This window comes from Parasteatoda tepidariorum, chromosome 7 (genome assembly GCF_982258835.1).
Source record: "Parasteatoda tepidariorum strain Cologne lab strain chromosome 7, Ptep-v5.0, whole genome shotgun sequence".
Classification (NCBI taxonomy): Eukaryota; Metazoa; Arthropoda; class Arachnida; order Araneae; family Theridiidae; genus Parasteatoda; species Parasteatoda tepidariorum.
The window spans coordinates 6,424,010-6,480,174 of NC_141761.1; the positions used below are offsets into that span (position 1 = coordinate 6,424,010).

The 56,165-nt window shown below is 29.1% G+C and overlaps 2 protein-coding genes and 1 long non-coding RNA gene across 9 annotated transcripts; 2 read left to right on the forward strand and 1 right to left on the reverse strand.

Moving 5' to 3' along the window:
* Positions 1-1,002: 1,002 nt before the first annotated feature.
* Positions 1,003-14,398, reverse strand: LOC147806787 (uncharacterized). 2 transcript variants are annotated; one of them, XR_015435226.1, is made up of 5 exons: positions 14,064-14,398; positions 12,111-12,230; positions 6,968-7,014; positions 5,751-5,878; positions 1,003-1,297 (listed from the first exon to the last, which is right to left on the reverse strand). It is a non-coding gene; the product is annotated as an uncharacterized LOC147806787 (long non-coding RNA). The 2 variants fall into 2 exon arrangements; XR_015435225.1 differs by lacking the exons at positions 1,003-1,297; positions 5,751-5,878; positions 6,968-7,014 and adding an exon at positions 9,882-10,543 and having other exon boundaries at positions 14,064-14,380.
* An 8-nt stretch (positions 14,399-14,406) lies between these two features.
* Positions 14,407-25,880, forward strand: LOC147806788 (phosphatidylinositol-binding clathrin assembly protein LAP-like). The gene is made up of 7 exons (XM_087167209.1): positions 14,407-14,724; positions 17,518-17,574; positions 19,321-19,432; positions 19,908-20,025; positions 23,813-23,854; positions 24,647-24,725; positions 25,620-25,880. The coding sequence occupies exons 4-7, from the start codon at positions 19,990-19,992 to the stop codon at positions 25,652-25,654; spliced, it is 192 nt and encodes a 63-aa protein (XP_087023335.1). The 5' UTR covers positions 14,407-14,724; positions 17,518-17,574; positions 19,321-19,432; positions 19,908-19,989; the 3' UTR covers positions 25,655-25,880.
* Positions 25,652-35,539, forward strand: LOC147806789 (uncharacterized). Of its 6 annotated transcripts, none has more exons than XM_087167204.1 (4): positions 25,703-25,779; positions 29,850-29,897; positions 31,637-31,835; positions 35,377-35,526. In XM_087167204.1, the coding sequence occupies exons 1-4, from the start codon at positions 25,732-25,734 to the stop codon at positions 35,505-35,507; spliced, it is 426 nt and encodes a 141-aa protein (XP_087023330.1). In that variant the 5' UTR covers positions 25,703-25,731; the 3' UTR covers positions 35,508-35,526. The 6 variants fall into 6 exon arrangements, with proteins under 6 accessions (XP_087023333.1, XP_087023334.1, XP_087023330.1 ...); XM_087167205.1 differs by having other exon boundaries at positions 25,707-25,779; positions 31,631-31,835; positions 35,386-35,539; XM_087167206.1 differs by having other exon boundaries at positions 25,707-25,779; positions 31,631-31,835; positions 35,389-35,536.
* Positions 35,540-56,165: the final 20,626 nt, after the last annotated feature.

A 56,165-nucleotide genomic window follows, 5' to 3' on the forward strand; every position in this document is an offset into this window, starting at 1 on the left:
GACTTTTTCAAGCAGATTTTTATACAAATCCAGGATTTCTTTTTCTGAAAAAATTCAATAAAATTTAAATTTGATAAAACTATAAATTAAAATTATAATAAAATCGCAACTCAAAATTATAAGTTTAATTAAAATTATAAGTAAGCAATTACAAATTATTTTTATTTAAAAAAATCAGGTGATTTAAATTATGTCAACTCTGATGAAGAATAATAAAGTGTCAGAAACATGACTGAAAAAGGAAACACAAGGCAAAACTTGCAAATGAAACTGCACCTCTGAAGAATTGAAATTTATTCAGTTAAAAAATATGGCTTCATAAAAGATATAAAAGCAGCTGACAAAAAATGTTTTGTTCTTAACAATTAAAGTCTCGTAAGAAATTATAAAACAATTTGTCATAAAATATCAAGAAGAACGAGAAACAAAAGTGGATACAAAGAAAAACCTAACATGTAAATACTCTTAGGGCAGAATTTTAATACTTTTAAGGCACCTTAACAACATTCCAGAATTTAACTAACAGCATTCCAGAAATGCTTAAGAATAATGGAAGAATCTTGTAGAATATACCTAATCAAAATCACAAATTAGCAATTTCAAAAACTGTAAAAAATGCTATATTGGAAATCCAGTATCATTTGAAATTTATAGTTATTAAAATTTCTCCTTTTTTAAAATTTACATGATTTCAAATAAGGCACAATTTTTTCTAACAGAATTTTATGAAGATTTATTCAAAAAATTATTTTTAGAATGAAGACAGAATGCTCTTACAAAAAAGAAAAGTTTTTCTGTTCTGTCACAATAAGAGTTATGATTGATTTGAAAACTTAACTTACAAATTACAATGCATGATATTTGACTTAAATAATGAAAAGTTAGTCAGTTTATCAGTTTTTGAAAAAAAATATTGATTTAAATATCATATACCACTATGCTTATATATGAAAATTCGCTTTTTTATTGATGATTTTCAAAATCTGTTCTCTGTTTAAACCGAAGTTTTTAAAATTTTGTCAGTCAGTTTTAAATTTAGATATGTTTAAATTGATTGCCAAAACAAAAAATTCCTAAAAAAATGAATGGATGTGTCATTTATTTGTTCAAAACGATGACATAATAACAGAGATGACGTAATAGAGAGAGTACATAAATAACAGAGATAATAATAAAAAGCAAGACAAGATCTTAAAAAGTAAAAAATGAATACTCCAATATTGTCCACGAGCATTTTATTCAGAATAATGGGCCCTAAAGAACTCTTTGCTATGTTGCTATTGCAAAACAGCTGCCACTGTAAAATATATACAAAAGTTAGTAAGAATATAAAGAAACTTAAAAATCTATACAAAAAAATTTAATAATGCTTTTAAAAGAAAAATTATATTCTTAACAATCAACGCCTATCTATTCTTAGAAGCTGTGATGGGACAAGATATATTTTTCAAAATATATATATGTAAAGTGTTTAGTTTGAACTTTTATTTTTATCCAAACTAGCTTAGGTTTCATTACAAATAATTATTAATTATTATTTTTTTTAAAGGTGTTCTTCTAGTTCATATTAGCCCCATTTTATGGGGCTAGTGAGGATAGATGTCATAAAACTGATTATTTAATCTATTGTTACTTATTAAAAGTAAGCAATATCAAAATCAAATTTTTACAATGTTAAATAAATGCTAATTTGTAAATAGCATCTAATCTCTAGTGTTCAATTATTTAAAAAGTTTTTCAAACAGCCTACTACATTAAAACATTAATTTTATTTAGTAGTATCTGTGATATTTACAAACTTTGTAAAACTAAAATGAATTCTTGGGTTCTGAAATTTTCAATTCTGAAATTTTAAATATTTTTTTTAACCCTTCTTTAAAAGATATAAATTTGGTACAACAACTATTTTGTACTTTTTGAAATTAAGTCTGTCATAACATATTCACATTAAATTCTTTCTATTTTTTTAAATATTTTAATATCTATTAGACCTGCTGCTGAGTGAAAAAAACTATTTATTAGTAATACCTTCATCATACTTTCAAATGGAATTTAAAAACAAGCTTCCTTCTTAGAATTACAGCTTCGTATTAACATCATGGTATTCTTAAGTTTTTATGGCTAGTTAATCAAAAATTATTGTGCGCTCCTACTCTTAATTTTTATTTTGTGTAGAGTCTGGCAGTTTGATCAAAAGTAACAAGCAAGAAGTAAACTTTTATTTATTTAAAAAATTATTTGTTTACTTTCAGATAAGATTGTGAGACCAAGTCAAAATTCCGGAAAAATTTCTTGAGTTAAAAAAAAAGAAGAAAAAAAAAGTTTAAATTGAAAAATTAGAAAAAAATTTAAACAAGGTTTTTTTTTCCTTTTTCTCAATATTTCTTAGTTTACTTAACATATATTTAAAATTTTACACATACCTATATATTTGCACATACCTATGATGACCTGGAGAAGTAATTAAAATTTATAAATATGTCTTTCTTTCTTGAGTTTATGATTATAACAACTATTTACTGATAAAAAATGAATATTAATCATAAATATAAGGTTATAAAGTATATTTCTGGCTCTCCCTTACAAACAAATAAAATAAACTGTGTTTTTAAGTTCCACCTTTGAAAATTTGATTTCCGGAAACTTCTGTGATCAATGATTTTTTAAAACGTCTGGACCTTCAATCTCCGGATCACCGTTAGCGAAAAATTCGGAAATCCAGATTTTTTCCGGAGTACATTCAGCCCTGGATAAGTAAATCTGTCATTATTCGGTAGGCTATATGGTATAATAAGAATCTTTTTAAATCCTTATTTATTTGATTTATAGTTATTTTGTTATACAAAGTAAATAACAACAGTATTTCTTTCTGCTATCTGATGTTCACATACACACAAATGATAAGATTATCTTAAAATTGATTTCATTATTTTCACAAATGTGCAAGAAGAAAGGGAGAAACAATTTTGGAACAGCCTGATATTTATTATATTGCCATCCAGATTAATTTAGCCAGTAGTAAAAATGATCAAGAACCAAATTAGAGTAGGGTAAACTAACCAGTGAAGGAACACTTAAGATTCGCTTGCCTTTTAAAAAATCATATTAATTTCAAAATTCGTAATTTTAGTTAAATGACAGCGCCAACATATTTGTTACTAATTACAAATTATGTAAAAATAATTTAGAGAACTTACATAATATTGTTTTAAAGTTTTGGAGGTTCAAACAACAAGTAGTAAGAAGACCAAGTGAAGGAACAGCTCTTACCAGTGAAGGAACAGCTCTTACCAGTGAAGGAACACAAAATTGCCCAGTAAAGGAACACTTAATTTTTTTTTTTTTTAATGCTCTTGAATGAATTTATTAGCCATACAAATATATAAAAACAAGACTATTTATGAAATTATAACATACAAGTACTTCTGAAATGCTAACTTTTTTCTGTAATCATGAGCTAGAAATTAAAGTGATGTTAAATACAAAATAAATAAAAAAAAACATTCTTTCTTATAATTTGACAGTCAATAAAATCATTGTGTCATCCGATGCTGTTTATTATCATTATTATTTTATCACCTTTTTGTTTACTCGTTTTCCTCTTATTTCTTGAAGCTTTTTTTTCTTTTTTAAGTATTTTTTCTTTCTTTTTCTTCTCCATATTCTTTTGTTTTAACTTTTTTTTAGATCTTTCAGCCTCTTGAAATGTTTGCCATTTCTCTGAAGTTAGTGCAAAAGGTAATTTATTCATTTTTCTTCTTGTTTGACCTTTCTTTTTATCATCAATATTTGGCTAATGTGAATGGTTCTTCCAAACTTCTGATTTTTCAGCAACAATTCTAGAATGCCTTTCTCGAAAATAGACAGGGGAAAGGTGTCTTGAAGTTTGAGGGAAATCCATCTCTTGTTGACTTATATCTAGAGGATCTTTAGAAGAACTGATTTTACGTATAGAATCATTTCTTTTTTCAACTAAGAGAGGATCAGCATGAGGACTCATTTCAAATTCGATATCTAAGATGCATTCATTATCAATACTAGCTTCAGTTCCTAAGTTTGACTGAACCAAGTGGTCTTCTTTTAATAGGTACTTCATCCATATTAAAAAAAAGTACAGGCTCTTGGACATTTTCAATATTAGACTCTTCAGTCAATGCAGCGTTAAAAATTTGCAACATATCTTGAGGGATTTCCCTCTCAAGCTTCTGAAGAAATTGGGTATCGTTTCTGTTTAACTCTGCTTTTCGCTGAGGAGCTTGCTTCTAAATTCTAACATAGTAAAGTAGTTTTTACAAATCATATAATCACGTTGCTATCCTATAATGATAAATTATTAGGAGTTCTTGGTGCAAAAGCCAGTGAAAAAATGTTCTATTCAAATTTTTATGATTATATTTAATTAGTTTTCGATTTGTAAACATAGTTTATTAAGTTGCCTAACATTTGATGTAACTACACACCCTATTAATAAACATAAATTATATTTTTTTTCATAAATTAAGCTATTAAATTAACATTTTGAACTAAAATTATTTCAGGAATTATTCATACAATTTTTAACAAAATTTCGGTTGTCCTCTATATAGCAGAATTACTTATCCTAGAGTCATGTAAAATCATATTTCACACATTACTGTTCATTCACTGGAAGTATTCCCAGTGAAGGAACATGCCTGTTTCTTCACTGGTTAGTTGTTTTTTGTCTTTTAAACAGAATTTTGATGTATAATATGACTAAAAAGTACAAGAAAATTAAAAAATTTCTTTTATTTACATTAACTGGGAAAAGAACCCAGTAAAGAAACACTTGTTCCTTCACTGGTTAGAAGTTGTTTTTTGTCTTTTAAACAGAATTTTGATGTATAATATGACTAAAAGTACAAGAAAATTAAAAAATTTCTTTTATTTTCATCAACTGGGGAAAAACCCAATAAAGGAACACCTGTTCCTTCACTGGTTTTTCATCGTTTGGTGATCCAGAGAATAAACACTCCCTTATCTCAGTACTTGATTATGTTATGGTGCTTTAAAAAAAATAAAATGTAACTTCAATAATTATATTTTGAATTCTCTTTTTCACAAGGAGAAAAATAAGACTATTACATGCAATTAATTCCACTTCAAACATATAAATACAAACACTCACCTTATAATTTTTACAACAAAACAAGGTGTTGCTGAGATAATAACAAATTCAAAAAATTTTCCAGAGAAGCCTATTTGACCAGGTAATCCAAAACATTGCTAGATGACTTCCTATTGTTTGAAAGTAAGCTATTGTTACCAATCAATCTAAAGAAAAACTTTCCAATTCTTATTTTTAATCAATATATATGAAATGTTCATTCACTGGGTAGTGTTCCGTCAGTGGTTGGTTTACCCTACATAGTTTAAATTAACGTAAGTTATGCTAGTACTATGTTAGTAATTATGTTAAATCCAATAGAGTTGACAGCTATGCAATATAGTCTTTTGGTCTTATGTTACAAATTAATAACTTACAATTCTTTGTTCACAATTTATATAATCTATACAGGGAGAGCATTTTGCTTCTGAGCCAATTTGTATTGACATTTCTCCTCAATATACATCTTTCACATTGAGTAATAAAGAAGAAAAAGAGTTTAAGAGAGAGTAAAATGGATTTAAAAAAAACCTTTAGGCATCGCAAATACTCAATCAGTCAAAGGTTGTTTACAAGTAGCTTAAAAAACAGGATAATAATTAAATTTATCACCATATATAGTTACCTTTTGAAAGGAACACATATTTTCTATACTTGGTGTTAAAAGAAGTTGGACTAGATGGACTTTTTGGATCTTCCAAAATCTGTCTAACTAGCGATAAGTTTTGTCAATACGGGTCCTTGAATTATTAACTGAAAAAATAGAGAATAAAAAAATTATAGGCATTCAAAATAATAAATGTTTGATTAATAAATTGGTATTTCTAATTTTTTGTAAGTATTTAATTTCTTGTAATTATCATTATCATTTAAATGATCATTTGAATCAAGTTTTAGTAGGATATGATAGTTTTTCTTTACAGGAAAAATGCTACCTAAATAATATATTGTGAAAAACGGTGACTGGAGGGGCTTTTTTTGGACAAAAGTGTTCAAGTATATTGAGTAATAGTGTTGATAGAAATATAATCAATCGTCAGTTTATTTAATACAAAAATAGAAGAAAAAAGTTTGTCATGCAAAATATACCTAAAAATATAAGTAAGTTACAAAAGAATATTAAAGATTTAAAAGGTATCAAAAATAAACTGAAATATATAAAAACTAAAATATAAAAAAAATGTTGCTTTAAATCAGTAAAAAGTAAGCAACTATTTATTGGTTATGACAAATAATAATATCATTTAAAGAAAGGTAATTTAGCTGAGAGTATCTCATTAAAAGATTAAAATATATATATATATATATAAATAACCTTTAACAGAAAGTAGGTAGTGGACTGACAAAAATTTTAAATGTTATATAGTTAAAAATTGCAAATTTTTACAATTTAAAAATCTCTCTTTTCTATCTCTAAAAAAAAAAGTTCATTTAAGCAAAAACTGCTAATGCGTTGATATTACACATTACAAAAAATGAATAATATTTATTGGAAAACAACTATAATAATTTTTATTTTCTTTTAAGATTTATAACAACAGCTGGTTCAGTTAAGTTTACATGGTGAATATGAAGTATTACCAGATTTGTAAATGACACATATCTTAATATTCTGTAAGATAAAATAAAAATTATTTTGGGATTGAAAACTTTTAGTGCTATTGCTCAAGCAATTGCACTGGGGAAAAAAATAACTGCTAATGATGTATATTAAAAAATAAGCTTTTGTTTAAAAAAGAAAATAAAACAAGTTTTTAAATACAAAAAGAAAATTTTTAAATGAAAATAAATAAAAGGTCAGTAAAAAAAGAATCATAATTATGAATCATTTTTAAAAACTACCTTCATTCGATTTTACCTTCAGATGATGAGCTCTCATAATCATATTTCTGAAACAAAAAAATTATCAGAAAACACTTGAGATGGTAAGATAGACCTATCTTTATATATGTACTGACACTTTAATCTTTATATATGTATAGTATCTTCATATTTGTACAGTTAATATGCTTTAAATCATTATATATTACAAAAAAAAAATAACATTAAAAAATATCATAAGTTGCTCTATCCACAAGATAGAGGATATAAGCATGTAAATTTAAATTTCCTTAAATATGGTTGAAATTTAGCATGTTAACTGTGTATACTGTTCCATATTTTAATGAAATTTTTGTCATCAAATTGTTTATTTCAATTTATAAAGAGACACTATATCAGTGTGAAAAAGACTGTGTCAAAAATCTTTAAGTTTCATGGACTTATGTAACTGAGGAAATTATTCAGCAAATCTCTGAACTTATATAAATAATCTTACAGCTATGCAGAAACGTGTTCATTAATCTTCGTTACAAAAGGTAAATTTATTTATAAAGGTAAATTTATTTATAGTTACACCCACAACAAAAAGTTACATTTATACCTCAACAGAAAAATTTTAATTAAGTATGACTGTAAGTTATGAAATTTTGTATTCAAAAATAGTTTATTAAGATACAGGGAATTACTGACACACAAAAAAATAATTCAATATTTTAATAATAGTTATTAAGTATTGTGGGAGTGACATGTTTCGGTTGCAGGACTCTTGTTAAATACATTTTTCTTATGCAGAAGAATAAATAGAAATGAATGATCATAAAATCATTGGAAAAATATTGAAGAAAAACCTGTAAGTAGGCAGAATATTTACAAGAAGAGAGGGAAAGGGACAAAAGCAAGAAGAAAAGCAAAACTATACATATGATACAGTGAATGACCGAAATCGAGAGAATGTCCACTTTTATCTGTGGATATCAACAATCACATAGTCACTTTGGAGAATGTCCGAAATATTTTTCTATATCCAATTTGATATTAATTTATTCTTTGATATTATTATATTTATTCAATATTATAATGTCTGCTAAGGAACGATTAGTAGAAACATCAGTAGTCAGAGTATCAGGTAAAAGTATAACAGACAGTAGCACTTAACTAGATCTAGTATGTATTTGGAACATTTACCAACTAGCAGTCACCGATTTCAGTAATTCACAGTAACATATTTATATATGTATATATATAAACAATTGATGCCAAAATGAAAAAACAATTACATTGACAAAAACAGAATGAAAAGCAAAGTATATTGATATCATTACCTTCTGATATTATTACTATATCATTCATTAATATATTAATTAAAAAGATCTGGTTTGCAAATGTTAGTGTACATCATCATTGGTAATACTAGTCGCACAGACAACGAAAACTTTGAACATTTCTTACACAAGCAAAAAAGAAAAAAGTAATTAATTAAATTTTTTTATAGAATAACTATATAACTATTTAAATATTGCTACCTAACATGAAAAATACAGCTCACTCAGTTTTTATAATTCAATTAAGTCAGTTAAATATGATTATGTCATTTAAATATCACACCTGCAAAATGAGAAAATCATTTTTCAAAAAAATAAATAAAACATTGAGCATCATTCAGACAAGCATATGTAAATGGTTCACATTAAAATCCATAAAAATTTAAGCCAATACTCTAAGACATTGTAGCTGAGGGCTAATTTAGTTGTAATTGGTACTCCCACATCTTTGCAATAAAAACAGGTTAATTAAGTCATGCATGAAACTATTTCACAAAAATAAACAGCAACAACACAATTTCTCCATGCAGTTTCTAGTAAATAGGATTAAAAGTACATTTTTAATTGATATAATTTTAAAAAACCCTATTTCTTTTGCAAAAAAAAAAAAAAAAAAAGCAAAATGATGCATAATTAAAGCAGGGTAGCCAACTTTCCACAGTTTTGGAAAAATTTCTTATAGTGGTAGCAAACTTTATGTTTTAATGTAAAATTCTTTGTTCATGTAAATTTAATTTAAAATTATTTTTAACTCCACTACATATGAATAATTCAAAAGTTAATATGAAAAGCCATTTTGTTCTAATTTTTTATGGCAAGACATGCAATATTAAGCAATGTTGGCAAAATTAACCAAGATTCTGAAACTTTCTATTTTTAACTGTCTAACACTCAATAAAATATATTTCAAAAACATAAAGGTTGGTAGCTTGACTAAAGAATATAATTTAACTGAAAAATTGCTGAACACACATTAAAACTTTTTTTTTCAAGTTAGATGCTATGATTGATTTTATTTATACCCAAAACTGCCTAACTAGCTGTTTCCTACAGCTAACTAATTTTTCCTAAAGAACTAATTTTTAGTTGAATGAATTTAAGTATTACAGAGATATTATTATTTCTCTCTTTTTTTTTAATATTTCACACGTCCATTCAGTGTTCATAAGGCCTAATTGACATGTACTTTTAGAATTCTTATCAAAGTGAAATTAAAATATGTATACAACCGGGTTGCAAATTGATATTTAAATGAATAAAAAATGCTATCAAATCTGAGAAACTACACAAAGGAAGGTGTGAGTTATAAACACCATAACAGGTCTAATTTGAGGTTGAAATTTGCAGGTTTATTTATAACAATCATCTTTCAACTCCTTTGAGATTTCTCCCGTAATCAAACCAGTTTTGCTGTTTATTACAAAAATTAAAACAAAGAAAAATTAAAAAGAGAAAGATTACTAAAGTGCCTTAAGTTCCTGAGACCCATACTTAAGTATATTAAGAAATAATTAATAAAGATACATTGAAAGTTTTTTTTACGGATAAAAGCTATATTTATTAACTTCTAATCAACATAGTAAAAACACATATTTAAAAAATATAACTTCACACCAACTTAATAAATAATTTATTGAATGTATTACATAAATTTTACAGTTAGATAAAATAAAGTAGTGAATTAATCTTAAGTAAAACAAATTAGCATCAGTTAAGGCAAGTTAAAAATCTTTTTAATATGAAAAATTAAAAACAACTATTTAAAACACTAAAACAAATAATATTCTTAAAAACACTTTCCAGTTAGTGGAACTGATCTTATAAATATTTATACGAATTACTAAAAAAATTTGTAGCAGGTAATGTGTATTTCACATTAATTATGTAGTATACAAAACATGTTCTAATTCTGTAATATTGGGAGAAATTTTATCACAGAATTACAAACTTAGAACTTAGAGAAAAAAAATGACAAGTTAAAGGGTAAAAAGAAAAACATTTAGTTCTTAAATTTATCAAGAATCTAACTAGTTTTTATAATTACTATTGTTTAAATCTATGTTGAAAATTGAATGATAAAAATGTAAATTATAAAAATGCATAGTAAAAAATCGGTATAAGAGAGAGTTGAGCACAAGTTTTCTATGCCTAGATTAGGCAGAAAGAAAAGATTCAGAAACAATCTTATGAAAAGGTCTTGGAATATTGTGTTATGAAAAGGTGGTGGAATTTTAGTTGAAATTCTCCGTTTTGTTTTACATCCTATGTCTTCATACTAAAAAATGGAAATATTTCTGAATAATTTTTTTTAATCAAAATTAAGTTATTTAAAAACAAGTATTAGTTTCAGAAATTAAAGAATAAATAGGTAATTTTAGTTTCAAGCATTTTTGACCCTTTTTTAAAGATAAAGAAAATCTTACACATTGTTATACATAAAAAGAAAAGAGAAAATGTAAAATCATTCAAGCGAAACTAAGTATAATTAAGGATCTAGATTAAATTAGCGAGTAATCAAAATGATCAAGAACCAAATTGGAGTACACAGTTTAAATAACATAAGTTATGTTAGTGCTATCGCCTATAAAGTAAAAAATGATTGCACCAAGGCTCAAAAGCATAACTGAAAAGCTGAACATGGCAGTTTCTAAGCTTGGAAATCTTATTAAAAGTATAATATTTGCATAGAAGAAGCCTATACTCAAACCTTCAACATGTTGAGCTAATCAAAACAAGAAATGATCTGCTAAAAATATTTTATGTTTAATTTCTATTATCGATTAAATCTCAGGTTCCACCCTAAGATTTTGATAGTTTCACCCAGTTTTCACAAACTTTATTTTTTGAACCTATATATAAAGACTACGTGAAAGGTTTCATCCAGTTGGCCCATGTCATAAAATAGTAAAACATTGCAAAAGGAGCAGATTTAAATCAAATTATTAAAATATTCAATTTGAACTATGTTTAATTGTTTTCAATTAAACAAACATCGATGTGTGTCATTAAATGAATATTTAAAATGATTATAGTAATTTCCTTTGATGATTGTAAAAAGGGTTAATAAAAATAACAATTTTCTTAATCAATTGATTTTTATTAAAAAGGCATATGTAAAAACTTCTCTTCTTGAAAAAACAAACCATAAATTATGTTAAGAAACACAAAGATAAATTATAAGATAATGATAATATAATGATAAATAAATAAATGAAAAATAAGCCATTGTTGTCAATCCTTTCCTATATTGTCATATGAAAATTTCATATTTTAGAATAGGGACTCATGTTTTTGTGCTTAATAATTAATAGAAAAAATTTACATAGCTTTACATTACATAAGAATTAATATATTTTCTGAAAATTTTCAGTACACACAAATGTAGTTTAGGACAACAATACAACATGTAAATGGTGAAAACTTAAGAGAAACAAGGCAAAATTATGAAAAAGCATAAACTACAATAAAAAATTAAAGGAAGCAATTTATAGTAAGGGGGAAATTTTAGAAGCCAAATCATGCCCATGTGCAAAGAAAACTAAAATGCTAAAAGTTAAACATTGAAATTGTCTGTAAGTATCTGTCATAATTTTTTTTTTTTAAATAAACAGCATTTTATCTCATAAAAATACTTTCGGAAATGTAAATTGCAACACCGCTGGTCTTTTTGGAGGTTAATATTACTGCAGTAATTAAATTTTTTTTTTTAAGTCACAAGAAGAAAACATTAACATAGTAAAAAGTATAATTGGCTATTTTACTATGATAAAAGCTACACAGATAAAATTTTTAATTTAGAAAAATGATTGGTATTCTCACATAAAAAAAAATTCTGTAATTACCTAGAATCGTTTGATGACACTAGTTATATTTTCAACTCACAACTAATCTACTTTCCTTTGCTGAAGCAGAATATAGATTTCTTATGGCTTGAGCTTCTCTCCTTAGAGAAAGAAACATCTCTGAAATAATAATAATTTTTAATTATAAGCATGTTTTAACAAAACATATACATTACAAAATAAATCTTTAACAAGTGAAACAATGAAAGATTTATGCTACTTCAACTTTTAATTATCGAATATGAAATGCTATTTGACATTGAAATAAAAATTGGTATCACATAATTCAAGTTGCCTCAAGCTTATGGAACAAACAGGGTTGCCACAGAAAGAAAATGAACAAAATAGTTGCTTTTAAAAGCCTAGAGCATGAAAATAGTTGCCAAACACTGTGAAAATAGTTGCCTAAATAGGAACAAAAGTTTTATTAAATGACTTACTTGCCATATACCATAATCCATTTAGTCAAGTTGGTGGCAAATATGATAATTTTTATATAAACGTTAGTGTTTTAGCACTAAATTTTTATTTAAAAAAAATTAGTATCTTTGCAGAAAATTAAATACTTTTAACTACTAGAATTCATTCATAAAATACTTTTTCATTAAAAAAAACACACTTATTCTAAGAAATTTTCCCTTTTATCAATAATTGAGAAAAGTGATTACTGAAATTCAAAATTCATGCATTGTAATATCATAATAAAAATTGGGTTTTTTAAAATCGTGCAGAATTTCGTAACAAAAACAGTTGAAAAGGCGATCGAGTAACGAAATAGATTTACGATAGAATCTGTTCAAATTAAGCGCATTAAAAAGTGATGACTCAAATTTGAAATCTAAAATTTTTCATTTTTTACTTATTTATTAAATTTTTTAAAATTTTATTTTACATTTTTTAAGAAAAGAAATTCAGTGTGTTCAGAAGATTTCGCGGGCTGCAGGTTTTCTATCCAATTTATGCTAAAAAAATTGCTAGGAGTACAGAAAAGTCTCCTTTTCCTGAAAATAGTTGCTTTTTTTAGCCTTTTCAGGCAAAAAAGGTTGCCATAGTCGCCTCATGCTGAAAATAGTTGCATTTTAGTCGCCTGTGGCAACCCTGAACAAAGAACTAAGGTGCAATCACAGCTAGTTGTTAACTTATTTTAAATAAAAAAATTGCATGACAGTTGGCAAGAAGCTATTAGTAATTGTTTTTTTTTTGTGAAGGTGGTGCTTCATTTCATATTTTTTCATTTTGTAATGAAACATTTCTGTTCAATTATCTTTTGCAAACAGGTATTAAAAGTGCTCTTAGAGTTAAGATAAAACATTTGTTTTTCGTTTCAATAAGCTTTTAATAAATTTTGTTTCTCATCATGAAATAACTTTTAACCTACTTGTTAATTTGGTTCAAATATTGTTTGGGATCAATTCATCTGAATGGTTATAATAATAACAGGATAGGGTAGTAAAAGTCTAAAAAAATAACTCCTACAAACTTGTTATTTAGAAACTTTTCTACTTATAATTTCCCAGGTTATTAAAAGAGGTATTTTATAAAAAAGGTAATTACATTTATATGATTTCGCTTTTCCATTAGTTTTGCTATGGTGTACAGCACTTCCTTCTAAAGAAGATTAATTTTCTCTAATAGCTGCTTTTTTGACACTAATATATGTAAAAAACATGACAGTCAGAGGGGCACTTACTAGAAAAGATCATTATGTGGTGATCCCTTAAAACAAAAAATTCTCATTAAGCTACAAAGGGATAAAACCAATGAACAGTAAAAATATGAATAGTAACTTATTTCTTTTTAGATACTCTCAAAAATGTAAAACCAAAAGACAAAAATTCTTATTCCTTGTGATGAATGATGTAAATAGTTTAGAAAAATATCATATTAAGATAATTCATTGTGACAAAAATATTTATGATAAACATAAAAAGCATAAGATAAAATGTGACAAACTGTCTTCTTCGTATTGCATCTGTAAAATATATTCTTTAGTTTGAACAATAACTGTTTACATAAAGTGCTGTAAAAAAAATTAGTCTTGACAATTTTTTATTAGTTACAGTCCTGGCCACATAGCCACCCCTGGGCAAACATCTACAAGTTTTTCTTTTTTAAAAAATTTGTAAGTTTAAAAGCTATTTTTTCTAACTTACTGAATGTTATTTTAGAACACTTGCGTGGAAGAATTTTTTTAAGCTTGTAGCTTACTTGTCTGCAAAGTCTATTTTAGTTTTTGATATTCAAATTTTATAGAGAGTTAGATGAAAACATGAAAGAAGTGCTTAGTACTTGGCAAACAAGAGCAGAAGAATGTTGATGTGAGAACCGTGAAAACATAACTATTGCTGATTGTTGGGGTTTATTTAATCGAAATTATCATTTAGTCTAACAATCACAATCCCTGCTAACAATTTTAAAAAAATAATTACGAATGATTTGTTTAACTTGAAAATAAAAAAATATATATATCTTTACAAACTTGCACTAACATGACAGACTTTGCATGATAGACTTGTGGCTGCAAAGCATACTATTTATGGACAAAATGTAGAAAAAGTTGTTTGTAAAGCTACTACTGACGAAATTATAGGACCAAAGAAAAAACACTTAGATTGTAAGTGACTGAGTACTGTATATAAAAGTTATATCTATTGAGAGTTAAAATTATTAAATTGTGTACGCACTGCAGTCAATATGTTATTAATATGTTTAGTTTTGTATTTTTTTTTCATTGTGAACTGTATTTATCGTGATTATTTCTATGAGAATTATGCTGATAATTTTTTATTTCCCTATTTGCATGTCTAATACAGTATTATAACAATTAAACAGTAGTTACAGGGTTCCAAATGGTCTGTTGGTTCTAGACCGCTAAAATTGTACTCGAACTAACCTAACATAATTGTTAGTTGTGCCACTGATGAGGTTTTTCTGTTTTGGATTTCGGTTTTATGTATTAGTCTGTGTTTTCGTCACAATAGAGGACATTTCATAATTTTGACAATACATTCTTTTAGTTGAAATTTTTCCTTAAAATTGATTTAAAAAGAAAAATCTGTTTAAAAAAATCTGTTGTACATCTTAAAGACATGTAAATGAACTAGTGAAAATATCTATGGACTAGTAATGTCAGGGATATTTCCGTGTCTTGATCTGTGGCAAAATCATGTCGTGGCAATTTCTGGGCAGTGGCCTGCTAGAAGCCAAAAAAAAGAAAAACATAGCAGAAAGGGACCAACTCGAAAAGTATAACTTGTAGCCACTCCTGAATAAACATGTACAGGTGTTTTTTTTTTTTTAATTGCAAGTTTAATATCTATTTGGCACCTTGGCCATTGTTGTTGTTGCGACAGGTAACAATGTGGAAATATTCCTGTAATATCTTTGCCTTTGCTGGTTCCTCTGAGCAATAACTAAATTTTCTTGATTTTTACCTCTGTAAGCATTTAAAATATGTTAGCAAGCTTTTGTTTAGTATTAAGACAATCAAACTACTGAATTACATATAAAAGAAAGATAAAAGTATTTTGATTACTTTTTGTGTACAGTGTAATAAAAGAATTGAATTTCAAGATAATTATTCACGTTTAGATTTATGCAGTGTTTCATTTGATGCTGCAATTCTCCTGTTAAAGTACAACTAATTGTCACAATCTAGTTGTGCCAAGGTTATATTTCCATACTAAAACCTGTTCGCCCAAACTACAATTGCCGAGACAGTAAAGGGGTTTTGAACTCGCCTGAGTTTTGAAATAAAATTAGATATCTATTTGGTTTCCTATTGTGATAACATTTTTGTTTCTTACATGCCTTGCCCTGGAAGTCTCCAAAACCTGATGATTATTTTAGTCTTGTGTTGTGATGTTTGTTTTTATTCGGACAACAGGACTATTAAATCAAAGGTCGACTGTATAAGTAGAAACAGATGCAGGGTTGCCACAGGCTCTTAAAATGAGACTATTTGCAACTATTTTTGTGGAATTTTGTTGTAGTCATTGTGGAATTTTTTTATTCCAAAATGAGAACAGAAAAATCAGGAGTATTCCTTTCCTTTCAGATAAATGAGAAAAGTATCTCTAGAATATAATTTAATTCTATAATAAAAAAGAATTTTTCTTTTTTCTTTTTGCTTTTGTATTTTTTTAAAATTTTTTTTAGCTACTTTATTGATTCAACTCTTTTATTACTGTTTTTTAAATATGAAATCTATAAATATGAAGATACAGAGTATAACAGTTTTGGTTATACCTATAATTTCAATTAATGTTGTTATAATGCTTTTTTAAATTTATTGATGTGTTTTTGTTGGAGAAAATAGTAACTTCGTTAAATCAGGAAAAATTACTTTAATTAGTCATGGAAAGTCATGAATTTGAAAAAATCTAAAATGTAGCAGATGACCTGTATTTTTTTCATCACAGTCATTCAATATTGAGTTTTTTTTCCCCTACAAATTCCTCATTGTCATACACACTGGTACTTTGGCCAGAGATTTTAAAAAATTTAATGTTATATTTTTCGAAATTTTCCAACTAACTATTCCTTTAAGGATATTTTGAGCTCTAGAATTTAGGCATAACGAAATGCATCCTATTTCTTGAATTTGTATTTTCTGTCGAGATGCATTTGTGATTATATTGATAGTGAAATTATAGCCTTTTTCCTAGGCAGTATAGTATATAAAAATTACATATTTTAGAACTTATTAATATTAAGAATTAAAGAAGATATATTTTGTTCTAATGTTGCTAATTTATATCTTATGATTTTTTATGTGCAATGAATATAATATTTTACTGAATTGAGGCGGATTAAGTATTGATATTAAGTATTCATCCTTTTCAGAAATCATTCAATCGCAATGGATTTTGGTGTACCGTTGTTTCGTAGTATATGAAAGCACCAATCATTTTGCATATTTGATGCAATGCTTACGGGTCCGCATGTGCATATACTGAGCTGCATTCAGTGGGAATTATTCTTGCACTATCATGAGCAACTCCGTTGCATTTTACAATAGATCTCAATTTCTAACTTCATTTTCCTCCCTCTGAAATCCAACTGAATATTTCTCTGATCTTTTTATTGTGGCTAATGTAATCAAGAAAAATAGATCTTTGTCAGAAACTAGTTATTTTGTCATGATCATGTAAAGTCTTTGAAAATTATTTTGCATTTTGTTAATGTATATAGTGCTTAAAAAATATTTTTTAAGTGCTTAAAAGGTGCTTATTTTTTGTTGAAAGATTTGGCTATGCACGCTGTTTGAGCTTTATATTGTTATACACGGTTTATTATCTGATTTAAAATTAAAACACTTAATTTAATAGCATTTTATAGCATCATTCCTGATTTCTTAAATTTGTATGTTTGGAGTATATTATTTTGATATTTTTCTTATTTTCAGCTCCTAAAAACACTTCCTGTGCTTCATGAGCAGATAGATGCCTTGCTTGATTTTGATGCAAGTAGTAACTTAATTTTTATATATTTCGTTAACTTTCTTTGTTTGATAATTGTCAAGTGCAGTAATTTTTATTTTTCAAAAAGGCATGAATTTTTTCATTCTTAAGCAATGTGTATACTATTTTCATTTAACGGTTGCAATGGCAACTGTGAACCTGAATGGGGGTACATTTTTTCTGGAAAATCTAAATCTGCAACAACAACAAAAATGGGTTTTTTCATTTAAAATATTGAAGTTACCTTTCCCCAGTCCTAGGAGATCAAGTTGAATTTCATTGAATGTGTCTTTTATAAATATTTCTCTCGTGTATTTTTAAATGTTTGATTTGATGGTATTCATACTTTTTTGACACCCTATATTTACATATAATAATCTTATTATTGTATAAAATGTTATTTACTTGTTAATAAGTGTAAGTTGACCGTTTTTTAATTCCTATTTTTAGTTCGCACTCTCCCTATATCTTTTTCAAATTTTCAATTAGTATTGAAAGTAAAATTTTCATTTTAAAAAGATAAAAAATTGAAGTGTGGGACCATATATCAAGCTTGGGTAGGTACTTCAAAAATTGTGGTTATGGCAAAACAAGGGGGATACTAAGATGAAATATTTTTATTAGACATACAGTTGAACTTCTATTTAACAAACTCCCAGTTTGTGAATTTCTCTGTTTTGCTATTATTATTATTATTTTGAGGAACCAAGAATATTTTGGAAATTTCTTTGTAAAATAACTTCCAAATTGCCAAGTGAATTTTCTGTTTAACAAACTCTTCTTTGAAATCCACTATCCCTATTTCCCAGAATATTTCAAACTTGTTAATGTGTTTTATGGGGGAAATGACCTTGAATTGATTTTTACAGCCACTTAACTTTTAGAGAAGGCAGCGATATCCTTTTTTATTTGAATTTCACACAGAAATTCATGCCAAATTTCACTTAACAAAAGCATAACATAAATTTCTAAAGCATGGGAACTCTGTTACAGATCGTACTATTCTAATCAAAGAACGAAACTAATTTACAAATTCACAAGAAAAAAAAAGTAAGTAACATTTAAAATAATAAATCAAAATAGCAAAGTGCTTACAACAGCTATAAATCGAAATTTTTTTTCATTTTAATTTATAAAGTCAGAAAAACAATTCTAGCAGAAAACAGCAAAAATTATAAAAATTTAAGATATGTGTGTTAGCAGGACAGTACTTCATTAGGGCCTGCTAAAACACAGGAGCCTTTCATTTGTTAGTGGTGGAACCAAAAACTAACGGTGCCCTGAGGCCCATATAATGGAAAATCAAATAAGAAAATGCAATTAGAAAAATTTAATGTAAATGCAAAGAAAAATAAATGGCAAACAATCACAAAGTAAGTCTTAATAATGACTTAAAAGTACACAAACTGAGACATAATAAAGAGATGTTCACAAATAAGAAAAATAAATGAAGATAAAGTTACAGTTAGAATAGCCAAATCAAAATAAAATATAAATTGTACAAAAGTTATGAAGTAAATAAAATAAAAAATAGAATAGTAAATGAAGTTTTTTAATGTATAATTTGTGACTGTCCACTCCCTTTTGTTACAGGTTTAAAAATTGTTTTATCTAATTGCTTCTGTAACAAAGCCTAAGGCTCACATTAAAATTTATTTATATTTCTATATGTATTCAGCTTTAACATTCTTATTTATTCCAAATTCACAAAAAAATCATTTTTTTAAAAAATTACTTTTTTTTAACAGTGTAACCCAGATGATTTAAGCAATGGGGTTATGAATTCCTGTTTTATGCTGCTTTACAGAGATCTGATTCAGTTGTTTGCAGCATACAATGATGGAGTTATCAATTTGTTTGGTATGTATTGATTACAATTTTTTCCATCTTTAATTTAGAAATGAGAACTTTTAATTTTCATGCTAAATTTAAGAAATTTTTGAGCTCTCGAAACATTACAAACTATTAAATGTTTTTCATTTTCTTGGACCATAAGGAAAGTCTGAATAGTTTATCTTAAATCAAATGTAAGTTTTCCAAATAAAACAATTTGTTAAGAAAAGCAATTTGAATAATTCATGTCATATGGCAACTCCCAATTTTTTTAATGTATACAGATAAGAATATTTCAATTTTAATGAATCCTGCAACCTTGAGCTATATTAGTTAAGCTTTTTTCCTAAAAAAAATGAGCAAATAATATGTAATTTATGTATAATTTAAAATTAAATAGATTGCATTATTAAAAAAAAAAATTGTGTGTAATTTTTCAAATGAGTGCATTAAGATTTGTTATAAATTATGTTACAAGTAATATTTTGTATTCTTTCCTTAGAAAAGTACTTCACCATGAATAAAAAGCATTGTAAAGAGGCCTTAGAAATTTATTAGCCAAGAACAAGAAATTTATTATAGCCATGGACAAGGTGCCAGACTTTTTGAAAGTAGCTGAAGTAATAAAATTTTCGTAATAAAATATTTTACTACATTATTATTATTAAGTTGCCATCTGTAACACACAATTTGTTTTCAACTTTAAGTGTAAAATCATTCTACAGCATTACCTTGAATGCAACAACCCTGGTTCATTTCTGTCTACTAGTTGATTTGCCTTTAAATGTACCTGCTAATATTTCGTTTGTACTGATTTGATTATTGTACTCATATGCAACAAATTTACTTTTAAATATTCCTAATATTCTCTATTCCTGCCATCTTCAACTGTGTGTTGCGCACTCATAGGTTCACAATTGAGGGGTTTATCACACACTTTTTGAAAAGGGGATATTTTTACTTCAAACTTACCCTTAATATTTTTTCCAGATAAGTGTTTCATAAACTTTCTAGTTGAATAACAGTTCAAAGTACATGTAAATTGTGCTGTTTTACATAAAAAATGCTTTTAAAAACTGCCCACCTGAACAGATTGAAAATGTGGCTTATCATTATCGGAGCCCGCACTAAGCATTTGCCACGTCTCCAAATTCAATAAAATCGTTAATTCGACGGAAGAAAATCGTGTTTTGGCGAAAGTATTCACGAACGATTTTTTCTGTCAAAAAGAAAAATTAATATTTGCCTTGATCTTTAAAATTATATCAATATGAATTTTTCTACAACAAATCATGTTTATTTTAATTGATAATAGTAATTTACCTTAATTATGTAAAATATCTAATTAGAACTAAGGCCAGATAACATAAACAATAAGAAGGAGGAAAAAATTAAAATACAGATTACGTTCATTGCTGGATCATGCAATATAGTGAGGTAAAACTTGCTCCTTTGATGGAGACTTTTAAAATTTGGCTTACACTTTTTATGTTTGGTTAATTTGCTAGCTGGTAATTTTAAGTTCCTTGTAAAGTTTGCAAATTTTGGAAAAAGTAATGTTTTTACACATTTGTAATGTTTTAAAAGTTATGTTTTTACGCGATTCAGTAGTTTCCAGAAGTCCAGGGTCCTGAAGTTTCTAGAAATCATCAATCACATTTATGTATAAAATTTCTTGTATATTTTATTTAGAAATATTAGAACTATAATTTATACTTGGCATCGCTTTCATTTGTAAATATTTTTTCTGTTAGAATAATAAATATGGTTAAAGATAAAAGTAAACTTATACATAATTATTCATTTAAATTATGTGTATATAATTTATTGAGAATTTCATGTTTTGAAAATATGAATGATTTAAATTTATAAAGACATAAATTTTTAGAAATGAGTCATTAATGATTTTACTCAAAAAAATTTCAGGAATTTAGAGTTGGGCTCACAATCACCCCTGGATATATAATGTAGGGAAAATATTTATAAACTTTGACAAGTTTATAAATATTTTCCCTATTAGCTTCCCCTACTAACTCACTTTGTAAATAATATATTAAGTATGTAAATAAATAAATTTATAAACATTATACATTTAAATGTAAGGGACAAATCAATATGATCCATTTTGCCTATGGAAAGAATGAAGTTAATATTATAGGTACAAAAACTGAAATGATTGCTACTTCTAGAAACTGAGATATTTTTCCCTATAAAAGGTTATGCCAATTCCTGTTGTGATAATTTAGTAATTTTTATTGTGAATGCATCCCTGTTTCATTCTCTTTTTGCATGCTTAGTAGAAATAATCTCTTCTGTAGTCGAATGAAGATGCTCATATTTTATGTGTAGATTGGAAAACTCTCCTGGTTAGTACATTTTATTTTTGAAGAGCCTTCCAAACTGTCAGAACTGAACAAAAGATTTTTATTATTTATTGATCTATCCATAACATCAGCAGACTCACAAAAACTTAAGAGTATTTGCCAAATGAACTTCAATTTAAATGTTAGTTGGTCATCACTGTTCATGCTTCAAAAATGCTGCTCTGAAGAAAAAAAAGGAACTCTGATTTCTATCCCACACGTCGGTAATAATAGAAGTTGGTGACGTTCCCGGTCACATAAATTATCTCACTTCACTTATAATATTAGTGTGTCAAAAATAAAATTCTCCCTCAGTGATTGTAAAGACGTGAATCCCAGCAGAACACTGAAGTTAAGCATCACCGGCTGCGGTCAGTAAGAGGGTGGGTGACCACTTTGATCAACCTGCGTAGGGACCGAGGGTGTGCGGTATCAGTCCTTGTTAGACTTTTCTACTGTAAAGTAATGAACTTTGCATGCAGGTTGTCTGGCTACCAAAGCAGAAGATCAAAGTTGCGATGGCATGCCTTTAGATCATTCTCAGGGATGTTTCTCAAACCATTGATCTTAAGTCCATTTTGTTAAGTCTTTCTAACAAGGTGAAAAATGAAAGGATAAAATTTTTTCTTCATTTTTATACCCAATCTAAAGGTTTTGTATTTTCACTATGTAAATGAATGATAATTTTTTTAATTGCATAATAAATTTTTTTTATTTAGGAAAAATAACTAACATTTTAAAGACATTTTTTAATTTATTACAATATTTTTTTAAAATAGTCATTGAACTATCGGGGGTCTGTCTAGGTTTTTCTGAAAAGTACCTATTTTGTGAAAATTTAGACATAATTTGTGAAAAATTAAAAACTATATTAAAATATCAACACAAAAACATGGTAAAAATATAGATTTAATGTTTCTTAACGGATACAAAAACAAAATTTTAAGGAAAAGTATTTTGTGAAGCTACCGTTTTTCCTAAAGTTGAATTTATGAAACTACCGTTTTAAATAAAATTGAATTTGTGAAGGTACCGCTAAACGGTAGCAAATTCGGCCTGGACAGACCCCTGACTATAATTACATAGCCTTGTAATTTTGTACCCAATCCAGAGTATTGCCAGAAATTTGCCTTCGTGAAGGACTTTTTGATGGAACTAACCTGCATTTACGTTACATGAGAAGGATAACTACTCTCAGGTAGCGAGACGATAAGTGAACTCAAACCCATGATCCGTTTAACACTGAGAATGTTTTACGTCAGCTCTGTGGTTGTTGCACCGGGTGCAAAATGCCTATTGACCGGCCATCACTGGCCTGGTTCACCTTATTGGGAGGCGAACACTCTATCCCCTGAGCCACCACAGCTCTTTAAAAAATTATTTTATTTTATAACTGTCGCTGAACAGCTAACTCAATTTTTTGGGTTTACAACTATTCATGTTCAACTCCATAGCCTTAAAATTTTGAACCCAATCTAAAAAGACAAGTGAACTCTTTGATCAAATACTTTGAGAAATTTTGCCTTCTTTGAGAACAAGTACAATATTATTTTATTTTATAGCTGTCGTTGAGCAGCCCACCTAATTTTGGGTTTAGGACTAGTAATGTTCAACTCCGTTGCCTTATAATTTTGAACCAATCCAGAAGACAAGGAAACTCCTGGATCAGTTCCCCCAGAGGTATGACTAGTTATGGAAACATGGAGGACTTTGTGACCCGACAGATTTAACATCCGTCTGTCACCATTTACCACCCAAGTAGTCTTTTGCCGGCGGGGATCGAACCCTCAACCTAATTCCGTGCTCAACCAGCCACAAAGCATATACTTGTTTGTCTTTCAGAAAGAGTGTAGCCAGTAGTTGAAGAATATTTAATAATGCTACTTCTGTTAATTATAATTTTTTTTTTATTAAATATTATATTTATATTGAATTATATATTTCTTTATTTTAATTTCTCAAATTTCTTTTTTTTAAAAATCTTTTTTGCAATTTTTCTGTTTTCGCAAAATTTTGATGGAATTTTTAAATGTTTATTTTACAGAGTGTTGGCATTGATAAGGGCAGTATACCTGATCTAACCAAGGTAAGTCGTAATGCTATGCTTTAAATCAATTGAACTGTAAAATGTTCCTAAAATGAAATTTAAATAGCAAAATCCGCTTTAAACACATGAGCAGTAATGCTTTCTAAATTGCAACATTTCACTATAAGTTTTCTTCGCTTTTTTCTTATTTTATTTGAATTGTCGTTCAACAGCCGACCCAATTTTGAGTTTAAGACTACCTATGTTAAACTCCTTATCCTTGTAATTTTGAACCCAATCCAGAAGACAAATGAATTCCTAGATCAGTTATTTTGATGGAACTAACCCGCATTTGTGTTACATGGAGAGGAAGCCACAGAAACCTCCCATGGTTAGCCTAACGGCAAGGGGACTTTAACCTATCTACCATCCAGGATATTTAACGTCATCGGTGTGTTTGGCATGAGCCCAAATTCAGAATTCCAACCATCGCTATGTGGGATTCGTACCCAGCTAACCTCTTTGGGAAACAAGCGCTCTCTCCCCTGAGCCACAACAAAGTAATCGTGTTATATATGTTTATTTAGTTTTGTCCTTCTCATTTTTAAAATACTGTTTATTTTCAATAGCAAGTAAACTTATTTCATAATTTTTGCTTTATGCATATGAATGAGCAAAACTGAAAATTAATTATCCAATTCATTTCATCAGTTACAGAAAGGAAAGGAATTTTGATATAATCAGATTCGAAAAAATCATGGAATTTTTTTTTCTGAGTGTTTGAGCCCACCCTATGATTAATAGTTAAATTTAAACTATACTATGCATTACAACAATTTACTTTGTTTTTAGGCTCCGTGTACTTTGCTAGAAGAAATGGAAAATCACCTTACACATTTGGAAGGAAAAAAAAAATTCAAACAGTTGCCAAGTAACTACATATTTGTTTGAACGTATAATACTAAATTTGTCTTTTTTTATTATTATATACAATTTGGTGTCAGTCATAAAAAGTCTTTGATATTGTATTAGTCTCTAAACTTCACTTTATAATTGAATATTAGTGAAAATTCATTGAAATTCAATTTTAATTTTAATATTATTATAATTAAATTGCTATACAAAATATATCTTAAATACCTGAAAGTTTTCTTGAAGATATACATATTATTCTATTTTTTTAATATGTATATCCCGATGAATTCTTTTTGTATAGTAAGATTCATGTTAAAATAATGCTTTACTTTGTAATAAAAATTTTTTTTGAGAAATATGCTAGTGCTTTCAATATATACGTAACTAATAAACGACTAAAAATAACTTACCCATAAATGATCATATTGTACTCTTTAACACCGCTGTATCGGCCTGTCGATACAGGCGTTAAATCGATATGTCGCGATATATCGATTTCTAGCCCAGTCCTAATCATGATTATGTAAAGTTTTTGAAAATGTTTTTGAATTTTATTGATTTTTGATGATTTTGAATTTTTTTCTAGTTTATAAATTAAGAACTTTGAACAATAGAAAAAAATCTTTTTTATTACTGCACAGATGCTAATTATAATTTTTTTCTTTTTTTGGAAAGTGATTAAAAAAAATTTTTTGAGTGCTTAAAAGGTGCTTATTTTTTGTTGAAAAATCTGGCTACTGGTCTTATCATTTATGTAGTTTCTCCCCCTGCATCATTTTTTTTTATTATTTATGATTTTAAAAAAATGTACTCTTTAAATTATAAATATTATATTATTAGTTCATAAGCTTTGATTATTTACACAAAGAAAAAATATTACATAGTTTAAGAAATTTCATTAACCTTTTAGGACAAATTCATGGTAGTGTGCAGTGTCTGCTCTGAGCTCTACTAGTTCTGCTTTAGCAAGCAGTGCACATGAAATCTCTCACGAGCTGAATGGCCTGACAGTGGATGAGAGTATGAGGAGGGCTGTTGAAGAAGAAGATGCCATCATGAATCAATTGAAGGTTGTATAATCACTTGTAAAAGTTGCATGAATCTGGCTGCATTTCATGTTTTGAGCATTTGGGAATGCCTATTAATAATCATTAAAATCGTCTCAAAGGACTGCTGACTTATTTATGCATCCTGCATGACTCTTGCTTCACTTCATTGCCAGGATTCTCACTCCACAGAGAAAACCGGGAAAATACAGGGAATTTAAAAATCACCTAAAATAACAGGGAATTTTGTTTCTTATTTTCGTCTTTTAAAAAATGGTGACCACTCTTAAGGATATTTCAACTATACTAAATTGTTTAATTTACTGCAGCATTATTGAAGTATTTTCAGCTGGTTTTTTTTTTGTCAATTTCAACTGTAAGTTCATACTCTCCCTATATCTCGTTCAATTTTTAAATAATTTATAAAATACTTTTTATTTATCCACTCAAGTTCAAATACATTTTTTTACCGATTTTAAAAATAAAATCAGTGATAATTTCTAACTTATAGCTCTATTTGAACAAAAAAATAGTTTATCGAGTACATTTAAATGCTTAATTATTTTATATTCACTGTGTACGATCAATTCAATAAATAACATTTCCTGGTAACAAGTGTGGTCCACATCACCAAATTTATACTTTAATAGTTGTCCGATACCATGCGCCTTTTTTTCTCTTCCAATTCCTACTTATTAGTTCATACTCTCCCTATATCTTGTTCAAATGTTCAATCGTTAATAAAATACTTTTTATTCATACACTCAAATTCAAATACATTTTTTTTTAAACTTGTAGTGAAAAGGCACTCGATGTGAATGCAGTTTTTTCAAATATTAATTTATTAATTAAATTTAATTAATTAATTTTAGTTTTCGTGGGAGAAAAAATTGTAATTATATAATAAAAAGTAACTAAAATAAAATTTTTCTTCTTCTGATCTAAGTAGGAATTGACTTTAAAGTTTTTTTTTATAATTACTTGTTTAAGTATGTTCCTTTTCTTTCTCTAAGTTTTCCCATCAATTAAAACTGGTATAGTTAGTCCAATATAGCTTGCACAAGAGCACAGTAATTATGTTTCCTCTTACTATCTTGCATATAATATGTTCAGAGAAAATACAAAGAATTTTTTTTCCTGATTTGAGAGGCAACTCTAACTGTATTTACATCATTTCGGAACACCAATTAGAATCATTAAAATTGTCTCCTTGAATAACTGATAATAAAACGCTACTGTTAACTTTCTCCTAGAACGATGAATACTGGATCATTTAAGTCTTTTGCGTGAATTTCGCTGCACATTATTGTTTTTTAAAGCTTTCATGGTTCTCAGTTACAATCATCAAAATTGAATAACTATCAATAAAATAATGCTGATAATCTCTCGTGAGAAATGGAATACACAATCATTTATGTATGCTACTTGACTTTTCCCTTATCATGTTTGGGTTTTTATCAATTTTTTTAATACAGTAAAGAAATATGCCATTTTTCATCAAGACTCATTTTAACATAAGTTAACACTCCTATATGAGTGTTAACATTTGCAATATAATATCGCGACCCAAATGAATGCTATTTTTTCAATGAAACTATATCATGTTTTATATTATCTTTGATTATACAGTTAAACAACTCTAACACTCAAGGAGATTATATAAATTTATTTTGGAATTTCCTTTACCTCACAAGAAATCTTCTCCTTTATATTATTTACTGAGTGGTAGTTTTTTTCATAGTTATTTTATGAATATTTTTACAAACTTTGTATCCATTAATGATTTTTTCTAATCAGTGTTGGTGTAAATTATCAGGCATTTCTTATTACCATATTTCAGATTGGTTAAAAAAAAAAAGTTATTGAAAATGGGATTCAAATGAAAAATCAAATTGACTTTGAGTAAATAATTAGAGATGTACTTAAAAAATCAACTCAATTTTTCTTAATCGAAAAACTAAAATTTGAATAATTGAATTTTCCATTGAAAATGCCACTTTTAGTTATTGAGAATCTGACTGTTGAGAAGATAAAAACAGTAATAAATGATTTGTGTTATTATACTACTACACTCTATCCTTTTTCTTAAATTTATGGAATGAAAATTTCTGTGTTTATCTTGTAAAATTCTCAAATAAAAAAAAGCAGGTTAAAGTTATATGTGATGCATAGCATTTTTAAAAAGTGCTTAAAGGTGCTTATTTTTGATTTTTAAATGCCCTTTAAGGTGCTTTTAAAAAGTGATTAATTTTCCCTTTTCCAAAATGAGATTTTTTTTTCTTCACCATGTCGATTTTCACCACGTATTATGTAAAAGTGTGGTTTTCACATTGTTCTATTCTACGTTTTTACAATTTATTCAACCATTGCATTTCGGCGTACCTTCGGTCCGTAGAGTATGAAAGCGCCAATCATTTTACATGTTTCATGGAATGATTGCGAGTCTGCATGTGCGTCTACTGAGCTGGGTTCAGTGAGATTATTGCACTCTCATGTGCAGCTCTGCTGCAATTTGCAAGATATTCTCAATTTCAGCCTTCATTTTCCACCCTCTGATATTGAACCAAAAAATTTCTTGATTATTTTATCATGTAAAGTCTTTGAAAATTATTTTGCCTTTTGTTAAAGAATAGTGATTGCAAATATTTTTTGAGTGCTTAAAAAGTACTTAAAAGGTGCTTATTTTTTGTTGAAAGATTTGGCTATGCACCCTGTTATAGTTTTTAACTTAACAAAACTTAGTATTCAGTCATTTTAATTTATCTTATTTGAATTTTTATATATTATTTTACATGCTCTGCATATTTATAAATTACATTACAATATTGTTATGTAGGTCTATAGTAAATATTCAGCTTTAATGAATCAATAAATGAAAGCACTGAGCTGTTATCTTGTAGATTCAGGATCAGATTTCTGTCTCAGATTGTGCTACAATCATACAACACTTTGCTCAATGTTTTTACTAACGGCTGGCATTGAACTTCTTATTTTTTACCTCGAAAGATGTTGCTTATTTATTGTTGCTTATTTAATGTTACCTGGTGGCCACCTATGAACCTTAGTCATGGAGGGAAGCATCATTACCCTTTCACACATCATACAACAAAGGATAACACCTAGAAAGAAACATCTATACGCTGAGCGTGTTTCGAATTCCGAACCATTTACTTCACAGTCAGACACGTTAACATATTATTCGATAATTAGATAGGTTTGAGATGTAATTACCACTACAATTATTAAACATCTATTCTCAAGTATATGAGACATGCTAACTCAATTCAATCTTGAGAAACCTTTTGATAGATAACAACTCTCCCTAAAGGTTTATATTATAAATAATAAACTAATAAAAAATATTGATATTAGAGATTATAGAGGAAAGGGTTATATTTTAAAAGCATATAGTATTGGTCAGAGATGATTGTGCTCCGGAAAAAATTTAGATTTCCAGATTTTTCGCCAATTGCGTTCTGGAAGTTTCTGGAAATCCAAGTTTCTGGAAATTTTAAGGAATCACTGATCGCATTAATGTATAAAAATTCTTGTATATTTTATTTAAAAGTATTAGAACTATAATTTATACTTGGCATTTCTTTCATTTGTAAATATTTTTTCTGGTAGAATAATAAAAGTGATTAGAGATAAAATTAAACATACACTTAATTATTAATTTAAATTGGTCTGCCTATAATTGATTTGGAATTTCATGTTTTGAGAATATGAATGAATTAAATTTATTAAGACATTAATTTTTTGAAATGCTTCATTAATGATTTCACCCAAGAAAATTTCAGGATTTTTGAGTTGGGCTCACAATCACCCCTGAATCGTATAAGTTCTGAATAAAAAAATATTTTAATGATATTGGATAATCAGATGTACAATTAAACAAGCTTTTGTGTTAGTTACGTAAGTAATAATTGAGTACGCATGTAATAATTTAGTTATAAAACTTAATCCGTGAAATTTACTCTTGCATTGTTAGTTGTGCGCTGAACCATACTCCTGCATCTACTAGTTATAAAAATAAAGCGATTGTTACATAAACTGGCATCCCTATCTATAATATCTTCTTCTTCCTCCTGTAGTCGCATGAAGAGGCTCATACTTTATCTGTAGATTGGAATACTATCCTGGTTAGTACATCTCCTTCAATTCTTTAAGAAGAGTATATCTCCTAAGTATTCCTATATCTCCTAAGCATCTCCTAAGTATTTTATGCTTGCTTTAGATAGGATTATTTATTTTAATTTCTGTGCTTGCTTGAAAGTGTTCTATGATTTGATCAGAAAATGTGTTATATCTGTATTTTTTTTCTTTATTTGTAGTTAAGACCCATTTTAAAAATCATGGGTCTTGATTTTAAAATATATTAAGTGTTCATATTTTGTACACATGCTTAAATTGTTTTGCAATCTCACTACTTTATTAACTAATTTTAATGTATTGGGAGATAATCTGACAGCCTGGATCACCACCGTGATCTTTTTAAAAGAAAATGTATTTTTAGTTGAAAAATCTGTTTTTTATTGTTTAAGTACTAATTTTTATCAACTAAAATAATTTTGATTCATTTAACAAATTTTAACTTTTTTTATTTATTTTTATAAGTTTTTAAATTCGGATGATCTAAAAATGCCAGATATTTTTAAAGTGCCGTCAGTCTAAAAAGAGTGAATACTGATCTAGAGGGATACTATAAAAGAGCTGTGCCTCTTTCTCTTTATACAAAAGTTATCGAAATGTTTAAATTTTCGTGCATAAAAGTAGCAAAACAAATAGTAGTTTTAATAGTTTCTTTAACATTGCGCATTTTTATTAATAAAACTTGTTAAGGTTGTACAAAAACATTTTAGTATGAATGCAATTTCTTTTAAAACTTGCTTATTTTATTTTAAAGAATAATAATCAATTGCAATAATGAACAATATTTTGTGTTATTGAGTGCAACGAAGATATCTCGTCCATAGAGTGGACGATAGAGTGCAACAAAGACAAGATATCTTGTCCGTGGCGATGAATGAGTTAAACCATCCTTCGTTAGAGCATTGATAAAAATTAAAGAATAATCTAGAGTTAGAAAATGATAGTAACCATTAAGATAATAAAAAAATTACTCTTAGGAAAGAAATCATGCAAACCATATGAAGAAACATTGGACCAAAGTGCAATGTGGTGGATTTTCCTAGGAATTCCGCAGAAAAAAAATGAATGTTTAAAGATCTCAGTGAAAAAATTTAAAAACCTCATATTTTAATTATGAAGATTTCATGTACCGATTTTTAAAACCATTTATAACACAGAATGTAGCAATAAGCATTTTTTCTTATTTGCTTCATTATTGAATACCATTATTGAATTGGTTCAGCATTCAAAGAAGCCACAAGCTTACAGTATCTGGACAAATGCTTCAAGGCAAAGTCTATGAATTTGCTAAGAAAGTTGGTGAGACGACTTTTATGATACAGGTTTAAAAAGCAGATTATAATAAATTCAGGAAAAATTATTGGAGAGTTGGGAAGTGTTTCCATATCTGATGTTGAGGATTGCTCATCAGCTAAAGATTACTAATTTATTTTGTATGCAAGTCGAAAGGTAATAAAAAATATAAGTTAATACATTTTTTGATACTACGTTTTATTTTTCAGTCATTTTTGTATTTCATTTTATGCGTCATTTATTTGAATAATGTGTTATAAGGGGGGGGGGGAGTTTGGAACCATCAGTTAAAATTATGGAACGGATATAGTGAACGGAAATTTTGGTTCCTTGAAGGTTTACTATCGGGGTTTGACTGTACTATGATGAAATTGAATAGATTCATACGTTAATGTTGGAATGTATTAATTTTGAAAAACCTATTCCCCAGGAGCAGAGGTTGAAAGAACTAGCCAAACAGACTCCCGATGCTATCCCCAAAGTTCCCAGACCCATGCCACCTTCTGTATCTGTGAGTCCCCCTGCCAAGCCAAAAGAAATAATGAACTCAGAAAAGCCCTCATCTGATTTGATGTCTCTGAATCAACCAGTTTTAGGTGGAGGTTTCATACAGGCTGTCCCTTACCCACAAGAAGGTATAATGTTTTTTTTTCCTTATGTGCTTTTAATTCATCTGTTGAAATGTATTTGAACAAAATCTTTTTGTCCTATTCAAATATCTTAACATTGTCTGTATATATTTAACATATCTGTGTTGCAAAATAACGACTATAATTATGCGTTCCATTGTACATTCTTTAAGTCTTGTTCACATAGTGGATTGATCATAAAGACGTGGTTCTCATTAGAACACTAAATTCAAGCATAACTGACTACGTTCAGTAAGCGGGTAGGTGACCACTTTGATTGGCCTGTGAAGGGACCAAGGGTGTGCTGTATCAGTCCTCATAAACTGTTCTACTACTAAGTTCTTTATTTCATGCGCAGGTCGTCGGACTACAAAAACAGGGGAGCCATGCCTTCTGCAGATGATCGAAATTGCGATGGCATGTCTTTGAATTATCATTAGGGACGTTTCCCAGGCCGTCGCCAATAGCCCATTGTGTCGAGGATGTACGGTATCAGTCCTCATAAACTGTTCTACCCCTAAGTTCTTTATTTCTCCCGCAGGTTGTCGGGCTGTGAAAACTGGGGAGTTATCCCTTCTACAGAGGATCTAAATTGCGATGGCATGTTTTTGAATCATCATTAGGGATGTTTCCCAAGCCGTCACCAATAGCCCATTGTGCAGCTCTAGTGTGACGTAAATAAACTGCCTACCAACACTGCAATTGTGGATTTTTTTTAATATCTGGTTTATCAGTAGAAGGAATTAATTGTATGCAAGTACAGAGTTTATCAAATAATCCAAATTTTAATTTCTTTTTTTTTCTCAGTATTGTATTTATTTTTGTTTTATACATTTTTAAAGAATGACTAACATTTCTTACATATTCTATGGTATGAAAATAGTGTGCTTTTTTTGTGTATAATTTCGGTTGAGTTCTGAAATTTACTGGATTTTTTCACTTTTATGTTGGAAGCTCTGAAATAAGTTTGAATAATTTAATTTTATCTCGTGTCAAAAATATTGCTCCGTATAGACTACCAAGTATAGGCAGAGATGTATATGTTATTGCCCATTATTACTAACAAACACTATACCCTTAATAAAATCTGTGAATAAACAGCTATTTTGATTGTAGTTTCCAGTACCATAATCTCTACATCCAATATTTGAAACCCAAATAACAAACTCCAACGTCCGAAAACGTTGCATTGGCAACGATTGTTTTTAAGCCAGCTAGATTTTTCTTCAAATACTTTCATCTTTATTGTGATTATGTCAAAAATTACCATTTGTGTATATAGAGCAGCCAAAGAGCATGAAAAAGTCAGAGAATTTTATCAATCTGGAAAAATTCGAAAAATGTCTAGGATTTTAACTAAAATAACTTAAAAGTCGCAGAAAAGGAAAACTTTTTTTCTTCCTTTCTGCAGAATTGTATTAAAAAAATGTCTTTATCGCATATCGGAGGAGAAAAAAGTGGCTCATCATTTTTTTCTACTTTTTTTTGAGAATAAAAAAATTCTGCAATGACTGGCTTTAGCTAGAATTTCAGACGGATATTATAAAAAAGTAATTTCCTAATAGCAAAAATTTGAAAAAGGTTAACTTTACAAATATTTTGTAGAACAGAAGAATATAGCCAAGAATATTAAACATGTATTCTTTTATAATTTAAAACAAAAATTCTTAGATTTATAATTAAAAAACTATATATACTGTTCTATGCTATACATGAAGGCTTTTTTTTAATATTTTTTTATTTTTGTTAACAGAAAGCGCTTCTGTTACTTTAAATTAATTACATATGTATTTGCTACTATTAAAAATATCTTTCAGAAAGGTATTAGTATTAGAGAGAATTGTCGCAGATAGCTCGAAAAAAGTCTGCCACAGGGCAGGGTTCGTTGATTTAAATCACGATTTAAATCATGATTTAAATAAAATGATTTTTTTTTTTAAAAAATCATTGATTTAAATCAACTATTTTTTTTATCTATATATATTGATTTTAAAAGTCAAAAAACAGTGTTTTAAATTTTTGATACTTTTATTATTTTCTTTTCTTAGTATTAAAATTTAATTTAAGTAAATTGCTGCATTAATTAATTTTAGTTAACGAAATTACTTTCTTGGTGTGTGTTGAATTCCAACACATTTGAAATTACATTTTTAAAAATGTTTTGATTCTTGAGATTGAAAGTACAGATTAAAGTAAACATTTAATGCTGTCTTAATATAGACTTGCATAGCTGTAGAAAGTAATTAATAAACATGAATTTTTTTCAAAAAATAATACAAATAATGTTAATTAAAATTCTACCTTTTGAATGAAAAAGCGTGAATTAAAATCTACATCATATTTTATTGGTGGAAAATGTATATTTCTGAGGCTTGAGGTTATATTAAAAAGAAATTACCCTAATATGCCAAAAACAGAAAAAGAAAAAAAAAAGGGAATTCAGATGTTTTTTTCTTAATATAGTGTCATTCTTCCCTTTCAAACTCTATTTGATGCAGTAGGGTTATTAACTGGTATTTTTTTCTTATAATATGTTTACAGTATCTTTGAAATTATCTGATTTTCTATAAAGAAATTTTGTGAAAAAAAATTCCAATGAGTACATAGATTTTCTAATTTTTTTTAGCTTAACTTCTCTATTTCGATATAGATTTAAAAATGAATATTTTAATATAAAAATATATAGATTAAATAGTTATTTATTTTTTGATGAATGACTACATTTATAAACACAGTCTGCTACATTTATTTTTTCATTTTAAAAATCAAAAGAAAAAAAAAAAAAGAAATCACAATTTTAAATTAAAGTTATGTCTTGCTAACTGAAACTTTGCTTTAATAGTTAAAGTACAGGGGTCTGTCCAAGCCAAATTTACTACCGTTTAACGGTACCTTTACAAATTCAACTTTAGGAAAAATGATAGAATAATCACACAAAATACTTAAAATTTTATTTTTGTGTCTCGTAAGAAACTCCATATTTTTACTATATTTGTGTTGATTTTTTAATATAATTTTTAATTTTCGCAAAATCTCTCAGAAAAACCCAGACAGACCCCTGAAGTATTCTGTAAATTCTCTATTTCATCTAGTCTTTAAATTTTAATCATGCATTTGTTTCTAAATGGTTGCTATGCATTCAAAGCCATATATTATAATGAAAAATTATTTTAGTTAGAGTTTCTAAAATATTGTTACAATATAGTTTTAATATTAAGTTAATTCGATTAAACATTTATAATTTTCTTTAATCATAAATTAAAGTTCTTACAGTGTATTTGAATAAAAATCCAAAAAATCTGTTTTAAATCAAAAAAATCCGATTTAAATCAAAAAAATCTGATTCTTTCGATTTTTTTTTAAAAAATCACGAACCCTGCCACAGGGATCAAAACTGTTCTCTAACTTTTGTTAATGGTTGACCGAATCAGAAATGGTTGATTCTGTCCATTTTACAATCTGGTATTATAAACTTAGCTATATACACATACTAATATCTATCTTAATCTGTAATCTATCTTAATCTATTTTTTTTTTAACAATTCAGATCTTTCAGCAGTTCAGCCTCAAGCAATGGCTCCAAATTTTGTCACTGAAGTACCTTTTAGTGCTGCATTTCCTGTGGTTCAACAAGCTGATACAGGAGGTAACCTATGTTGTCCACCAATTTGTTTATAAATTTCTTTTTTTAACAGTATGTTTACAATATTTTGTTCAATAAGTAATAATCTTTCTTTTCAGTGCATCCTTTTATTAATGTTTGAAATTTTTCATCATTGATTTTATTATATATAAATATAATAATAATTAATTTTATGTTGCGTGTGATTTTTGCATCAGGCTGAAGCTGGGAAAGTTATAGGTTTAAATACAGTTTTGTTATTTATTTATTTTTAAGAATTTTATAATATTTTCTTTCTCAATGCATGCTTTTATTAGCGTCTGGAACTTTGATATTATTAATTGTTGTTATTATTATTGTTTGCCATAATTTCTAGAATGTGGTGAAAATTACTTTCCTGTATGATGTTTTACTTTGGTATGTATTTAACAATATTCATGGTGTAACGTATAGTTAATTCGTAGTACCAGATGGCGCTACCCCATCTGGTGCTCCGCAAAAACAGTAACAATAATCTTCATTCTGACTTAATTGGAGATGACGCAAGACGAGCTCTGCGAACCATCATGGTTCCCTTTTTCCCACTCATTTGAGTAAAACTTTCAAGTTCTTTTTTTTTATGTTAAATAATGTTATGTTATTACCTCTTATTGTTAAATGTTTAATGTAAAAGTATGATTAAAAATACTGAGCTCTTTATGATGGTGTTTTTCTGCCATCGTCTTGCGTCCTTACAATAGTTTATTTTTAAAATGAATTCTTTGATAATTGAATAAATTGCAAGATTTTTAGTAATTTTTTTACAAAACTGCTAGTTTTTTTAAAATTAATTTTGTCCTACATTTTATTATATTTTCACACAGTATTATATTTTTACATAGTCCTATATGTTATTATATTGTTGCATAGTATATTTTTTTATGTAAAGCTACACTCTTTTATTTATTTTTTAGTTTCTGCTTGAAAATTATTTTATAAAATCCCAGTAGATTTAAGCTATATTTTCAGATTTTTAACATATCCAAACGTGAACTAAATGGTGAACTATATTAGGGTTTCAGTGATATTGCCAAAGATCCAATATAGTTTAAATATTTAGTTGGATTACTTCTTGGCCAAATGGTGGACAGTGAAGCAAGAGCTATTGCCTGGTTTAATTGTAATCTGAGTATATACTATATCCTAGCTGAATGAGTTTTATAAGTAGAGTTTTATGGAAAAGGTTGGTATAGAAGGTTAGAAATTATTATCCTTCCTGATTTTAAATCTAGGTATGTATACAATAATCATAAGATATTTAACAAAATTATTAAGTTTTTGTTAGTTTTTAGTAGAAATTTTATATTATTAATTTTTGTTTTTTAACCTTGTATGCAGGGCCATGCAACCTTTTGCTATTTTTCAAAATCATATGATTAAGTCAATTAAACAAATAGAGAGAACAGCATAATTTGTATGACCTTAAAAAGTTGTCCTGAAAGTTCTTAAAAAGGCCTTAAATGTATCAAGTGACTAAAAGTTTAGAAAATTTATATTATATGAAAAGTTTTTATGATGTGAGGAAAAATATTATCCTTCCTAAGAATGAGTAATGGTATCCATACATTGTTATTATTATTTATAGTATGTGTAGAGTTTGAAATTGTATTAGTTACACTAATACTCTATGGCAATAAATATAAGTTTTTTTTTATCGTAAGGTATGATATATTGTGAGAAACGATTTTTAACAACTTTTTAAAGGAACTTAATTATGATTAATAATAATTGGGCATTAATTTATTTTTCTTGATATTAAGTCAAAATAAAGTTTTCTCTTTAATGTTTTGAACAAAAAAACTTAAATACACTTTAGTTTTAATAAAAGTACATCAAAAATACATTGTTAGAGTAAAGGAATTAACAATTGAATAAAAGTACCATTAAAACTGAAATAATAAAGCAATCCAAACTTATATTGTAAAGCAATTCCAAATATGCCAATTGTGTAAATTTCTTGCAAGAAAACTTAGTATTCTTATTAGCCTTTAATTTCTTTTAAATAAAATCATAAGGTATAATTACAAAAATGTCAGCTCTAAAGAAATTTTTTTAAAACTATTGTAAACATATTTATTTTTTTGTTTCATTTTATTTTTCATATAGATGATTATTTAATTTAAAGACGTTTTATGTATTCCTTAATTTATGAATTAACTGATTTGCCTTGACTTAATTTTGACCTTTTTATTTTTGAACGAAAAGAATTTTCTTTGAAATCTGCAAACAAATAAAAAAAAAAATTACGAAAAATGCTTTATGATATTTGGTAATTTTATTTGGAAATTGTGGAAAATGTAAAAATGCGAAATGTTCAATAAAAAAAAAATATTATTTCGCACCGTCGTTCCTTATTAATAAATATCATTTTGAACAATGATATCGTTGAAGATTAAATTTTTAAAAATTATTTACATTATATTGTTATGTTCAAAACCAAGCTCTTCGATAATTCTTTAAAAATATTTGAGAACATAATGTTATATAAATGATCATTAGATGGCGCGATTATAGAGTAAAGACTACAATGTTCAAGTTTACCCTGACGCCCTTCAGGTGAACTGATTCATCTTCCCCGTCTACATCTATGGGTTGAGTGTTAGGATACAAGTAATTTCTAGTCCTGAAGGTTCGGGACTCGAGCTTCGGTCATGTTCAATATTTAAAAATTATATTTAATAAAAATAAATGTGCTTTTTTTTATTTATTTTTAAATCTTGTAACTTAAATAAAACATTTTTTTTAAAAACTATTATTTTTTATCACGTACAATAGCAGTAAAATGGAGAAATTCTTGCTCATATACTGTACATATAAATGACCCCATATCTCCCTTCAATATTTAACTATAATTTCCAAACTCGACCTGATGTTATATTAAAGACAAGGAAATTCTTGGATCAGTACCCCCAAAGGTATGATTTGTGAACAGGGAGGACTTTGTGACTCGACAGATTTAACGTGCACCAGTCACCATTTACTACACAGGGAGTCTTCGGCCGCGGGGATCGAATCCACAACCTCTTGAACATGGGCCCAGTGCCCTACCAACCAGGCTATCCTACGGCGTAACTTCCTACGCACTTTCATTCATTTGAACGTTAATCTTACCGGGGGTCACCTGAAGGCTCTGTAATATTCAACTTAAGTGCAATGAAACTTAGAGTCAAAAAATACATGAAGTATATTATGTTGAGGAATATCTGTCCACTGTAGAGCATTTTTAACCGAAAGTTTGGCGATTCGAGCCCACCACGAGTCGCCATAATTTTAGAGCCGTGGTGGCTCAAGGGTCTCAAAATGATGTAGAATATGGCTCGACTGTTCTCGAACTCATCCGCTACCTACTAAACTAGAGCGAGGCGTGCGTGCTGTTTCGTTTATATCTTTCGAACAAAGGGTCTTACCATTCCAAAAATTTGGAATTAATATCATTATTGATTATACTTCACATTGTCGAAATATAAAAAAAATCAAAAATGTCCAAATTGCAACAAAAAAAAATTGTTTTTTTTTTCAAAAAATGAATTTTTTTATGTCAAAAACAAAAAATTTTATATTTTAATGTTGATTTTCTTAAAATTTGAGAAAAATCACTTCAAGAAAGTGTATTTAAATACTTTTTGTTGTTGGATGGCAATACGTTAAAAAATAACTTGCAAAGTCGTGCGCTCGAAAAAGCGAAATTTTAAAAAATTCGTATAGTCAAAAATATGCAATTTAAACAAAAACGAAAAATACGTGTCGATTTATTTTCAATAAAAAAAAATTATATCATTTTTGTATCATGGGTGTAAATTTTGTATGGATTGCCCCATATACATGGATAGTAACTTATAGGGCCACATTGTGGGCCCCCTATTAAGCATATAATTATTTCCTTTAAAATCATGTAGGGTACCCGGTAATATAATACGTGGTTCAATTTCAATATGAAGGGGAGATATATGTTTTAATACAAAATATTGGTTTCGAATTTCCTCATTTTAACGCTATTTAACACACTCATATTTATATATACATACATAGTAACCTATAGGGCAACATTGTGTAGCCTATAATTATTTCCTCTGGTAGGGCACACTATTACAAGTAATTTTGATCCCAATCCAGGGCCCAAGGGAACTCCTGTATCACGTATTTGGAGAAATTTACCTTCGTGGAGGATTTTTTGATGCAACTAACCCTCATTGGCGCAATATGGAGAAGAAAAGTTCCCACGGTTAGCCTGACAACAAGGTGGCCAATGATCCGTCTACCACTGAGGGCATTTTACGTCAGCACTGTAGTCGGTGCGGATTTTGTATCGACTTGTCACAGCTGGGATTCGAACCAGGTTCACCTCGTTAGAAGGCGGGCGCTTTATCCCCTGAGCCACCACGGCTCATCTACTTTATAGTACATTATCAAAAAACGCGTTTATGTTTTGGAGATTTCACGAATTTAAGCTTAAAGAGCCGCGATGGCTAAGGGGATAGAGCGTTCGCCATCCAATGAGGCGAACCGGGTCCGAATCCCGCTTGCACTGACCACAATACTAACAAGAAATATCCTCAGTAGTAGACGATTCATGGGTTAGAGTCCCTTTGCCGTCAGGTTATCAATGCGAGGTTCTCGTGGTCTTCCTCTCCATGTAACGCAGATGCGGGATAGCTCCATCAAAAAGTCCATCACGAAGGCAAATTTCTCCCAATACTCAATCCAGGTCTTCTGGATTGGGCTAAAAATGACAACGCTGCTGAGTTGAACATTAGTAGTCGTAAACCATTAAAATTGGGTTGGCTGTTCAACCACGGTTATAAAATAACATTTACCCTTAAAAGAAAAAACTCCGGCTCTGAACCATAGCCTCCGAGAAATAAGGCCGTTGAGATCTCCAAGGTCTTTTAGCGACGTCACAAACAGTAGCTCTTAACTGATTAAAACCGACAATTTTAAATATTTGTTATTGAACAACAGCTTCGTATGTCCATCGGATATGCTATTCTTTATATCATTGTATAAATAATATTATATTTATACATGTACAGTCCGCAAAAAAAAACAAAAAAAAAAACGAATCACCCTGAATAACTTTCGTTCTAATGATCGGATTTTCACGAACTAAGTGTCAATCTTAATGGTTCCTGGGGATGACCTCAAATATGCTAATTAATTAGTGCTAACTATTAATTAATATACGAAATCAGACACAAAAACGTACTTTCTCTGAATAAACCTATAATTTTTTTTACAAATTTGGAATCTAGACACTTAAATTAGGGGGGGGGGTAGACAAAATTTAAAAAAAATTGGATCGTAAATTGGGTCGCAATAAAGGTTTATATATTTGGCGATAGTCCAGAAAACAGCCAAAAAAAAGTCGCCTGCGCAAATGAATATTTTAAGATAACCCATTGATCATTCAAAAGAGGAATGCTTAATTTTAATAGGTTGCTAGGCAACCATGCTATGACTGTAAAAAAATTGAAATAATGTTTTGTGATTGCTCAGAGAGGTTTAATTCATTGTTAATAGAAAATATTTCGAAGTTTCTAGGCAATAGACAATTTTTAAGCTGATTTCTGTCTAAAAAGCAAAAAAAAATTATTTTAATGTCCTTTGAAAAGAAAATTTGAATCGATTTATAAATTATTTATGATTTTCTAAGTTTTTAGAATTTAAATACATGAACTTTTTATCTGATACTGTTTAGATTATGCTGTTTTTGCTAAATTTATTCGAGGATTTCATACTAAAATCAAATTAACATAACTTATTACAGCTATATACAAAATTTTAGGGATGATCATTTTTACAGCTTTAACCCCTTGGGGACGGGTGATTCATGAAAGCATTCGTACAAAATCAGAATGTAAATAGATAAAAAACGGTAGCTAAAATGCAGGCGTTGCTAATTTCACAGACTTACTTTGCCTTGAATTTAATTATTGTTAGTTTAATCATATATATAATCAATGTTAGTTCAAAGTATAACTAAATAATTTTATTTTGAACTAAAGTAATGGTGAATTAAATAAATCAAACAATTATAACCCCGCCCACAAATAAACTGCTAAAGAATTACTTTGATTACCAGTTTTATCTTTTTACCCTGGTTGATACTGTTTTATGCTGTCACGTATTTGTGACAGTCGGCGCGAAAGGGTTAATCGAGTCTTCTAGGCAGGAAAGTTTGAAGAAAGAAAAAAAGTGCTTGAAAAATGAAATGTAGATTGTATAGTTATTCTAATGCACATTCACAAGGTTTTCTATAATTTACGATACTTCTTTTTTCTATAACTCAAGGAATTGCTGAATGTTTAGTGGCATTTTAAAGACATTGAAATATGTTATGTTTAAGAATAAGATATTCAAATAATATGTTGCATATTGTATGATTCGTTGTTTATAAAATCGCTTCATTCTGCTAGATATTTAGGTTACATGGTTTTCTTTGGATAAAGATGATTAGCAAATAGCATCCTCGTGTTTCGATGCATTCTGAAACTTACGTTCGCAAATTCACCATACAATGTCGCACAGCATATTCTTCAATTACGATAAGCTACATTTACCACCACTATGATTATTTATGTTTTCTTATATATATCTGATACTCTACTTTTAAACAGAGCTAGTAAGATCCTTAAGATACTGAAATGGGGCCCAAAAACTTAAAAGATAAAATATTTACTTTCATTAACTCAAAATATCCGGTCTCAAAATTTTAATTTTTAAGTTAAATATAACTTTTACAATATTGATTCTCTTACGTTTTTAAAGACCACATGAATCCTGTTAAAATATTAAAATGCATATTTTTACTTTAACGAGTGTAAAATTCTTATCAAAATAATGATCAAGACCCAAATGTAAAACAGTATAATTGACGATAAAAACTCAACTGGCTTGAAAACATATGAAGAGGGAAGTAAAAGTCGACATGCTTCGAGCTTTGAAAGATAATCGCCCATTCTCAAGACTTGTCAGGCTTGAATAACTTGTGACTTTCATTATTGGACGCTCAAAACATGTCTACTTTTGTTATCATCTATTATTTTTTTAAATCAATGAAGTTTTTATATTTTCGATTCAGTTTCTTGGGATTATCCATTTAGTTACACAACATATTAAATTATTTCACTCGATATTAAAATAAGTTTTGAAAAGGTATTTTTTATCTATCGATGCCAAATTTTTTTAACATATATTTTAGGGTATACTTTCGGAGTATTTTGATCGAGTTTATTTTTACACTCTTGTTTTGCTTAAAATTATTAAATAATTTGCTTAAAATAAATTATTCAAGCTACATGATTTAATGCATTTATAGTATAATAGTAAACCATTGTATAGTATTCCAATAGTATTCCATCGCATATTCTTAACCTTAATACCGCTATCATTAAATAAATGGAACAAGCTTAGATAAATAATAAAAGCTAATTTTCTCCTCGTTTTAATTTTCAAGGAATAATATGTTTCGATCAAACAGATTTAATTCTGGAAATAGCAAAATTATTGAGTTGGTCTCTTGGACCAATATCATTCTTATCCTCTTTTGACGAAATATAGGAAAAATGAGTTTTCACAGTTTCTGTAAAATGTATGTTAGCCTTCTTGCCACGTTTTTTTATTTTTTTTTATTAAAATAATTTCGGAAATTGCGTATTTCTTATAGCATTTTTTTAAAATCAGATGACTCTAAAATTGGCACGGCTTCGGAATCTTCTTACAAATTTCAATTTTTAGTATTTCCTACTTAACAAAATAAGGCATTTTCTAGATAACAAATTATACTACAATAATATCTTGGGAATCGTGCTAAAGTAAAAAATTAAACAAAATAGTTTAGTATATTATCAGGAAAAAAATCTACTTGGTATCATAAAGAAAGAGTAAAAGATATAATGAAATAATTAGTGAATCACACGTGGTCAGATAATTAAAAATTTAATTTCACAACTAAGATGCTAGGACAACATTTAAGATACTGAGATATTTTAAGACTCTTAAAAATTTGGCTACCTATTCGACAGCTTTTTATGTTCTGCATCTTTATACTCTTTGTAGTTACTTATAAAACATCAAAACTATTTTAGATAATCCATGTTGAAGTCACGAGAAACAAACAAAAAAGACAATCAATAATTTATAATCTTTTTTTTTTTCAAAAAAAAAAAGAAAAGAAAAGAAATAGCATGCTTAGTAAATAATCAGCTGTTTTTCATTAAATAATTTTAAACAGCGGAATGTTTTTAATTTCTTAACAAGGTTTTATTCTTAGCTAGCAGACAATAATTCTTTTTAAGAAAACTTGACTATAATTTAGAAAGTAACTTTACTTTAAAGAAAACCTAAATTAAAGAACTGAAAAAATTGATTAATATATTAATGAAGAAATAATAAACGTAAAAGGGTAAAGAATAAGATTCTTAAAAATATCAAAATTTACTTAAATAATTGGTTAAATAGTTCTGCGAAACACTTCCGGAAATTTCTTTTAAGATTAAGACGGTATAGGATAGACCAACCAGTGATGGAACACACCCCAGTGAAGGAACATTTCATGGATATTTTTTTAAAATAAGATTTTAAACGTTTTAATTTAGATTGATTGGTAACAGTAGCTTACTACCTAACAATAGCTGGAAAAAGTTTTGAATTTGTTAGTATCTGTTCAACGCCTTGTTTCTTTGACACAATCATAAGGTCAGTGGTGGTAGTTATCCGTTTAAAGTACAATTAATTGCATATAATAATGCTTTTTTACTCATTGTGAAAAAGAGAATTCAAAATATGGTTATTGAAGTTACGTTTTATTTATTTCAAGCATCATAACATAAGCAAGTACTGAGATTAGGATTAACTAGATTACCAAACGATGAAAAACCAATGAATAAACAAGTGTTCCTTTATTGGGATTTTTTCAAGTTAATGAAAACAAAAGAAAAATTTTAATTTTCCTGTACTTTTAGTCATATTATACATCAAAATTATGTTAAAAGTACAAAAAACAACTTCTAACCAGTGAAGGAACAGGCATGTTTCTTCTCTGGGAATAGATTTCCCAGTGAATGAACAGTATGAGTGAAATATGATTTTACATGGATTATTAGTAGTTCTGCGATATAGAGGACACCTAAAATTCAGTTAAATGTTGTATGAATAGTTCCTATAACAATTTCATTTCAAAATGCAAATTTAATTGCTAAATTTATTTAAAGAATTATAATAATAATTTATTAATTAATTATCGTTATAAATGTAGTGATTAGTTATTACATCATACCTTAGACACCTTAATAAAATATGTTTACTGACTAAATATAACAACTAAATATAATAATAAAAGCTTGAATGGAAAATTTCTTTGCAGGCTTTTGTGCCAATAAGTAGCTAAATTATTATCTTATTGCAATCCTTAATATCCTGACGGGAACTGGTAGGAAAAATCCATTTAAAGACAATCATCCAGGTGAAAAATGGGTGAAGTTTTTTTTAAGGCGACATCCACCGATAACTCAATGCAATGCGAAGATAATTTCAAAAGGCAAAACTTCCCTTAGAGCAGGGTTTCTTAACCTGTGGTTCATGAACCCCTAAGGGGTCCATGAGTTATAATTTGGGGGTCCGCTGACTACTCCTAATTTTTAAAACTTTTGGAAGCCTACCCATTGCTTGTAAAGCGAGCTATGCCAGCTATAATTTTGTTTGCTACAGTGTATCTTTGCAAAGAGGGATTTTCCACACTTGTGACAATAAAAACATAACATCCAAATCGATTGAATGTTGAACATGATATGCACGTTGCTTTGCCGAAAACCATCCCCCAATTCAATTTATCAATTAAGGAAAAGCAGCAGCAACCTTCACATTAAAAATTTTAATTTTAAAAATTTTGTTTACAATTATAATAATAAAATTAAATGTTTTCTAGTAATTGATGCTTTTTACAATTATATTTTTCACAGGGGGGTGGTCCGTGACTTCTTAAAAAAATTTAAAAGGTGTCCATTGTATCAAAAAGGTTAAGATACACTGCCTTAGAGAATAATATTCGAAATACTGGTTTTAAGAACTTTAGATGAATCTTTAGGAGGGAAGCAGCCCTGGCATCCTTTTAGAAAGTGATTGCATTTACAATGCGAACGAACAAGAGTTGAATACTGCCCTTAACGGGAAAAATCCTTAGCCCTAAAAATTATAAGGATTTATATTCTTAAGTACCTAGGAAAGAAAAAGTACCTCCATTGGTAGTTATTCCTTACTGAAGAATTATTTGAGATATTACATAATCAGTCCCTGCTATATATTTCATTGGAAAAAGCGATTCATGAAATGAAACAATGATCGCAGCAACATTTTACAAATATATTGCAAATGTTTCTACCCATGGCTAATTAAAAATGCTATCAAATTCCCTATTTTCCTTGTTTTACTTATCAACAAAATACATGCTTCGAGAATAACGATGCACTATTTCTTCAGAAGCTTGAGAAGGAAATCTCACAAGTTATGTTGCAAATTTTTAAAGGAACATTGACGACAGAAAAGTTTGATCTCACAAATATCCAATAGCCTGTGCTTTTCTCAATATTGAAGAATTTATTTCAAAAAGAACATTTGGTGAATCAAATTTTGGCACTGAAGCTGATGCTACTAACATTGATAATGAAAGTATCCTGAAAACTGATTTTGATATAAGTCCTCTTGAGGCATTGTTAGTTTCAAAAACAATTGGTTCCATAAGTAAATGGTAAGTACTGCTGAAGACCCACTAGATATAAGTCAATGAGAGATTGATTTTACTCAAACTTCGAAACTCCTTTTTCTCATTTATTATCCAATGAGGAATTCTAGAAATGGTACTGGAAAATCAAACGAAATTTTGAAGATACATTTACATTGGCCAAAAATTTGGGGAAAAAAAGGAAGGTTAAATTAAAAGAAATAAATTTCTTTTTTCAATTAACTTCAGAAAAAGAACGAAAATTTAAAGAGATTGTAAGATCTGAAAAAAAAGTTAAAGCAGAAAATATGACGAAGAGAAAAAAAATTCTTAAAATGATTAAAAAATAGCTTAAAAAATATGGGGAAAAGAGTAAGCAAAAAAGTGATAAAAACATCATCGGATTACGCAATGATAAACATTCATAATTTAGAACGGACTATTAAACTGTGAGGAAAAAATTTTTTTTTTTAAATTATGTATTCAAACATATTTTACTTTCCATTCCATGACTGAAAAAAAGTAACATTTTCCACGTTAACTGTGGTTATATGTTGTAATTCCATGAAAAATCTTGTTTTTAGACATTTGTGTGGCCTATGGATTCCTAACGAACATCAAATATTCCAGGGCTCGAAAAACAGCCCGTCCTCGACGGTCAAAAATTCTCCGCGGACAACGAATTTCTCGAATCCGACGTTCGCGCGGACGGCCATTTTCCCGTTAATGTTCGTGATACATTTTCAATTTTTGTTATCTTACAAGAGTCTTGTAAGTTACAAGGCAGCAAAATGACCCACAATACAGCAACATACTGCTCATATATTGATGTTTTCTCTGTCTGGGAGTACTGCAGCGGTTGAAAGGGGCTTTGCAGCAATAAACTTACAAAAAAACACACTACGTACTGGTCTTAAACAAGAAGCTTTAAAAGCAATTACGAACATCTACCTAAATGGAAAACCCCTTTCAGATTTCTGTTCAGAAACCTCTGTAAATCATTGGCTTGATTGTGGAACTGGCAAACGTCATATTTGATTCATTTAAAAAACGCAGTACCCTCGGATAACTTGACCTTTGTCATTTAAATTATTTCATAAAAGAAATACTAGGTTTTACTATTAGTAACCTAGTATTACTGTATAATGTAATCCTAGTAACGACTAATTCATTGTGCAATTTATATACATGTTTGTAATAAATAGGAGAAAATTATATTTTTATTTATTTAAAAGCGACGGGTTAGTTTCAACGGAGGACGGGTGCATTGTTGGACAAGCCGTCCTCGGGGTAAAATTTCTGAGTTTTTTCGAGCCCTGAAATATTCTCTAAATTAAGTGTTCATTCACTGGAAAATTTAGTGTTTATTCACTGGTAAGAACTGTTCCTTCACTTGGTTATCTTACTACTTATTATTTAAACCACCAAAAGCTTAAAACAATATTATGTAAGTTATCTAAATTTGTTTTACAGAATTTGTATTTAATGACAAATATTTCGACACCATCATTTAGCTAAAATTACAAATTTTTTCTTAAAGGCAAGCTAAGCTTAAGTGTTCCTTCATTCGTTAGTTTACCCTGTAAGATGTTGGGAAATTTGCGATGTTTTGAGAGATGCTTAAAAATGTTGACTACGCATTTTTATTAATATTTATAAAATATATATTCAAGAAATTGATAAATATATTATTCCAAATCTATGCATACGTATGTAAATTATTGAAATTGTATCAGTTATTGAAAAACAAAATCAAAAAATAATCTCTTCAAATAACCACAATCTGGTGTATAATCATATTCTATCAGAAGATCATATCATATCCTATTGTAAAAAACTAGACATTCCTTGAATAAAGTGTTTTTTATTCAAAATGTTTTATTCAAATTTTTTTACTAAATTGCAAATAAATTATTAAGCGACAAACATTGTATTTTATAGTGAGAAATAAATAAAAAGATTAGCAAACGATTATTAGTGAAAAAAATATGAATGAAATTTTACACTACGCGCGCGAAATCAAGTTCCTCGCAAGTTTATCACATTTTAATATTAATCGCCCCTTTTAATCATTTCTTTATTGTCGCCAAATTATTTTTTTAAAAATAATTAATTTTAATTTTTCTCAGCTTCTAATAAATAAAAACAGTTGAAACTTTAGATTTTTCAATTGAAAAATATGTAGATTAATATGGTATAAAAAAATTCATACCTTATAATTCAAACTTTTTTCATCCTCAATTTAATGAAACAATAAAAAATAATTATTAAAATAATTTTTTTCACGAAATTATCTTTGGGTAAATGACTTTTATGAGAGGGTGCAATTTTCTTTTAAAAATATGACTAAAAACGTAAAAAGTGAAATTACCATTAAGGGGTACGAACTTTGGATCGCTCTCCTGACCAAACTATGGGGACCATATTTTCCAGATTGCGGCTACCCCCTATATTTTGAAGGTTAAGAATCCAAATATGTAAAAAAAAATATATGTTTATTCAGAGAAAGTACGTTTTTATGTCTGATTTCGTAACTTAATTACTAGTTAGCATATTTGAGGTCATCCCCAGAAATCATTAAGATTGATACTTAGTTCGTGAAAATCCGATCATTAGAACGAAAGTTATTCAAGGTGATTCGTTTTTTTTTTTTTTTTTTTTTTTTTTTTGTTGCGGACTGTACAGTACCGAAATGTAAAACTTATTATAAAAATGGGCCTAATGTTTTAGATTACAAATTCCCCGTCAATAAGGAGTTTATACAAAAGTAGAACCATTCAATTCTCTCTCTCTCGTATGCTTGTTAAGGTAGAAGGGTGCGATTGTTCTTGTTTTCCAGAAGCGCCATCTATGGCCAAGAATTCGACTTCTGCCACGCCATACGTCACACCTGTTTATAGGGCGGACCCGTTCATATATCCACATATCGTAATTTAGACCTAAAGCAGAGAATGATCCATCTCCAGTTCTGTATCCTCAGAGGTATAATTTATGAGAACATGGAGGACTTTGTGATCCGGCAGATTTAACGTGAATCAGTCACCATTTACTACACGGAGAGTCTTGGACCCACGAACATGGGCCCAACTGCCCTACCGACCAGGCTATCCCGGCCTAATGAAGAGTGCTTAAACCAAGTTTTTCATGAAAATTGGCATCAGATGAAACCGGCCGAGAAAATATCGCCATTTTAAGCATTTCAAAAAAGGAACGTTGAGATCTTAATTACCAACTCGGTACACTTTAGGTGATAAAAAAATTGCTGATTAGAAATTTGGAAACTTTCACACATTCTTCTTTTATTCAATGCTTACATTTAAAGAGTCTCAGTCACTTCTAAAAAAAAAATTCTTCATGAAGTCTTTTCATCTTGCGATTTCAGACCCGCTAAAGTCCTAACAATATGAATTAAACTCACATTTTTTAAGAGAGTTTCATCGCTACATATTTCTAAGTAAAAACCGCATTTCTTTCGTCATTTGAAGCTCTTGTCCCTGGAGTATTCAGTCATAAGATCGTCATATAAATTGATAATTGAATTTCAATTAAGGAATTAGTAGTTTTACAAGGATCTGCGTTTGTGGAATAATCAAAAGCTATAAAATCTTAAGCACAATGAAAAACTATTTGTTGTTTTATTCGAATTTTATTTCGAGGATATAAAACAGTTCAAAAAACTTCATTATTGGTGTGTACACTTTTGTCAGTAGAAAATTATCTTGGTCGACATTGCTTAGCATAATCCATTAGCTTATATAGCTAGAATATTACGTTCGTGTAATAATGGAAAATCAAGATTTAATAATGGTTTTGACAAGGTCTTTTTCCACCCCTTCAGCATTTGAAAAATTAGAATTCTGAAGAAACTAAGTGAACCATTTGAATAGTTGATTGTATTCAGTAAATTTTGTTCTTTTTAACCTATTCATAAAATTTAACTAAGTTTTAAAAATGCTCTAAAATTTCAGAAACTTTATTAGTCTAATTTTTAAATACAAAAATTTTTTAAATTTGGTAACCAGGTGCATAAAGAGCTTTCAATGAATAAAAAGAATTACATAAAATAACGGAATTTAGTTTGTTAACATATTAGTACGCAATGAGAAAAATTCTTTAACCGACGCAGATCGGACACAGGTATTCCTTATACACATTTTTAAGCTCTCTAATTACAAGTAAAAATATTTTTTCTAATGGCGGGCACTTGGGGTTTGTCCCATTGGCCACAGAAATGCCAGAACTGCTACTCTCTTCACGTTACCCAGTGGGCACTTGTAGCGAAGCCACGGCGGTGGAGCAGCGTCGCCCACGTCACACAACCCCAAACCCGTTTTAGGGCGGGTCACATTCACACAAAGAGGAAAGGATATAGAACACAGAGAAAGAAACATCCATGCTCTGAGCAGGATTCGAACCCGCGGTCAATGGCTCTGCAGTCAGACACGCTGACCACCTGGTCGGCACAAGTAAAAATATGTTTTGAATTCTAAAAACAATTCAATAGTTACTAAAAAATCGGTACTTTATACTAAAATATAAAATCCATATACAAAATATTCAGTCATAATTCACAAATGTGATTTTATAAATGACCTGTAATATCGGAAAACTAAGATTGATATTTAATAATGGTCTTAAAAAGATTTCTAACCACCACCTCAGCATTTGGAAAATTCTGAATTAAACTGAGGGAACCATTTGAACAGTTAATTTAATTCCTTAAATTTTGTTCCATTGAACCTAGTCACAAAATTTAACTCAAATTTGAAGTAACTTTAATAGTCTAATTTTTAACTACAAAAACTTGTTAAATTTGGAAACTAGGTGTAAAAGAGCTTTCACTGAATAAAAAGAATGACATAAAATAACGGAATTTAGTTTGTTAACCTACCAATACGACGAAGGCAAACGCTCTATTCCCATTGGGGTAGCCACGACTCATTGCTGGTTATTTTACTTTATAGCTGTCGGTGAGCAGCCGACCCAAATTTGAGTTTACGGCTACCAATCTTCATCTCTGTAGCCTTGTAATTAAGAACTCAATATAGAAAACAAGGAAACTCTTTCATCTAGTATTAAGAGAAATTTGGTTTCATGGAGGACATTTTGATAGAACTAACCCGCATTTGAGTTACATGCAGAGGAAAATTTCCCGAAGTTAGCCTGGCGGCAAGAGGACTCTAACCCATGATCCATTGAGGATAAATTATGTAACAATACAGGTTATTAGGGAGAATACAATTACCATTATAAAATCAGGAGAGAATATAAACTTACTATAAAGATTAAATGTGGTTTGATTTATAGATAAATTCATGAAATTTAACAGAATGTTTAATTTATGCATGTTTCTAATGTAGCGTACTTTTTATTTATTTATCGCATTTTAAAGTTTTTGTTATAATGATTTTAATAGAAATTCGGCATTCTTTCACCCATGAGTATTTTGACAGTCCTAAAAGACAAAATAATTTTCGTTTTTCTCCCCCTTATGCCAGGGTTTTTGTTGTTAATTTACGTCGCACTAGAGCTGCACAATGGGCTATTGGCGACGGTCTGGGAAACATCCCGGAGGATGATCCGAAGACATGCCATCACAATTTTGATCCTCTGCGGAGGGGATGGCACCCCCGCTTCGGTAGCCCGACGACCTGCGCGCGAAGTCGAGCACTTTACGGTAGCACAGTTCAACGAGGACCAATACCGCACACCCTCGGTCCCTACGCAAACTGATCCAAGTGGTCACCCACCCGCACACTGACCGCAGCCAGTGATGCTTGACTTCGCCCTTATGCCAGGGATACGAAAGTTTAAAATTTGATGATATTGAGGGAATTTTAAAACTGAGTTAAAATTGATATATATTTAAGATTGCCACATTATAAATTTTATCTTCAAGTGATTTTTGTAATTCTAAGACCTAACCCCTTAACGATCGGTTAATTTTCAAGAAAACGGTCATAAAAGTGCCTATTTTATTGGCTTTTGTATAACGTATTTGATTACTGCTGCTACTAGTTTCGATGATCTGCTGGGAACCGTGTCTTAACGATCAGTCCACTGCGGGACGTTATTTTCATGGGAGCGAGAAGGAAGGGTTTAATGGTTCAGGGTCTCCCTACCCTTTGAAAATTTTAAATCTTATTGCTAAGTATGACAAATCGCATGATTCCTAAAGTTATTAAATAAACTTTTGAGAATTTCTTGAGAAATTAAAAAAAAAATGTCAAAAACGGAAAGTGTCTCTTCTATTATTGTACAGTTAGTGTGTATGGCCCTTAATAAAATTCTGTTAACCCATAGCTTTTACACTCGTTCAAGTGTTATGTTATGACATAATACGTACGTAGCAAGTCAGACGGTCAAGTCACAAACTGCTGGTTCCGAAGGTTCAGGGATCAATACCCGGACGTGATCAATATTGAAAAACCTTATTTCGTAAACAAAAAATTTGTGTATTTATTTTAATAAATTGAAACGTATATTTAATAGTATTATTTTTAAAATATGTCTTTATATTTATAAGTATTATTTTTTCCTTTTCAAAGTGCGTTAATTACAATGGTGCTTAAATACTGTATGTATAAATGGTTCTCCCCTTATGATTATTTTGCAATTTTCAAACAAGGTCACGTGTTAAGTTATAACATACCAAAGGAAATAATTAGAGATATAGAATACGGGGTAAAATGTATGTGTATAGTTCTTAGTGCGTCAAAATGGAAAAATTGTTGCTCTATTGTATATATATATATGACATTATATCTCCCCTTAATCTAAATTTAGAACTTTCAAACTCGGTTGGGTGTTATATTCTAGCAAACTATACTACCATTCCTTAGGAAATAATTGTAAACTAATTTGGGAGCCCACAATGAGGTAAAATATGTAAGTCTGTACGTATATATATCTCTTAGTGTCTAAAGTAACGTTAAAATTGAGAAATTGTTGCTCATATACTGTATATATACAAGTCCATAACTCACCTTAATATTAAGATGCAAGTTTCAAACTCGGTCAGGTGCTATAGTATAACATACTGTACTAACATTTTAGAGGAAATAATTATAGACATATTAAGAGGCCCACAATGTGGCAAAATATGTAAGTGTATATGAGTATACTTCAAAGTGTCTATAATGACGTTAAAATGGAGAAACTGTAGCTCATATATATATATATAGCCCCAAATCTTCCCTTTATATTTACTTCTAACTTTTTAATGCTGTCTGGTATTCTATTGTAGCATACTCTAATATACATAGAGAGAAATTTGGGGAATCAAAATGTTACACAAAATGGTTCCATTAATGAACAACAGAAACTTCTTTACAAATCGAACGAACAGATGGTGACCGGTAGTGCTAAGGGACATGAAACCGAAAATCATAAGATCCGAGGTTACTTGGTTTGAATCCTGAATATGGTCATTATTTAAAAATCATATTAAGCATAAATTATTTTTTTAAAAATTATTTGACAATATTGTAAAGTAAATAAAATATTGAGTGTTAAAATAGATAAATTGTTGTTGCTGATATACTTATATACACTGGTTATCATAAATTAAGGAAAATTCACAAAAATCGCGATAACTCAAGAAATTACACATGGAATTTTATGAAACTTACCCACAATATACAACACATAGTAAGGTATTAAACAACATAAAAAGAAATTATCAGACATTAATAGTAGTATAGAAATTAGCACATGTATAAAATAAACAAATTGGAAGTATCGGTTTGCAATAGAAAAAGTACCTTTAATATGGAATATGATTGCCTCTAGAAGCAATACAGCACAAACAGCGATGTGTGATGCTTTCAATTATGCGGTCTATCAGTTCAATAGGAAGTGAGAGCCATTGCTCTTGTAAAGCAGTTGCAAGCGTGGCAAGGGTCTGAGGGGGCGGATTGATGGCAGATACACGCCTCCCTAGAGCATCCCAAACGTGCTCGATAGGATTCAAGTCCGGGGATCGAGCTGGCCACTCCATGCGAGTAATTGTTTCCTGTTGAAGATAATCATCAACAATGCGAGCTCTGTGTGGTCTTGCATTATCGTCCTGTAACAGGAAGCAATCACCAATTGCCCCGGCATATGGGCGCACATAAGCATCAAGGATGTTGTCTCGATAAACCTGAGCATTCACGGTTCCCCTTGGAAAGACATGGAGGTATGTGCGCCCTCCTAAGGATATGCCTCCCCAAACACAGACACTGCCTCTTCCGTATGCATCTCTTTCACGGATGTTTGATGGATGATAACGGGTCCCAGGTTCTCTCCATATCAAATAACGTCTACTGTCACTTTCTAGACTAAACCTGGACTCATCCGTAAAGAGAACAGGCCTCCATTGATCTGACGTCCAGTGGACATGTTGTCGGGCCCACTGCAAACGGTCTCTCCTATGGCGTGATGTGAGCGGCACGCAAATGGCTGGTCGTCTCGCATACAGACCACCTTCGTGGAGCCTTCTGCGCACAGTTGACACCAACCTTCCGGTGGCTGCAGCAAGAGAGGATCTAAGATGTGTCGGAGTAGCGGTTCTATTCCTGCGTGCACTTAATGTCAAATATCGGTCATCGGCACTGGTCGTAACAGTTGGCCGTCCTTGACTGAACCTCCTAGATGCCGAATCTGTGGTTTGAAATTGCCTCCAAAGTCTATGAACCACAGATGGACTCACATTTAGCCATCTGGCCACTTCTGATTGACTCTGCCCTGCCTCTAGTCTCCCGATGGCTCTCCATCGTAGTTCTTCAGGCAAATGATGCCTAGAGGTCATTATTACGAATTGGCTATCTCAGATTTTCAATGTCGCAATCACAGTAAAATTTGTGTGCTTTCTCTCAAACTTGGACTTTTATGCTCCAGGCAGATGACGTAAGCCGAGTGCAGCGCCACTAATTTGCATATTGCAATTTTACTCAGCTACTCTTAGTGGACAACATATGCAAATTTTGCACGGTTTGGCTTACTTTTGAAAGAGTTATCGCTATTTTTGTGATTTTTCCTTAATTTATGATAACCAGTGTATATGGCCCATATCGCTAATTAATATTAAGCTACAATTTTCAAACTCGGTCAGGTGTTGTATTATAACATATTATAGTACCAATTTTAAAGGAAATAATTACAGACAAATATATCCTGGGCTTGATCCCCGAACATGATCAATATTTAAAAATTATATTTAAGAAAAAAAAATTTTTTAAATTTTATTTTACAATATTCCTTTACTTATATTTTTCTTTTTTTCCTTAGTACGTATATTACTAAAAGCGTTAAAATGAAGAATATGTTGCTTGTATACTGTATCGAAATATTTACCCTATAATTTTCTAACTCAGTCAGTTATATTATAGTATACTTACTATACTACCACACCAGAAAAAACAATTGCAATGGGTAAATTTCAAAAAAAAAAAAAAAAAATGGTGTAAATATACACATAATTTCTATGCATGTATTTGTGTTCTTTTTAAAACAGGATTTTGTAATGTGTTTTTTACACAAAAATAGATTAATTTTCTACAAATGATTACTAATTTTAATTCATAGTGAATTGGTAAATATCATAGAAGAATTGATATAACTCCTGGAAAGTGAAGAAAAAACTTGATAGAGACAATGTCCATCAGGATGTTTAGCATAATTGAAGGAGTTACTTTAAAATGTTTTTATACAGTTCGTGGGTTGTTATGGAGTTCTGCACAATAAAAGTTTAAAGAAAATTCTGGCAATAAATATCTTTTTTTTTTTAACTTAAAGTCTGGTTAAATGTCGTAAATAATACATTACTACGTTTGTTTAACATCATTTTCATATTAGGTCAGCAGTACTTTCATAATAATTGTTTTTTATTTCCATTTTCTACCCGCGAATAAAAAACATTAATTTTAAATTTACTTCTTCTTAAAACTTTGAAGTCAGCTTTATAATGTGCAATTAGTTT

Bases quoted from the DNA above. Each gene is read 5' to 3' on its own strand.
- LOC147806788 (XM_087167209.1), top strand. From the start codon at position 19,990: ATGGACAAGGTGCCAGACTTTTTGAAAGTAGCTGAA. The intron at 23,855-24,646 runs GTAAGTCGTAAT...CTTTGTTTTTAG, and splicing joins GTATACCTGATCTAACCAAG to GCTCCGTGTACTTTGCTAGA. The intron at 24,726-25,619 runs GTAACTACATAT...TTAACCTTTTAG, and splicing joins AAAATTCAAACAGTTGCCAA to GACAAATTCATGGTAGTGTG.
- LOC147806789 (XM_087167203.1), top strand. From the start codon at position 25,732: ATGAGGAGGGCTGTTGAAGAAGAAGATGCCATCATGAATCAATTGAAG. The intron at 25,780-29,849 runs GTTGTATAATCA...TTCCTCCTGTAG, and splicing joins CCATCATGAATCAATTGAAG to TCGCATGAAGAGGCTCATAC. The intron at 31,836-35,376 runs GTATAATGTTTT...TTAACAATTCAG, and splicing joins TGTCCCTTACCCACAAGAAG to ATCTTTCAGCAGTTCAGCCT.